Raw genomic sequence first — 60,948 nt, 5'->3', positions numbered from 1 at the left:
CTGTGAAAGGGAAGCCCAGAAAGGAAAGAGCTACCCTTATACCCTCAGTCTGGGATCTGGACCTCATTCATCCTCCAGCCCCTCCCTGCCCCGCCAGAAACAATGAGGGCGGGGCCTTCCTGGCAGCTTGGGAAATGCCAGACTACTCAGTCTTTCCATCTGATGCTGCTTCCACTGCCGCAATTCCTGCTTTTTCAAGATGCTAAGTTAGGACTTTTTTATGGAATTTCTCTCTGCATGTTTGGGCGAGGCGGGGTGGTGGTGGTAAAATTCACCATTTTAATTATTTTTTGAGACCATGTCTCACTCTGTCGCCCAGGCTGGTATGCAGTGGCACCATCTTGGCTCATTGCAACCTTCGCCTCCCAGGTTCAATGATTCTCCTGCCTCAGCCTCCCAAGTGGCTGGGATTACAGGTACCCACCACCATGCCCGGCTAATTTTTGTATTTTTAGTAGAGTTGGGGTTTTGCCATATTGACCATGCTGGTCTCAAACTCCTGGACTCAAGTGATCCACTGGCCTTGGCCCTGCAAAGTGCTGGGATTACAGGCGTGAGCCGCCACGCCCGGCCTAATGCACCATTTTAAAGTGTACAGTTCAGTATAGTCACAATGTTGTACAATCACTTCTGACTCCAGGACATTTTCATCCCCCCTGAAAAGAAAACCCATTCCCGCTCCCTCAGCCCCTGGCAATCACTCATCTGCTTTCTCCTCCCATGGATTTGCCTGTTTGGGACATTTCATGTAAGTGGGACGATTCAAAATATAGCTTTTTTTTTTTTTTTGTCTGGTTTTGTTCACTTAGTTTATTTTCAGGCTCATTCTTGTAGTTTTCTGTATCAGTGCTTCATCCCTTTTTAAGACTCGGGATCTGGCTTTGTCACTCAGGCTGGAGTAGAGTGGTGAGATCATAGCTGACTGTAGCCTTCAACTCCCAGGCTCAAGTGATCCTCCTGCCTCAGCCTCCTAAGTAGTTAGGATGACAGGTGTGAGTCACTACACTTGGCCTTCCTCCCTAAGGGCAACTCTTCTATTGAAGGATAGACCTCAGTTGATCCCTTCATCTGGAGATGGACATGTGGGCTCTGTCCACTTTTTTTTTTTTTTTTTGGAGATGGAGTCTCACTCTATCACTCAGGCTGGAGTGCAATGGCACGTTTTCCGCTCACTGCAACCTCGGCCTCCTGGGTTCAAGCGATTCTCCTGCCTCAGCCTCCTGAGTAGCTGGTATTACAGGTGTGTACCACCACGCCTGGCTAATTTTTGTATTTCTTTTTTGAGACGGAGTTTTGCTCTTGTTGCCCAGGCTGGAGTGCAATGGTGCAATCTTGGCTCACCACAACCTCCACCTCCCAGGTTCAAGCGATTCTCCTGCCTCAGCCTTCCCAAGTAGCTGGGATTACAGGCGTGCACCACCAAATCCAGCTAATTTTGTATTTTTAGTAGAGATGGGGTTTCTCTGTGTTGGTCAGGCTGGTCTTGAACTCCTGACCTCAGGTGATCCGCCCACCTAGGCCTCCCAAAGTGCTGGGATTACAGGCGTGAACCACTGTGCCCAGCCTAGTTTTTGTATTTTTAATAGAGACAGGGTTTCACCCTGTTGGTCAGGCAGGTCTTGAACTCCTGACCTCATGATCTGCCTGCCTCAGGCTCCCAAAGTGCTGGGATTACAGGCGTGAGCCACTGCACCTGGTCTGGTCTGTGTCCATCTTTTAGCTATTGTGAGTAGTGCTGCTATTTACATGGATATGCAAATCTACAAGTGAACACACCTGTCTTCCATTCTTCTGGGAATACACCTAGGAGCGGAATTGCTGGGTCATATGGTAACTCCAGAATGAATTTACTGAAGAACTACTGAACTGTTTTTCCCCTTTAAATAAAAAAATAGCCTGTAATCCCAGCACTTTGGGAGGCTGTGGTGGGTGGGTCACTTGAGGTCAGGAGTTGAGACCAGTCTGGCCAACATGGTGAAACCCCATGTCTACTAAAAATACAAAACTTAGCTGGGCGTGGTGGCGCATGCCTATAATCCCAACTACTCAGGAGGCTGAGGTGTGAGGATCGCTTGAGCCTGGGAGGTGGGGGTAGCAGTGAGCCAAGATCATGCCACTGCATTCCAGCCTGGACTACACAGAGCAAGACTGTCTTCAAACAAACAAACAAACAAAAACAAGCAAAAAAAACCATTGTCAGTCTTGACTGTCACTGTGTGGAACCCAGAAAACACACTTGGGATGGGGTTTGGGGGCAGCTGCTGGTGACCCAGCACCTCTGTCTCCTTGGTAGGTGAGGTGGCCAGGAGAGGGTAAGATAGTAGGGAACCAGTCACCCTGCCCCGTCTCAGGCTGGAAGCTGACTGTATGCACAGGTACCACTCCCCAAAGACAGCAGTTCAGTATCACCCTGACTACAGCCCATCTTTTCCCTGTGCTATGACCTTGACCTGGATCCAGCAGAGGGAGAAAAGGTCATCAGACCAGAGATCCCAGAATATTCCATAGGCACTGTGTGGCACAACAGACTCAAACAATTTGGAAGTGGAGGAACCCCAGGATGGGCAGAAGTGAATTCTGCTCTTGTGACAGTGACAGGTAGCAGAGGGCCAGCTGAGAGCATGGATCAGGACTCTGCTAACTACAGGTTTAATTCTACTCTGCAATGTTATGCAGGACCTACACAGGGTATCCTGCTAGATGACATGTATAAAGCATTAGAACTGGCGGGGCGTGGTAGATCACACCTATAATCTCAGCACTCCGGGAGGCTGAGGCAGAAGGATCGCTGGAGGCCACGAGGTTGAGACCAGCCTGGGCAACTTAACAAGACCCCACCACTATAAAAAGCAATAAATCAGCTGGGCGTGGTAGTGCATGCCTGTAGTTCCAACTACTCGGGAGGCTGAGGTGGGAGGATCACTTGAGCCTGGGAGATGGAGGCGGCAGCGAGCTATGATTGTGCCACTGCACTCCAGCCTGGGCGACAGTGTGGCCTGGCTCACAGGTAGTGCTACCGCTGGCTGTCCTGACTCCCTTACAGTTGGCACTTTTTTTTTTTTTTTTTTTGAGACGGAGTCTCATTGTCGCCCAGGCTAGAGTGCAGTGGCCGGATCTCAGCTCACTGCAAGCTCCGCCTCCTGGGTTTACGCCATTCTCCTGCCTCAGCCTCCCGAGTAGCTGGGACTACAGGTGCCCGCCACCTCGCCCGGCTAGTTTTTTGTAATTTTTTTTTAAGTAGAGATGGGGTTTCACCGTGTTAGCCAGGATGGTCTCGATCTCCTGACCTCGTGATCTGCCTGTCTCAGCCTCCCAAAGTGCTGGGATTACAAGCTTGAGCCACCGCGCCTGGCCAGTTGGCACTCTTTATCCAGGTAGCACCACGTGGTTTCCAAATGCATTCCGGTGTAATCAGCACCTTGGTCCTGTGAGGTGGCATCTGACCTACTGATGTCCAGCTTGACTCTGGTTGTGTCCCCAGGGCTGAGGACTGGCCAGGAGGAAGGAGGGAGTCACCCGGGGTTACATGGAGAAAAGACTGTTTCCTGGCTCTCAGGCTCAGGGCCGGGGGTGCAGAAGCCCAGCTGTCCCCTGGGCATGTGGCTGCTAAAGGCGGTGGGGTGGGGTGGGGCACGCCGGGCCACATCACTCATGGAGACTTGTGGGCTCACCGGAACACAGGACTGCAAGAGGGATGACCAAGCCAGGTTTATTGTTCTGGGTTAAACCTGTGGAGGCAGGACCTGGGAAGGGGCATGGGGACAGATGAAGTTGGTGACTGTATCTTCCTGGTCACTGCTGGGTTCTCAGCACCCTTGGCCCCCACTCAAGTTCTAGGTGAAGCCCAGTGCTGGGGGACGGGGTCCTCTTCCTGACAGTGCAGCCTGTGGGATCACATGTAAGATCCCACATGGAGGTAGGGGGTGGGGCCAGTGTCCTCAGGAAGGTGTCTTGGAGGAGGTGGCGGCAGCCGCCCCATTCTTCTTGGCCGGGGCCTTCAGCAGGGCCAGCTTCTTGGGCAGGCTGCTGCTGGCTTTCATCACCACGTCATGTTCGATCTTCTTCCGGATCCCGACTTCCAGGTTCTGAGGGACAAGCACAGGGCAGTCAGACTGTGACCTGGGGCTGAAAGAGGGCCTGACCAGTCACCCTCTTCCCGGCTACAGCTCGCAGGCGGTTAGATCCGCAACTGTCCCCTCGAACTGCCCCTGACTGTGGGTCTGGTGGCTGGGGTTTAAGTCTTGCATTCTCCGGGGCCTCCACACACACAAAAATCCTCACCTCTGCACCTTGACTTCTAAACCTCTGCTCATGCCCGTTTTATGGATGGGGAAACAGTCTGCTGCAGCCAGGAGGCACTGCTTGCCCAGGTCCCTAAACCGGATGGGATCCAGCGCGCCCATAGCCTCTGGTCCCAGCTTTTAGGTGGGCACCTCCTCTGCCCCAGGTCATCTCTGCTTTGCAGACAGCAAGCTGAGGATCTGAGGGGTGGGCAAGGGAGCTGGCAAGTAAGGCAAAGGGGTGGGACAAAACCAGCAGTGTGAACCCCAAACTGGTGGCTCAGTCTCCTTCCCCAGACTGCCCCTGCCCTGCCGCTATGAGTTCCAATGGGCTGGGTGTGGTGGCTCAAGCTTGTAATCCCAGCACTTTTCAAGGCCGAGGCAGGAAGATCACTTGAGCCCAGGAACTTGAGACCAGCCTGGGCAACATAGCGAGACCGCATCTGTACTAAAATAAAAAATTAGCACAGTGTGGTGGTGCGTGCCTGTTGTCTCAGCTATTTGGGTGGTCGAGTCCAGGAGGTCCAGGCTGCAGTGAGCTATGATCGTTTCACTACACTGCGGACTGGGGGACAGCGTGAGACCCCGTCCCAAAGGAAAAAAAAAAAGTTCCGGTTGGGTGCAGTGGCTGTAATCCCAGTACCTTGGGAGGCCAAGGCGGGCGGATCACCTGAGGTCACGAGCTTGAGACCAGGCTGGCCAACACGGCGAAACCCAATCTCTACTGAAAACACAAAAAGGCTGGGCAAGGTGGCTCAAGCCTGTAATCCCAGCACTTTGGGAGGCCGAGATGGGCGGATCACGAGGTCAGGAGATTGAAATCATCCTGGCTAACATGGTGAAACCCAGTCTCTACTAAAAAATACGAAAAACTAGCCGGGTGAGGTGGCGGGTACCTGTAGTCCCAGCTACTCGGGAGGCTGAGGCAGGAGAATGGCATAAACCCGGGAAGCGGAGCTTGCAGTGAGCCGAGATCGCGCCACTGCACTCCAGGCTGGGTGACAGAGCAAGACTCCGTCTCAAAAAAAAAAAAAAAAAAAAAAAGATAACACAAAAAGTATGCAGGTGTGGTGGCAGGCACCTGTAATCCCAGCTACTCGGGAGGCTGAGGCAGGAGAATTGCTTGAACCCAGGAGGCAGAGGTTGCAGTGAGCCCAGACCGCAGCATCAAACTCCAGCCTGGGCGATAAGAGCGAAACTCCATCTCAAAAAAAAAAAAAAAAAAGTTCCAATGACCACAATCACCAGCACTGGGACAGCTAACCAGGTACCTGGGCGCAAGGGTCATGGAGCCGGAAGTCAGTGCATGTACCAGGACAATATAAACGTCAGTGGCGTAATATGTTACACTGTTAAAGGATGGTAAGTGCTGCTTTGACAAAAAGGAAACAGGAGTGAGGAGGAATGGGTACAGGTCACCATCAAGGCAGACCTCTCTGAAGCGAGCTGGAAGAAGGCAGCAGTGTGGATCACTGGGAGAGGAATTCTGGCAGACGAAACAGCCAGTGCAAAAGTTCTGAGGTGGGACAAGGAGCCCAGCAAGGGCTCCGGGAGGGAGAAGCCGGGGGCCAGTAAGGCTAGAGGGAGTGAGCAGAGAGGGTGGAAGGAGACGAGGGCAGATTCTGCAGGGCTTTGGGGCTGAGTGAGGACTGGGCCTTTTTCCTGGGTGAGGTGGAAGCCATGGAGGATTCTGAGCCAAGGAGGGAAGGAGCCGACTCAGGTGCTCATGGGCACTCTCTGGCTTCTGTGAGAGGACCAAGTGGGATCCAGGAGACGAGAGAGAAGGTAGCTGCACCGGTCCAGGTGGGAAATGATGTGGGTGGGACCAGGTAGGGGCCAAGGAGGTGGGAGGCAGGTGGATTCTGGATTGATTCTAAGGGCAAAATAGGGGCAAGCCCAGTGGCTCATGCCTGTAATCCCAGAACTTTGGGAGGCTGAGGCAGGCAGATCATGAGGTCAGGAGTTCGAGACCAGCCTGGCAACATGGTGAAACCCCATCTCTACTAAAAATACAAAATAAATAAATAAATAAAATAAAAATAAATTAGCTGGGTGTGGTGGTGCACGCCTGTAATCCCAGTTACTTGGGAGGCTGAGGCAGAAGAATCGCTTGAACTCAGGAGGCGGAGGGTTGCACTAAGCCAGCATTACACCATTGCACTCCAGCCTGGGCGACAGAGCGAGACTCTATCTCAAACAAAACAAAACAAACTAAGGGCAGAATGGATGGGATGAAACCGGGATGTGAGAGAAAGGAGGGATTCAAGGATGACGACTTATGGCATTTGGAAGGAAGTGATCACAGGTGGAGGAGGGCGGAATGGGAAGGGAGGATCAGGAACTTGGTTTTGGACATGTTGACTATGAGGTTCCCCACCCCATGGAGGTAAGCGGGCCGCTGGGTACCCAGTTCTCAGAAAACTGACACTCTGGGGAGATGAAATAATTTGCTCAAGATCACCGGGCTGTTTACTGTGGAGTACAATTCAAACCCAGGTTTGACTCCCACCAAAACCAGTTTTAAATCTCTTTCCAACTTCTTTACAAGTTCAACCTCACCCATCTACACATAAATGTTACACTTAAAAACCATCACAGGGTGGCTCACGCCTGTAATCCCAACACTTTGGGAGGCAGAGGCAGGAGGATGGCTTGAGGCCAGGAGTTCAAGACCAGCCTGAGCAGCACAGTGAAACCTGTCTCTACGAAAAATACAAAACAAAATTAGCCGCGTATTGGCGCGCACCTGCAATCCTACCTACTCGGGAGGCTGAGACGGAAAGATTGCTTGAGTCCAGGAGGTTGAGGCTGCAGTGAGCTATAATGGGGCCACTGCACTCCAGCCTGTACAACAGTGAGATCCTGACTCAAAAAAAATTACGATAACCAACGCACCTCACAGTTCTTTGAGCCCTCTGCTGTTCTTGGAGGTTTACAAAGCTGGGCTTTCAATTCCCTTCCCATGTCACCTCGCTCCCTTCCTGAGTTCCATTAAAGAAAACAGTAACAGCAAAAGGCTGACGTTATTGGAATACTTTTTGCGCCGCAGGTCTTGCTTCTACGAGGCCCTGTTGAAACGGTAAGTGGTGTTCCTGCACCCCTTGCATAAGGAGGAAAAGGGAGGCTCACAGAGCTGGGAGTCCTCCAGGTTTCATCCCTTGCCCTTTGCCGATCCCTGTGCTCCTTCCCTTGCCAGGCCTCCAGGTTTCATCCCTCGTCCCTAGCACGTCCCCCAGCCCCTATCCCTCGCCAGCTTCCACCTCTTGCCCCCCTGCGCCCCGGGCTCCATCCTTCGCTCCTAACGCGGCCCCTGGCTCTATCCCTCGCTCCTAGCTCGTCCCCGGGATTCATCCTCTTTCCTCACCCACCCCCGGGCTCCACCCCTCGCCCCTCGCCGTCCTCCGGGCTCCACCCCTCGCTGCTCGCCGCCCTCCGGGATCCATCTCTCGCCCTGGCACACCTTCTTGAGCTTTTGCTGCTGCACGACGCGCGCCTTCTTGGGAGCGATAACACGACCTGGGGAAAGATGCGCTCACGTGAGGCCTGGAAGCCGCGGGTCCACCTCGCCCCCAAGTCCCCGGGCCGCTCCTTACCGCCTTTTCTCGGGCCCCGATTCTTTTCAGAGGCCGCCGCTGCTGTCTTGCTCTTTGCGGGCTTGTGCGCCTGGAACTTGCGCTGCCCCTGCGCCATGATCCGGCACGCAACGGAAGAGGCGTGGCAGTAGTAGCCGGAAGGCACAGGGAACCATGGGATACAGCGGGGCGGAAAAACGCAAGAACTCACGGGGTACAATGTGGCACAGAGTTAAAGAGACAGTATCCCGTAATAGTAGTGGATCACAGCCGGAGTTTTCAAACGTTACGAACAAAAAGGTGACAATGATAAAGCTAACGTTTATTGAGTGCTTATGTGTTTTAGAAAACTTACAACGTTTAATGATCTTTACACATAAAAACTCAGACTAGGTTTAGGGTGCGGCACTCACCTCTGGTGCGGAATTTAAAAAGGTCCAAAAACTTTGGTAATCGTAAACAATATTTTCAAGACTTAAAAAATATTTTAATATCCAAAATAATCAAATTGTCAAACTACATCCTGCAGACCGGCAGCATAATTCTGTAAATAAAATTAGAGTGGAACCAGGGTATTGAGGTCAGTAAGCTCAAGGCACAAGTGCAGGGTTCCAGCCTCTTCAAAATTTTATTTAGGCCGGGCTCGGTGGCTCATGCTTGTAATCCCAGCACTTTGGGAGGCCGCGGTGTGCGGATCACCCGGGGTCAGGAGTTCGAGACCAGCTATGACCAGTATGGTGAACCCCTGTCTCTAATAAAAATACAAAAATTAGGCCGGGCGCGGTGGCTCAAGCCTGTAATCCCAGCACTTTGGGAGGCCGAGGCGGGTGGATCACGAGGTCAGGAGATCGAGACTATCCTGGCTAACATGGTGAAACCCCGTCTCTACTAAAAATATAAAAAACTAGCCGGGCGTGGTGGCGGGCGCCTGTAGTCTCAGCTACTTGGGAGGCTGAGGCGGGAGAATGGCGTGAACCCGGGAGGCGGAGCTTGCAGTGAGCCGAGATCACGCCACTGCACTCCAGCCTGGGAGACACAGCGAGACTCCGTCTCAAAAAAAAAAAAAAAAAAAAAAAAAAAACCAAAAAAAAAAAAAAAAAAAATTAGCCGGGCATAGTGCCGGACTCTGTAATCCCAGCTACTCGGCAGGCTGAGGCAGGGGAATCGCTTGAACCCAGGAGGCGGAGGTTGCAGTCAGCCAAGATGGCGCCACTATACTCCAGCCTGGGTAACAGAGCAAGACCCTGTCTCAAAAAAATATCTTTTTTGTTTTGTTCATCATGGATTTTTCTTTTTTTTCAAAGAGATGGGGTCTCACTCTGTTGCCTAGAGTGAAGTGCAGTAGTGCAATCAAAGCACCCTGCATCCTTGAACTCCTGGGCTCAAGCCATCCTCCCACCTCAGCCTGAGTAGCTGGGGCTAGAAGTGTGAGCCACCATGCCCAGCTCATTTTTAAAAAAATTTTGTTTGTAGAGACAAGGTCTCGCTATGTTACCCAAACTTGTCTCAAACACCTGGGCTTAAGCAATCCTCCCACCTTGGCCTCCCAAAGTGCTGGAATTACAGGCATGAGCCACCAAGCCTGGCCTCATCATGAATTTTTGCATTAATTTTGATTTTTAAAAAATACTGCTATACGGTCAGGTGCAGTGGCTCATGCCTGTAGTCCCAGCACTTTGGGAGGCTGAGGTGGGGTGGGGGGGGATCATTTGAGGTCAGGAGTTCGAGACCAGCCTGGCCGACATGGTGAAATCATGTCTCTACTAAAAATAAAAAAATTAGCTAGGCATGTTGGCGCATGCCTGTAATCCCAGCTACTCAGGAGGCTGAGGCAGGAGCATCTCTTGAACCGGGGAGGCAGAGGTTGCAATGAGCTGAGATCACGCCACTACACTCCAGCCTGGGCAACACAGTGATACTCCGTCTCAAAAAAAAAAACAACCAAAAACAAAATATTGCTTTAAAATATTTTTTATCTTGGTTGCTGAGCTTTTTTGGTGTCCTCTTAAAATTCTGCCCTGGAAGTGTCACCCTAGCTCCAGCTCTGACCTTAAGAGGGAGGTACTAGTGTTATCCACATTTGTTTTTTATTTTTAATTAATTAATTAATTCTTTTTTTTTTTTTTTTTTTTTTTGAGACGGAGTCTTGCTCTGTGGCCCAGGCTGGAGTGCAGTGGCGCGATCTCGGCTCACTGCAAACCCCACCTCCCGGGTTCACACCATTCTCCTGCCTCAGCCTCCCGAGTAGCTGGGACTACAGGCGCCTGCCACCACGCCCGGCTAATTTTTTGTATTTTTAGTAGAGACGGGGTTTCACCATGTTAGCCAGGATGGTCTCGATCTCCTGACCTCATGATCCGCCTGCCTCAGCCTCCCAAAGTGCTGGGATTACAGGCATGAGTCACCACACCCAGCCTGTTATCCACATTTTATAAATGACGAAACCAAGGCACAGAGAGGCGAAGTGACTTGCCCAAGATCATATAGTGGAAAAAGTGGCAGAGTCAGGATTTGAATCTGGGCAGCCTGGCTCTAGATGCTGGGCTGTAGATGGAAGGCCCTGTCTGAGCTCCCTGCACTAGGAACAAGTGTGGTCAGGGGCAAGAAGGTCAGCTTTTGGGTAGCCGTTCAAGAAATGTATTAAAAAACCTAGAGAGGCAGGCTAGGGAGAGCTGTGTTGGTTACATCTGGGGTCCATCTAGGGTTCCATTCCTGGAAGAGATGGTGGTGGTTAGGGCTGCCCGGAGCTCCTCAGGGGCAAAGACCCCCAGTTCTGTGATGATGCCGCCAGTGATGAGGTCATGGGGGGTGACATCGAAGGCAGGATTCCAAACTCCAATCCCTGCAGGGGAGAGAGGGGAGGCAAGGAGGCAGGAATTTGCTTCTGTGAAAGTTCTCAGGTTGTGGTCACCTGTTTCTATCACAGTGGTTCTTGGTATTAGGGAGTCCTTGAGAACCTAAGGATTCTCACCTCAAAAGTACATGCAGGCACGGACATTGTATGCAATAGTAAGTTTAGATTCACCACCGCTCTTAGACTGTCACTCCCCAAGGAGAATTCACAGTCCTATACACATCTATCCCACTTATTTTTTTATTTTTTGTGAGATGTAGTTTTGCTCTTGTTGCCCAGGCTGGAGTGCACTGGCGCAATCTCGGCTCACCACAACCTCCACCTTCTGGGTGCAAGCGATTCTCCTGCCTCAGCCTCTTGAGTAGCTGGGATTACATGCATGCACCACTATGCCCGGCCACTATTTTTAGTAGTCAGTCCATGTTGGTCAGGCTGGTCTCAAACTCTCGACCTCAGGTGATCTGCCCGCCTCGGCCTCTCAAAGTGCTGGGATTATAGGTGTGAGCCACCGTGACTGGCCTATCCCACTTATTTTTTTAGTTTTATTTTTAATTATTATTATTATTTTTTGAGACAGAGTCTCGTTCTGTCACCCAGGCTGGAACAGTGGTGTGATCTCGCCTTAGTGTAGTGTAACCTCTGCCTCCTGGGTTCAAGCGATTCTCCTGCCGCAGCCTCCTGAGCAGCTGGGACCACAGACGTCACTACCATGCCTGGCTGTTTTTTTGTTGTTTTTTTTGAGATGGAGTTTTGCTGTTATCACCTAGGCTGGAGTGCAGTGACATGATCTCAACTCACTGCAACCTGTGTCTCCCAGGTTCAAGATATTCTCCTGCCTTAGACTTCCAGGTAGTTGGGATTACAGGTTCTTGCCATCTCGCCCGGCCAATGTTTTTTTGTATTTTTAGTAGAGACGGGGCTTCACCACATTGGCCAGGCTGGTCTCGAACCCCTGACCTCAGGTGATCCGCCCACCTCAGCCTCCCAAAGTGTTGGGATTACAGGCGTGAGCCACTGTGCCTGGCCTTTTTTTTTTTTTTTTTTTTTTTTTTTTTGTGAGACAGAGTCTTCCTCTGTTGCCCAGGCTGGAGTGCAGTGGCGCAATCTCGGCTCACTGCAAGCCCCACCTCCCAGGTTCACACCATTCTCCTGCCTCAGCCTCCCGAGTAGCGGGGACTACAGGTGCCTGCCACAACGCCCAGCTAGTTTTCTGTATTTTTAGTAGAGACGGGGTTTCACCGTGTTAGCCGGGATGGTCTCGATCTGCTGACCTCGTGATCTGCCCGCCTCAGCCTCCCAAAGTGCTGGGATTACAGGCGTGAGCCACCACATTCGGCAATTTTTGTATGTTTTTAGTAGAGACGTGGTGTCGCTCTGTTGGCTAGGCTGGTCTGGAACGCTGACCTCAAGTGATCCGCCAGCCTCTGCCTCCCAAAGTGTTGGGATTATAGGCGTAAGACGCTGCATCCGGGTGCATGGACTAATATTTAAAGGGCCAGTCATTGATCTAAATGTCCTGTGGGTTAATTCACTGATGGCCGTTGGGTTTATGCAGCAGGTTCTAGCCAAAGCCCATTTTACAGATAGGATCAGTGAGGATCTCAGGGAATTAGAGAATTTAGGGAACTTGCTAATGGTTGTACAGCCAGGAAGTATAGGCAGCTAAGAAAAGTCTTGCAGCAAGGCATGGTAGCTCATGCCTGTAATCTCAGTGCTTTGGGAGGCTGAGGCAGGAGGATCGCTTGAGGTCAGGAGTTCGAGACCAGCCTGGGGAACACAGCGACACCCTATCTCTATGAAAATAAACAAATAAAAATAAAAATAAGTCTAGAAATATCTTGTTTTTTCTTTTTTTTCTTGAGACAGAGTCTCACTCTGTTGCCCAGGCTGGAGTGCAGTGGCGCAATCTCAGCTCACCACAACCTCCGCCTCTCAGGTTCAAGTGAGTCTCCTGCCTCAGCCTCCCGAGTAGCTGGGATCACAGGCGGATGCCACCATGCCCAGCTAATTTTTGTATTTTTAGTAGAGACGGGGTTTCACTATGTTGACCAGACTGGTCTCGAACTCCTGACCTTGCGATCTCCCTGCCTCGGCCTCCCAAAGTGCTGGGATTACAGGTGTGAGCCACCTCGCCTGGCTGTCTTGGTTTTTCTTTACCAACACGTGGCCAGGCAGATATTCTTATTTCCTCTTAAGAAAACCTAAGTGGAGATTAGCAAGACAGTCATTCAAGACCATTCATATAACCGGTTAGTTGTAAGTTCTGATGTTGGATCTGACCTCCAGGATGTAACTGTTAGAAGAAGCGGCTTGGGCCAGGCATGGTGGCTCACACCTGTAGTCCTAGCGCTTTGGGAGGCAGAAGCAGACTGATTGCTTGAGGTCAGTAGTTTATAACTAGCCTGGTCAACATGTTGAAACCCCATCTCTACTAAAAATACGAAAATTAACCGGGTGTGGTGGCGCCCACCTGTAGTCCCAGCTACTCAAGAGGCTGAGGCAGGAGGATTGCTTGAACCCAGGAGGTGGAGGTTGCAGTGAGCTGAGATCACACCACTGCACTCTAGCCTGAGGGACAGAGCAAGACTCCATCTGAAAAAAAATAAAAAGAAGAAAAAGTGGCTTGTAGGAGCTGTGTATGTTCCAGAAGGATGACAAGGCCCTGCATATCACCTGCCTCCATGAAGTGCCCAGAAGCTGGGGTGTCGCCTTTCTGAGGGGGTGGCTTACCGGGTGCAGCAATCCGGACCCCATTAACATCAGTCAGCTCCTGGGCTGGTCGCTCTTCAATAATGATCTCCTTGCCGGTCTCCAGACGGAGGTCACATGAGGAGCTGGGGGCAGCCACGTAGAAGGGAATGCCGTGGTGCTTGGCGACAATGGCCAGCTGGTAGGTGCCCACCTTGTTGGCTGTGTCACCGTTGGCAACCACGCGGTCAGCTCCCACGACCACGGCTGGGGAGGGGGTGCATGAGAAGTTGGGGGTCATTACCTGGCCCCATGCCCCAGAGCCCCGCCCCCAGGCCTTACCCCCCAGGACTTACTGTCTGCTTACCTGACACGCCCCTATGGGCCATGGCAGCAGCCACCATGCTGTCGGCGATAAGGGTGGCAGGGATCTGCTCATAGACCAGCTCAAAGGCCGTCAGCCGGGCTCCCTGGTTGTAGGGCCGGGTCTCTGTGCAGAAGGCATGCTCCAGGCGGCCCAGGCTATGCAGTGAGCGGATCACACCTGCGGGGGCCCCACACACCAGGAGAAGGCCCCGGGGAGGGGCAAACAGACAAGGTGGTCCATTGGTTAGGGGTGCAGGCTCCTAGACTGGGCGTGGATTGCCCAAGGCTTACCGAGCACAGTCCCACCCAGGGGCCTTCGCAGTGGCAGTTCTCTCTGCCTGGTATGCTCTTCCCAGTGCTCACATACCTCTGTTTCACGTCTGTTTAAAGGACACCTTCTCGGTGAAGCATTCTCTGATCTCTCAGCAATCCCCACACTTCCAGTGTCCTGCTCTCTGTCCTTAGCATTTATCACTTTTTTTTTTTTTTGAGATGGAGTCTCACTTTGTCACCCGGGCTGGAGTGCAGTGGCACAATCTCTGCTCACTGCAAGCTCTGCCTCCCGGGTTCATACCATTCTCCTGCCTCAGCCTCCCGAGTAGCTGGGACTACAGGCGCCCGCCGCCACGCTGAGCTAATTTTTTGCATTTTTAGTAGAGACGGGGTTTCACCATGTTAGCCAGGATGGTCTCAATCTCCTGACCTCGTGATCCACCCTCCTCGGCCTCCCAAAGTGCTGGGATTACAGGCGTGAGCCACCACACCCGGCCCCAGCATTTATCACCTTCTAACACCTCATGTGTACAGGCAGTCCCCCTTTTCTGTGGGTTCTCCATCCATGGACTCAACTACGTGGACTGAAAATATTTGAAAAGAATCGCTGGAACCCAGGAAGCAGAGGTTTCAGTGAGCCGAGATCATGCCATGGCACTCTAGCCTGGGTGATAGAGCAAGACTCTGTCTCCAAAATAAATAACTAAATAAAAAGCAATCCTCCCATCTCAGCCCCCTCCCGAATAGCTGGGACCACAGGTGCATACCACTACACCAGCTAATTTTAGTATTTTTTGTAGAGATGGGATTTTGCCATGATGCCCAAGCTGGTTTTGAACCCCTGAGCTCAAGTGATCCGCCTGCCTTGGCCTCCCAAAGTGTTGGCATTACAGGCTTAAAAATAGAGACGGGGTCTTGCTATGTTGCCAAGGCTGGTTTAGAACTTCTGAGTTCAAGCAATCCTCCCACCCCAGCCTCCCCATTACAGGCCTGCACCGCCACTACACCTAGCCAATAACAACAATATACATAGTATTTACATGGTACTAGCTATGATATGCAATCTAGAGATGTTTTAAAATATAGGGGTGGGCTGGGCGTGGTGACTCATGCCTGTCATCCCAGCACTTTGGGAGGCCGAGGCTGGCGGATTACCTAAGGTCAGAAGTTCAAGACCAGCCTAGCCAACGTGGTGAAACCCCGTCCCTACTAAAAATATAAAAATTAGCTGGGTGTAGTGGCTCACGCCTGTAATCCCAGACACTCAGGAGGCTGAGGCATGAGAATCTCTTGAACCTGGGAGGCGGAGGTTGTAGTGAGCTGAGATCATGCCACTGCACCAGCCTGGGCGACAGAGCAAGACTGTCTAAAAAAAAACCAAAAACAAACAAACGAACAAAAAATGTATATATATGAATGTGCACAGGTTATGCAAATATGATGGCATTTTATATTATGGACTCGCGCGTCCATGGATTTTGGTATCTGTGGGAGGTCCTGGAACCAGTCCCCCACGGATATTGAAGGACGACTGTATTTATCTTGCCTGTTGACTGTTCCTGCTGCTTGCCTGGGACCCCTGAAAGCAGACGTTTTGTCTGTTTTGTTCACTGCTGTGTCCCCAGCAAATGGAAATGTCTGAGCACAGCAGGTGCTTACTAAATGCTGTGTGAGTGAATGAATCAAAGGCAGAGGTCTTGCCATCAAGGCCTCGGTTCCCAGGGATAAAGGTGGGACTCAGGCAGGTAGGGAAATTTCCTGGGGGATTTAGGGTCAAGTGGAATCTGCTGCCTTGGCCCCCTACAGCCCACTCCCCCTGTCTCCTGGTCACAGCTACCTGATCTTTCTCTGCTCACTCCCTTCTCCCCAGTTCCTCTTGGACTCCACGTCCTGCCCTGGCTCTAGGCATATGGCTCAGGCAGCGCCCATCGAATGACTGCTCTGGGATGGGCAGTGGGCCCTAGTGGACCCCTGAGATACTTTTCTAGTACAGGAGGCTCTTTTCCTCCTGATTTGAACCCTAACACCCCCCTGCCAGCCCATGGAACCTGAAGATGAAGGAGGGCAGAGCTGAAGAACAGAGATAGATAGGTCCTGATGCTACTGGTTGAGCCCCTTGATCTAGCCATACCTGAAGCCAACCCTATAAGCGTTTCTGTACTAGAACTAATACCTTCATATTTTTTTGTGGAGAAAATGGTTGGGGTTTGGGATTCTTCCTCTTGTATCCAAAAAAGGTCCTAGAAGGCCCTCCCCTACCCCCTTAGGAGGCCCTCTCACCTAGGGCTGTACCATAGCCAGCGGTGGCCAGAGCACCGGTGTTACAGTGGGTCAGCACAGTCACCTTGCCACGGCTGGGGGCCACCCGCTCCAGGAGGTGGCGGGCTCCCAGGTCCCCAATGCTTCGGTTGTCTCTGAGGTCTTTCTCCAGCATGTCCTCGGCGCAGCGGATCACTCTGGGGCCGACAAGGAGTTTTAAGCACCAGCCACCAGGCCCCGGGGCCCAGGCCAACCCCTCCTCTCTGTCCAGCGCTGCTGTCCTGGAGCCCTCCTGCTCAAAGCCTCTCATTGCTGTGGGGCCTGGACCCTTCCGCCACGGCCACCGAAGTGTCACTCCATTCATTCATCCAAACACATGTTTACTGAGCAGTTCCAGTGTGACTCGGCAGTAAACACGACAAAAAAAATCTCTGCCCCTATGGAGTTGACACTGGGGTGAGGGAACCAGTTGATGAATAATAAAATGAAGGAAAAGACGGTGGAATTACGCAGAGAGAGCAGTGGCTGCAGAGAGCAGTGGGTGAGCTGGATCATATAGGATGGTGGAGGAGGGCGCTATGGATACCTGGCCTGCACCAATGGCATGTGCAAAGGCTGTAAGGCAGGATTGAGCTTGGTGGGGTAAAGTGACATTGCAGGGAGGGGCTGGAGCAGAAGGGAAGTGGGGGGAAAAAGATGGCAGGAAGGGGACCAGGACAGGAAAAAAAGTTCTTCAAAAGCAGAAACCAAGAGGACAAGGTGACACCGAAAAGGGCCTCCAAGGGTGGATAAGGGGTTGGCTGTATTCAGGGGAGGCACGATTAAGGAGTTGGGTTTCCGGGTCAGGCTGACCAGGCTAGACTCCGGGCCCCATCTTTGGAACCCTGGACAAGGGACTTAAGGGCGCCGTGCCTCAGTTTCCCCATCTGTATAATGGGTCACTGTACTTAAAAAGCGTCAATATGATTCCTGCTCAGCACAGTGCCTGGTACCAGATCCCCGTACCTCTCCCGAACCGCCTCTTCCGTAGCGCCCTCCCGCTCGGCCTCCCGGGCTGCAGCGTCAGCCAGGTCGCGGGCGGCGCGGGCCATGTTGACAGCGGTGGGCCTGGAGGTGACGAGGAAGCTCAGCTTGTCGCGCACGAAGGCCACGAGTGCGGCGAGTCCTGGACCCCCGGCGCCCGCCTGCAGCTCCACGGCGAGACTGAGACAGCCCACCAGGGCTATGGCCGGGGCGCCCCGCACCTGCGGGGAGGAATTCGGGCGTCGGAGGCTGCAGGCGCGGGCGCATTCCCACCTCCAGCCCCGCCGCCCCGCCGTCCCGCCGCACCTTCATGGCGCGGATGGCTTCCCAGGCCTGGCGCACCGAGCCCACCGCCTCGTAGCGGCTCTGCTGGGGCAGCAGCAGCTGGTCTAGGATCTGCAGGGAGCCCCGCGAGTAGCGGATCGCGTCCAGGGTCATGGTGCAGTAACCAAGCCCAGCACAACTCACGAGGAGTGGGAGTTCTGCGCGCACTTGCGGGGGCGGGGCCTCCCCCGGAAAAAGGGACATGCGCATGCGCATCCAACCCGACCCCACAGGTTCCCAGAACTCGCCGTTCAGGTGGCCGAACCCACTGCACGTCTCACGCCAAACGCGGACGGAGTAAGCCGCCTCCTCGGGACCACAAAAGTGGCAGCATTTATGGGACGCCTACTGGATACCAGGCCCTGTGTTTAGCATCCTGCAGTCTAGAGTTAGGGGTGTATCCCCAGTGGCAAGGTAACATCAAGTGTTCAAACGAAAGAATTTGTTAAATGATCTTCCTTCTCCAAGGTTGAGGGGGAGGCAGTGGGGGGTCGTGTGCCCCTTGATGGATGCACGGCTGTTTCTGGGCCATTTTCTGCTCGGTTTCATTCAAAAGTAACATGCAGGATGGGCGCTGAGGCTCACGCCTGGAATCCCAGCACTTTGGGAGGCCGAGTCTGGTGGATCACTTGAGGTCAGGAGTTCGAAACCAGCCTGGCCAACATGGTGAAACGCCGTCTCTACTAAAAATACAAAAAATTAGCCAGGCGTGGTGGCAGGCACCCGTAGTCCCAGCTACTTGGGAGGCTGAGGCCGAAGAATCACTTGAACCCAGGAGGCAGAGGTTGCAGTGAGCCGAGATTGCGCCACTGCACTCCAGCCCGGGTGAGAGCGAGACTCAGTCTCAAAAACAAAACCAACAAAAATACCCCCAAAAGTAACACGCATGGGGGGCTTTTCCATGGGCCACCCCTGGGCTGGGGATAATAAAAAGCTCACACCTGTGGGCTCCAGCCCCCACTGCATGTGGCACAGATCCTGGGTACCCCGTGTGCCTTGTCCCTGGCCTTGTGTGTGTGGTTCCTGGCCCCCTTTTCACCCTTCACACTCGGCCCATGCCACCTCCTCCAGGAAGTCTGTCCTGATTCCTGGCCAACCTGAACCACCACCTTGAGACTCTTGTCACTCTGGGAGGGGACCACGTCCATGGTCACAGCTATGACCCTATACTAGAATTTGCCAATGAGAGGCCCGTCAAGTGTGGTCAACTTGGGGCTTGTGGGGGGAAGCCCCAGGGCCCAGCTAACAACCCAAGACAGGGAAGAAGAGACAGGACTTTAATGTACGGAGTCTCACAAGGCACAAACACCCTCACCAAGACCAAATAAATAACTCCACGGTTGCAGGAAGGTGAGGTCTGGGGAGGGGGTGGCATCTGAGCTCTCCCAGGGCTGGTGGGCGAGCGGGGGTCTGCAGTCTGTGAGGGGCCTCCTGGGTGTGTCCGGGCCTCTGGAGCGGGGCCAGTCCTCAGGCTGGGGACTGCTCACTCACTCTCCGAGTCAGAGTAGTCCGCCACGAGGGAGGAGCCGAGGCTGCAGGGGTGCCGCGTGTCTGCGGGGTCGGGGTCAGCTGCCTCCTGGGAGGAGCCTGCTAGTGACAGGGGCTTGTCCTGATGGCTCCCTTCCTGCCCCCTCGGCCTGCTGCACTTGGGGGTCTCAGCTGTTTCTGGAGGACAGTCTCCGGGGGACATGGGCCGGTCCTGGGCAGCCTCCTCTGGGACCCGTGGTTCCCCAGACTTGCGGGTGTCAGCCGCATACTGGGGGCTCTCCGGGACATCCCGAGACCTCCGCCGCACGATGCCCAGGTCCCCCACGGTGATGGGGGAGGTGGCAAGCGCGGTTCTGCGGCTCTGGGCCAGCTTCTTCAGGACGCCGCTGACCTTGCTGCTGGAGGCGGATCCGGGGGTGGAGGGGAACCAGGAGCGGCTGATGATCTCGGTTCGCTTCAGTTTCTGCTTGTCCTCGTAGGCTGGAGGAGAGGAGAGGACATTTCAGGGGCGGCAGAGGAGGGGGTCCAGAACTGCCCTACAGTAGACTAGAGTCCGCTCAAGGCTGAGGACCGCCCCCCATCTCCAAGCAACTCTGAGCCTCCCCGCCCGCTTTTCCCCATGGCTTGCTACGCACAGTCCAGGGTGTGGAACTTCAGCAGGGCCGCCAGCCTGCGGTCATCTTCCGTCTCGGGCACCAGCGGGATGGTCAGGCTCGCCTTGGCCTGCAAGGCCTGATCTCGCTCCTCCTCCTCCTGGATGGCTTTTTTCTTTTCCTGTGTGGAGGGCCAAGAACACCAGAGACAGGGGGTGTGTGTCAAAGCCCTGTCTCTTCTGTGTGCTAGGGGGCACTGCTGCAACTCTCGGGGTCTCAATTTACTCTTCTTTTTTGAGAAAGAGTCTCATTCTGTCACCCAGGCTGGAGCGCAGTGGCACAATCATAGCTCATTGCAGCCTCCAACTCCTGGGCTCAAGCGATTCTCTCATCTCAGCCTCCCAAGTATCCAGTACTACAGGTGTGCACCACCATGCCCAGCTACTTAAAAAATGTATTTTTGTAGAGGCTGGGCCTGGTAGCTCATGTCTGTAATCTCAGCACTTTGGGAGGCCAAGGCGGGTGGGTCCCTTGAGGCCAGTAGTTTGAGACCAGCCTGGACATCATGGCGAAACCCTGTCTCTATTAAAAATACAAAAATTAGCCAGGCGTGGTGGCATGTGCCTGTGGTCCCAGCTACTCAGGAGGCTGAGGCATGAGAATCACTTCAATCTGGGAGGTGGAGGTTGCGGTGGGCTGAGATCGTGTCACTGCATTCCAGCCTGGGCGCAAGAGGGAGACAGTCTCAAAAAAAAATAATACAAATTTTTTTTGGTAGAGATGGGGGTCTCACTATGTTGCCCAGGCTGGTCTCCAACTCATGGCCTCAAATAATCCTCCCACCTGAGCCTCCTAAAACACTGGGATAACAGGTGTGAGCCACCACGTACAGCCTCATCCCACAAATATTTCTGGGATAGCCACCTTGTGCTAGGTTTTGTTCTAGACACTGGGGATGCAGCGGCAGGCAGGGAAAAACCCTTGCCCTCGTGGAGCTGGCCTCTAGTGGTGAGACAGTGATAAGGAGAAAAAAAAAATGCAGGACAGGTGGGTAGGGGATGGGCTGGGAGGTTCCATTTAAAATGTGGTGGCCAGGTCGGGTGCAGTGGCTCACGCCTGTAACCGCAGCACTTTGGGAGGTTGAGGCGAGTGGATCACATGAGGCCAGGAGTTAGAGACCAGCCTGGCCAACATGGTGAAACTCAGTCTCTACTAAAAATACAAATATTAGCCAGGCATGGTGGTGGGCACCTGTAATCCCAGCTACTTGGGAGGCTGAGGCAGGAGAATCGCTTGAACCCAGGAGGTGGAGGTTGCAGTGAGCCGAGATCGCGTCATTGCACTCCAGCCTGGACAATAAGAGCTAAACTCGGTCTCAAAAAAAAAAAAAAAAAAAAAAAAAGTCCTGGCGCGGTGGCTCACGCCTGTAATCTCAGCACTTTGGGAGGCCGAGGCGGACGGATCAAAAGGTCAGGAGATCGAGACCACGGTGAAACCCCATCTCTACTAACAATACAAAAAATTAGCTGGGCGTGGTGGCGGGTGCCTATAGTCCCAGCTACTCGGGAGGCTGAGGCAGAAGAATGCCGTGAACCCGGGAGGAGGAGTTTGCAGTGAGCTGAGATCGCGCCACTACACTCCAGCCTGGGGGACAGAGGGAGACTCCGTCTCAAACAAACAAACAAAAAAGACAGGGCATGATCACCATGTAGCAGATGGGGAAACTGAGGCTCAGAGGGTCCAGTGGCCTGCTCACAGCTAAGATGTGGGGCAGTGAGGGCTGGACCTGGGCCTTGGCCCACCAAGCATCCTGGGCTGGAGCCCCCCTCACCCGGAACCTTCTCCGCAGCATGCTGTTGAGGGCGAAGTCGTCCTTCCAGGCGCTCTGGGCCTCCTGGATGTGGCTCAGGGTGGGCAGTGCCTTCTTGAGCGTGCTTCGGTCAGCCTCGCCATGCTCCAGCCGGAACATGGCGTCCGTCTCCAGCTTCTGCTTCTTCTCATGCTCTGCAACGACCAGAGCTTGGCTGGGCTTTGGGGAGCCCAGCGCAGACTCAGTGCCAGGGACCCCAGGCAGTTAAGTGGGTGGCGCTCACCTGTGGTCAGCACCTGCTCATTGTCCGCCATGTCCCAGCGCTCCTCCTTGCGCTGGGCGCCACTCACGATCACGTAGTCGCAGTTGGCAGGGTCCGTCTGCATCTCGATGTAGTTGACACAGAGGTGGCATTTCATCCGGAACCTGGGAGGAAGCGGTGGGCAGGAGTCAGGAGGCTATGGCTGTGCCCCAGGACAGCCCTGTCACCTCTGCCTGCTTCTTTCCACCCAATGGTGTCATTCGACAAAAATTCACTGAGCACCCACTGTGTGCTGTGTAGAACCATGGGCAAAAGGGGCACACCCCGGCACCCAGAACAGACCTTCTGTCAGTGGGGTTGCAGTTGGCTTCTTCATTTGTTCATTCAGCTGTTTGTTCATTCATTCATTGACTCATCCGTTGTTTTGGTTCATTTATTCATTAATTCATTTGTTCATTCAGCTGTTTGTTCCATTCATTCATTCACTCATCCTTTTTTTGGTTCATTTATTCATTAATTCATTTGTTCATTCAGCTGTTTGTTCATTCATTCATTCACCCATCTTTTGGTTCATTTATTCATTAATTCATTTGTTCATTCAGCTGTTTGTTCATTCATTCATTCACCCATCTTTTGGTTCATTTATTCATTAATTCATTTGTTCATTCAGCTGTTCGTTCATTCATTCATTCACTCATCCTTTTTTGGTTCATTTATTCATTAATTCATTTGTTCATGCAGCTGTTTGTTCATTCACTCATCCTTTTTTAGTTCATTTATTCATTAATTCATTTGTTCATTCAGCTGTTTGTTCATTCACTCATCCGTTTTTTGGTTCATTTATTCACAAATTCATTTGTTCATTCAGCTGTTTGTTCATTCATTCACTCATCCTTTTTTGGTTCATTTATTCATTAATTCATTTGTTCATTCAGCTGTTTGTTCATTCATTCATTCATTCATCCTTTTTTTGGTTCATTTATTCATTAATTCATTTGTTCATTCATTAGTGCATGTTTGTTGGTTCCCTGATTCATTTGTTAAATTAATTCATACGTTCATTTGCTCATCCATCCATTTGTCCATTCATTCATCATCTGTTCATTCGCTCCTTTGTTCATTCATTCATTTGTCCATTAGTTCATTTATTCCACAAATCCACCCAAGACAGGCTGCTCTGTGGCAGGCTCAGTGCCAGCTGCTGGGGACATTGCTGAGTAGTGGAAAAGCCAGCCTGCTCGTGGCAAGGCTGACGTCCCAGCAGGGGCCACCTTGATAGCAAGGGCACAAGCAACCAGTGTCGAGTGTCACTTTAGAAAAGGTGTCTCTGAGGGGTGGTGTTTGAGCAGAAACCCTGGGTGAGGGAGGAGCCTTGGAGCCACCTGGGGAAGAGCATTCCAGGTGGAAGCACAGAGGTGGGTGTGTCCCTGGAGTGTGTGAGGGACAATGAAGAGGCCAGGGAGGGGGACAGCAGGAGGCGGTTAGGGTGAAGAAAGGACAGGCAGAGTGTGCGGGGCCTTGTGAGCCAGAGGGAGGACTTGGGCTTTTCCTGAGGAAGGTGGGAGCCATGGAGGGTTGGGGGTGGGGTGGGGGCAGGGCTGATTTACCAACCAGGGCGGTTTCCAGGAGAGTCCTGCAGGGAATGGGTTCCCTCCCACTCAGGCTCTTTGTAGTCCCCTCGCCCTGTGGCCACCCCACCTGTTCCCAAGATGCCACCAAGCCGCCCTTACCTGTAGATTGGGGTTGTGTAGTAATTGCCCACCTTCTTCTTTTCTGCGTTGTAACGAACACCTGAAGGGGGTCAGACGTGGGTGGTTATTTCATTGCCATGTGAATTTTGCAGATAGGTAAACTGAGGTACAAAGAGGCTCACTGTCACTTCCTGAGGGTTCCCCAACTGGTAGGAGTTAGAGATGGGACTGGAAGCCAGAGCTTGGCTTCTGCAAGGAGCTCTCTGCAAAGGAGCTTCCATGGCCAGCCAGTCACTCGGGTGCCGGTCTCCTCCCGCGTTCCTGATCAGGACCCTCCCACCCGCCCCCGGCAGTACCCAGCAGTTAGGGGGTCTGATGTCTGCGGGATTGAATGGAGGGCGGGCAGAGGCTCACCCATGCCGATGTGGTTCTTGCAGCCGTCGCACCAGATGTTATACGGCATTTCGAATCTGCAAAGACACACAGCATCTTACTTGCTCTTGTCTACTTGGACACTCCCTGGGTGTCCACACCTGTGACTGGCTGCGGTTGTGGGGTATTAGACTGCCCCCTCTGGATGGGAGTTGCTGCAGTTAACATTACACAGGAAATGGATACATAGAAGAAAAAGAATCACAACCATTGTAACTGAGCAGGAACTTCCTGCCTGCTCGAAAGCAGACTGACCAGGTCCAGGGACAGCTGCCTTTGGGTGTTGCTGAGACTTTTTTTTTTCTTTTGAGACAGAGTCTTGCTCTGTCCCCGACGCTGGAGTGCAGTGGCGCGATCCCGGCTCACTGCAACCTCTGCCTCCTGGGTTCAAGCAATTCTTATGCCTCAGTCTCCCAAGTAGCTGGGATTATAGGTGTGCACCACCACATCCGGCTAATTTTTTTTTTTTTTTTTTGAGACAGAGTCTCGCTTTGTTGCCAGGCTGGAGTGCAGTGGCACGATCTTGGCTGACTGCAACCTCCGACTCCATGGTTCAAGCGATTCTCCTGCCTCAGCCTCCTAAGTAGCTGGGATTACAGGTGTAAGCCACCGCACCCAGCCTAATTTTCTCTATTTTTAGTAGAGACAGGGTTTCACTGTGTTGGCCAGGCTGCTCTTGAACTCCTGGCCTCAAGTGATCCACTCGCTTCACCCTCCCACAGTGCTGGGATTACAGTCGTGAGCCACTGCGCCCAGCCACAATCACTGTATTTTTTGAGAGTCCTGTGTGATCAAGTCCAGGTTGGCCTACCACTGGATGAGATACAACACAGAGCAGAGCCCAGTTGTAAAGGTCAAGGCCCCGCTAGACCCGCCAGTCCCCAGCCAGCCAACTCGGAAACACATGGGAGCCCAGCCCAGATCAGGCCAGCCCAGCCCAGCCCAGCCCAGCCCAGCAGAGGTATTTTGCTGAGCTGCAGACATGTGAGCAATAATAAATGCTTATTGTTTTGTTACATGGCAATAACTGACTGATACAGTGACTTTCTGCTTTATGGACTGAAGACCCCGCAGCACTGGGCCAATGAGGGCACTTGAACTGTCCTTGAGACTGAAGGACGGGGGCAGGACGGTGGGGTCCTCAGGTGATGCCGAGCCTTACCGGATGATGAGGATGCCCTGTGACAGCTTCCGAGCCCGCTCCCGAAGCGGGTGGCTGTTGTGGTATCGGTTGAGAGAGCCATGCTGTGTGGAGAGGATGAGGGAGCGGATTAGTGCTGTGGAGCTGGGGGAGCTCATGCTTTTCTGCCACCCGTACTGCTTTGGGACAAGTGCCTCACAGGTGGGAGGGGCCTTGATTCTTATGTCCTGCAGGACAAGGTGTTCACAGCAATATGGGAGGCATCCAGGTCTTACGGGAACACGTAGGCTTGGAACCAGGAATGTGAGTTTGAATAGTCCCTCTCCTATTTATTTACTTTTTGAGATGGAGTTTTGCTCTTGTTGCCCAGGCTGAAGTGCAATGGCACGACCTTGGCTCACTGCAACCTCTGCCTCCTGGGTTCAAGCGATTCTCCTTCCTCAGGCTCCGGAGTAGCTGGGATTCCAGGCATTTGCCACCATGCCCGGCTAATTTTTTTGTATTTGTAGTAGAGACGGGGTTTCACCATGTCACCCAGGTTGGTCTCGAACTTCTGACCTCAGGTGATCCATTCACCTTGGCCTCCCAAAGTGCTGGAATTACAGGTGTTAGCCACTGTGCCCAGCCCCATTCCCATTTATGAGCTGAAAGAGCCAGGGGACCCTGGGCAAGTGACCTCACGTTTTGCCTTCCTGAGCCTCAGTTTCCCCTGTCAACTATGTATAATGGTCATTATTACTTCCAGGTTTTATAGGGAGGATGAGGCGAGGTGACAAGACTGGCAAACATTTGCTGGGGACTGCATGTGCATTACCTCATTTTTTTTGAGACAGAGTCTCACTCTGTCACTAGGCTGGAGTGCAGTGGCGTGATCTCAGCTCACTGCAGCCTCTGCCTTCTGGGTTCAAGTGAGTCTCCTGCCTCAGCCTCCTGAGTAGCTGGGACTACAGGCGTGGGCCACTGTGCCCAGCTAATTTTTTTATTTTTAGTAGCAATCGGGTTTCATCATGTTGGCCAGGGTGGTCTTGAACTCCTGACCTTGTGACCTGCCTGCTACCACCTCCCAAAGTGCTGGGATTACAGGCGTGAGCCACCATGCCCAGCTTTTTTTTTTTTTTTTTGAGGCAGGGTCTGGCTCTGTAGCCCAGGCCGGGGTGCAGTGGCATGATTATGGCTCACTGCAGTCTCCACGTCCTGGGCTCAAGCAATCCTCCCACCTCAGCCTCCCGAGTAGCTAGGATTTATCCCTCAATGATTCTGTAAGGTCAGCTCAATTTATTTCCGCCTTCTGACATATGGAGAAACTTTGGCATAGAGAGGCTAAATCCTATACTCAGGACGAGGCAGCTGGGACACTCGGGCCCTTACTGAGCACCTACTGTGTGAGGACACAGCCATAAATAAGACAGACAAACATCTCTGCCCTTCTGGAGAGAATGTTCTAGTGGGGGAGATGGACAAGACACAAATAAATGAGTAAGTGAGGGAGTTATAAGGGTTGTGAGGTTATATAAAGTGCTCAGCAATGCAACAGAGAATGAGACAGTGGTCAGGGAGGACCTCTGAAAGAAAAGCACTTAAGGAAGTGAGAGTATGGTCAAATGGGGGAAGAGATTCCAGGCAGAGGGGACAATCAGGATGCCAGAGGTGCTGGAGCTGGGGAAGCCAGGGGATCTGACCCTTCATCCGTGCACTCTGTCTTATCCTGGGCCCCTGCTGTAAACACATTATACTCTATGCCGGACATGGAGTTACAGGTCCCTGAGGAAAGCCACAGTTACCATCCCAAAGTGAAGACAGCCTCGAGACTCAGGTGACGAGCAGAAGACAAAAAGACCTCGGCGGCCTCCCATCCTTCCATAGCAGTGACCCCAGCCCCAGGAGGGGATGACGTGGGTCTTTCTGCTACTGTGGACCCGGAGCGGGGAGCCTGCTCCTTACCTTCTCAGGGTTGAAGTCCGGAGGATAGTACTTGTTGACCCCTTTCCTTTCACCCTGCAAAGCAGAACAGAGACATGACTCAGAGAGAGGCTGATATGGTTTGGCTGTGTCCTTACCCAAATCTCATTCAAGACAATTTTTTAACATTTCTTATTTTACTATTAATTTTTAGAGACGGAGTCTTGCTCCGTCACCCAGGCTGGAGTGGAGTGGTGCGATCTCGGCTCACTGTAACCTCCGCCTCCCGGGTTCAGGCGGTTCTCCTGCCTCAGCCTCCCGGGTAGCTGGGATTACAGGCGTGCACTACCATGCCTGGCTAATTTGTGTATTTTTAGTAGAGATGGGGTTTCACCATGTTGGTCAGGCTGGTCTCAAACTCCTGACATCAAGTGATGTGCCCACCTTGGCCTCCCAAAGTGCTGGGATTATAGGCCAAATCTCATCTTGAATTGTAGTTCCCATAATCCCCACGTGTCATGGAAGGGACCCGGTGGGAGGTAACCGAATCGAATCATGGGGGCGGTTATCCCCATGCTGTTCTCGTGATAGTGAATGAGTTCTCGAGAGACCGCGTGGTTTTGCAAGGAGCTTTTCCCCTTGCTCATTCTTCTCCTTGCTGCCGCCATGTGAAGAAGGACGTGTTTGCTTCCCCTTCCACCATGATTGTAAGTTTCCTGAGGCCTCCCCAGCCATGCTGAACTGTGAGTCAATTAAACCTCTTTCCTTTATAAATTACCCAGTCTTGGGTATGTCTTTTTTTTTTTTTTTTTCCCAGACGGAGTTTCACTCTTGTTGCCCAGGCTGGAGTGCAATGGCGCGATCTCGGCTCACTGCAACCTCCACCTCCTGGATTCAAGCAATTTTCCTGCCTCAGCCTCCCGAGTAGCTAGGATTACAGGCATGTGCCACCACGCCCGGCTAATTTTTTTGTATTTTTAGTAGAGACGGGGTTTCACCATGTTAGCCAGGATGGTCTTGATCTCCTGACCTTGTGATCTGCCCGCCTCGGCCTCCCAAAGTGCTGGGATTACAAGTGTGAGCCACCGCACCCAGCCCTTTTTTTTTTTTTTTTTTTTTTTTGAGACAGAGTCTTGCTCTGTCACGCAGGCTTGGGTGCAGTGCTGCAATCTTGGCTCACTGCAACCTCTGCCTCCTGAGTTCAAGCGATGCTCGTGCCTTAGCCTCCTGAGTAGCTGGGACTATAGGAATGTGCTACCACATCCAACTAATTTTTGTTTTTTTTTTTTTTTTGAGACGGAGTTTCGCTTTTGTTGCCCAGACTGGAGTATGGTGGCATGGTCTCAGCTCACTGCAACCTCCATCTCCTGGGTTCAAGAGATTCTCCTACCTCAGCCTCCCGAGTAGCTAGGACTATGGCCTCCCGCCACCATACCTGGCTAATTTTTGTATTTTTAGTAGAGATGGGGTTTCACCATGTTGGCCAGGGTGGTTTCAAACTCCTGACCTCAGGTGATCTGCCCAGCTTGGCCTCCCAAAGTGCTGGGATAACAGGCGTGAGCCACCGCACCCAGCCTAATTTTTGTATTTTTAGTAGAGACGGGGTTTCGCCATGTTGGCCAGGCTGTTCTCAAACTCCTGATCTCAAATGATTTGCCTGCCTTGACATCCCAAACTGCTGGGATTACAGGTGTGAGTCACTGCACCCAGCCTCGCAATGGTTAATTTTATGTTATATGAATTTCACCTTCTTAAAAAAAATGAAAGAAAGAAAGAGAAAGGAAGGGAAAAGGGAGGGGGAGGGGGAAGGGGGAAGGGGAAATTTAGGTCGAGTGTAGCGGATCACTTGAGGTCAGGAGTTTGAGACCAGCCTGGGCAACATGCTGAAACCCCGTCTCTACTAAAAATACAAAAATTAGTGGGGCGTGCTCACTTGAACCCAGAAGGCGGAGGTTGCAGTGAGCTGAGAGCGTGCCCACTGCACTCCAGCCTGGGCGACAAAGTGAGACTGTCTCAAAAACAAAAGAAAACCAAACAAAAAAACATTGAAAAAGCGCCCCTGGGTGATGTTAGTGCACAGCCACATTTCAGACCCACTGCACCAAAAGATGATGATCCAGAGATTGAAATCATCATCTTAGAGCTCTGGGAGGGGAGGAGGGGCTGCTTTCGGGGTCCTACAAAGACTGGGAGAGAAACCCAGGCACACGCGGCTGTCTACTCACCATCTTGGGAACTGCCTACTGGTCCTCACCCTCAGGGCGGACAATCAGAAACTGGCCTTGTGAACACACTGTCCTGTCCTGACCTCTTGCAGTGCCTGGCAGAGGGTCCACAGGCTTCCCTGAGAAGATGTTGTGGGCCGTGTGGTGGTGCCGGCTCAGACAAGACTCTCGCCAGGCACAGGAGGCATCCAAAAAGCGGCGTGTCTGTTTAGAAAGAGAGAGTCCTGTCCACTCTACAGCCAATATACACATCACATCTGACACTTTCTTCCCTCTGTGACCCCACCGGGTCCAGCACCCATCATCACTCACGTGGGCCAGCACAGTCTTCTCCTCTCTCCTAACTCTGCCCTTGACACTTGCTCACCCCAAGCTGCCCGAGGGATCTTTTTGTTTTTTTTGAGACGGAGTCTCGCTCCGTCACCAGGCTAGAGTGCAGTGGCGCGATCTCTGCTCACTGCAACCTCTGCCTCCTGTTCAAGTGATTCTCCTGCCTCAGCCTCCCGAGTAGCTGGGATTGCAAGCATGTACCACCACAACCAGCTAATTTTGTATTTTTAGTAGAGGCGGGGCTTCACCATGTTGGCCAGGATGGTCTCGATCTCTTGACCTTGTGATCCACCCGCCTCAGCCACCCAAAGTGCTTGGATTACAGGCATAAGCCACCACGCCTGGCTGGGATCTTTTTTTTTTTTTTTGAGGAGTCTCGCTCTGTCGCCCAGGCTGGAGTCCAGTGGCGCAATCTTGGCTCACTGCAAGCTCTGCCTCCCAGGTTCACACCATTCTCCTGCCTCAATCTCCCGAGTAGCTGGGACTACAGGCGCCCACCACCAAGCCCGGCTAATTTTTTTGTATTTTTAGTAGAGACGGGGTTTCACCGTGTTAGCCAGGATGGTCTTGATCTCTTGACCTTGGTCTCGATCTCTTGACCTGGTGATCCACCCACCTCAGCCTCCCAAAGTGCTGGCATTACAGGCGTGAGCCACCGCGCCTGGCTGGGATCTTTTAAAATATGAACAAACATGTCACTCTCCTGCTTAAACCCCTCCCATGATTCATATTGTTTTTAGAATCAAGTCAAACCCCTTCCCAAGGACTGTGGGGCCCCTGCCTGCATCTCCAAACCCAACTCTTATCCCTCTATCTCTCGCTCACTCTGTTCCAGCAACACTGGCTTCCTGGCTGTCTTCAAAGGCCAAGTGCAGCTGGCCTGCACCTGCTGTTCCTCAGCTTTGCGAGCTCTTTGTTACAGGTTGTTTTTTTTTTTTTTTTTTTTTTTGTGAGACGGAGTCTCACTGTATCACTCAGGCTGGAGTGGGGTGGCATGATCTTGGCTCACTACCTCTGCCTCCCAGGTTTAAGTGATTCTCATGCCTCAGCCTCCTGAGTAGCGGGGATTACAGGTACCCGCCACCAAGCCTAGCTAATTTTTTTGTATTTTTAGTAGAGACAGAGTTTCACTGTGTTGGTCAAGCCAGTCTGGAATTCCTGGCCTGAGGTGATCCACCCACCTAGGGCCTCCCAAAGTGCTGGGATCACAGGCGCAAGCCATTGCACCCAGCCCCTTGTCACAGGTCTTGACCTACATATCATATCCATCAAAGACCTCATCCGGCCAAGTGTGGTGCCTCACACCTGTAATCCCAGCGGTTTGGGAGACTGAGGCAGGTGGATCCTCTGAGGTCAGGAGTTCAAGACCAGCCTGGCCAACATAGTGAAACCGCATCTCTACTAAAAATACAAAATTTAGCCAGGCATGGTAGCAGATGCCTGTAATCCCAGCTACTTGGGAAGCTGAGGCAGGAGAATGGCTTGAACCGGGAGGCGGAGGTTGCAGTGATCCAAGATGGCGCCGCTGCACCCAGCTACAAAGTGAGACTGTGTCTCAAAACAAAACAAAAAACAAAAAATGACCTCATCCGACCACCGAATCCATAGTCACTTGTTCCTGGAATTCTGATCACATCACCCTGTGTCTCCCCGGGCAGGTCACACTGTGCCATATCCCCAACACCTAGGACAGTGCCAGGCCGAGATAAATGTCAACTGGGTAAAAGACTGAGATAACTGAATGAGGCTCCATAAGGGTCACCATCAGTGCAGGTGACACAAGTGGAAATACAGGGGCTCTTCGAACTAGAGGTGGTGAGACCCCCTCCCATGTTTGGAAGGGAAGCTTTTAGGTCATATAGAAGGAATTTCTTCACACCTGTAATCCCAGCACTTTGGGAGGCCAAGGCAAGCGGATCATGAGGTCAGGAGATCGAGACAATCCTGGCTAACACGGTGAAACCCCATATCTACTAAAAAATACAAAAAATTAGCTGGGCGTGGTGGTGGGCACCTGTAGTCTCAGCTACTTGGGAGGCTGAGGCAGGCAGGAGAATGGCGTGAACCTGGGAGGCGGAGCTTGCAGTGAGCAGAGATTGCGCCACCGCACTCCAGCCTGGGCGACAGAGCGAGACTCGTCTCAAAAAAAAAAAAAACAGAAGGAAGTTCTAGTTTACACTAAAGAGAGACTCTGCGAGGCAGTGAAGCGTATTCTAGAACAGAGATTGGCAAAGTTTCTCTGTCGAGGGCCAGAGAGTAAATATTTCTGGCTTTTTAGGCCAGATTATCTTTGCCCCAACAACTCAGTTCTGCCTTCATAGCTAGAAATCAGCACCAAACAATATATAAATGAACGGGCGTAGCTGCATGCCAATATAAATTTTATTGATGGACACAGAAATTTGAATTTCACATAATCGTCATCTATCACAAAGCATTATTATTCTGATTTTTCCCCAACCACTAAAAACTTTAAAACCATTCTTGGGGGCCGGATGCGGTGGCTCACACCTGTAATCCCAGCACTTTGGGAGGCTGAGGCAGGTGGATCACTTGAGGTCAGGAGTTCGAGGCTAGCCTGGCCAACATGGTGAAACCCCATCTCTACCAAAAATACAAAAATTGGCCAGACCTGGTGGTGCACGCCTGTAATCTGTAATCCCAGCTACTGGAGAGGCTAAGGCAGGAGAATAGCTTGAACCCGGGAGCCAGAGGTTGCAGTGAACCAAGATGGTGCCACTGCACTCCAGCCAAGGTGACAAGAGTGAGATTCTGTCTCAAAAAAAAAAAAAAAAAAAAGAAAGAAGCTGATGGAAGAGCTTCTGATGGAGTGGGGGTGGTGTAGTGAGGTGGTGAGGCGGTGGTGCAAAGTCCCGGATATAAACTGTTCCACCTTCACCTTAGTCTTGGATGCTGCAACTATAAAGTGTGCCCCTTAGATTGGATTATTCCAAGGTCCGTTCCAACCTAAAAATACTTTTGCCAACCAAATAGCTAAGTGCCCCTTGAGGTGTTAGGGGTCACGGTTCCCTGGGCTTGAATCCCAGCTCCACTCCTCATCAGCTGGGTGACCTTGGTCAGTGTCTGCGGTTCCCTGGGCTTGTATTTCGTCACCGGTAAAGGGCAAATGATGACGAAAAGACTGACTTTCTGGGGATGCTGTGAATCAACTAACACACGGGAAGAGCCTGCAAAGAGCAAATACTCCGTTTACAGGAGCTTGAGGGTGTGTGTGTGTGTGTGTCTTACGATGGTTTTGTTGACCCGGTAAATGGCAGACGGGGCTATCGGGTGGGCGTGTAGATATCTCCGGTCCTTGCTGCAAAAGTAATTACCGACCCTGTTTGTCCTGGGCGTAAAGTTTGGGCTGGGAGCTCCACCCTGCGGCTTCCTATTTGCTTGATTTGAGGCAAATTGTTTTCTAAGCCTCATTTTCCTTACGTGTAAAATGGTTAAAGCATTTAGGGCAGCGCCTGACTCCCGAGTTAAATGCTGGCAGTTTAGTCATTTCTCCTGCTCACGGTTTTACAAGAATCATTTTTATAAAATCTGGTGAGGTAGGGACTTATTGGTCCCATTTTCCCGATGCAAAAACCCAGGGCCCTTCAGGCATAATATGGATCCGGGCTAGGAAGGGGCCGGGTCCCAGGCACTTGGGTCAGGGGTCTCAGCTGGGGCCTCAGGGACTTTGGTCCTGGGTGGGACTTGGGCCGGCTCCAGGCATCCAGATCGGGTCCTCAGCCCCGCGTCCCCCGACGCAGATGGGCGCGTCGGGCGGCTCCGAGGCCCGGGTGAGACGGCTGCCGGACCCCCGGCCCTCCCCGCTCCTCCGCCCGCGGGGACTTACCTGCCCTCCTCCCGACGTCACGCCACTACCGTGCCCGGAAGTGCGCGCTTAGAGCGCAGTGAAGCTGGGCGCCCTCTTCGCACCACCCGGACGCTGGCGTGAGGCGGGGCGAGGCAACAGCGCCGCACTGATTGGCTGAATGCCAATTCGCCGCGCGTTCTGCGACGCCGAAGTGGGCCAATCCGGGCATGCCCCGCCCAACCGCGATGCTCCATCCTCTGTCCGGAAGCCCAATCCGAGGCCCGGCTCCTGGCACCGCCCTCCGAGGAGTGCTGTCCTGCGCGCTGCAGCCAGTCTGCGAGGGTGAGCAAACTGTAGTACGCGGGTCGAAGCACACTATGCCCGTGTTTTTGAACGGCTAGTGAGCTAAGAATTACTTTTCCAGTTTATTTTTTATTTTTGAGACCGAGTCTCTCTCTGTCGCCCAGGCTGGAGTGCGGTGGCGCAATCATAGCTCACTGCAGCCTCGAACTCCTGGGTTCAAGCGATCCTCCCACCTCAGTCTCCCAAGTAGCTGGGACTACAGGCGCAAGCCACCGCGCCCCGCTGATTTTTTTTGTTTTGTTTTTTTTTTTTGTTTTTGAGACGGAGTCTCGCTCTGTCGCCCAGGCTGGAGTGCAGTGGCTGGATCTCAGCTCACTGCAAGCTCCGCCTCCCGGGTTTACACCATTTTCCTGCCTCAGCCTCCCGAGTAGCTGGGATTACAGGCGCCCGCCACCTCGCCCGGGTAGTTTTTTATATTTTTTTTAGTAGAGACGGGGTTTCACCGGGTTAGCCAGGATGGTCTCGATCTCCTGACCTCGTGATCTGCCCGTCTCGGCCTCCCAAAGTGCTGGGAATACAGGCTTAAGCCACCGCGCCCGGCCGATTTCTAAAATTATTTGCGGCCAAGCATGGTGGCTCACGCCTCTGATCCCAGCACTGAGAGGCCGAGGCAGGCAGATCACTTGAGGTCAGGAGTTCAAGACCAGCCTGGCCAAAACGGTGAAACCCTGTCTCTACTAAAAAAAAGACGAAAATTACCGGCTGTGGTGGCAGGCGCCTGTAATCCCAGCTACTCGGGAGGCTGAGGCAAGAGAATCGCTTGAACCCGGGAGGCAGAGGTTGCAAGGAGCCGAGATTGCGCCATTGCACTCCAGCCTGGGCAACAAGAGCGAGACTCCGTCTCAAAAAACAAAATTATTTGCACAGGCAAGGTCTTACTGTGTTGCCCTGGCTAGTCTTGAACTCATGGGCTCAAGCAATCCTCCTGCCTCCCAAAGTGCTGGGATTACAGGCGTGAGCCACTGGGCCCAGCCTCTCTGATCCTTTTTGGAGTCTCGTTTTTTGTGGGGCTCCCCTGCATAGGTACATAATTAAATATGGCTTTTGCCCTGTCTGTTTACATGTCAATTTAATTCGTAGCCCAGCCAAAGAACCTATAAAGGTGAAGGGAAGCCATTTTTCACCTACCTACAACAGGCAGGCCCATTCATTTATATATTGTCTATGGCTGCAACAGGGCTGAATTCAATGGTTGCCACAGTGTAAGAGCCCAAAGAGTCTAAAATATTTACCATCTGGCCTTTTACAGAAGAAGTGGGTGGACACTTCTCTTAGAGCCTTCAGATTAGCCTGGCCCTGCCTTCTGCACAGGTGAATGGCTTTTGAATTTATTTATTTTTTTGAGACGGAGTCTCACTGTCACTCAGGCTGGAGTGCAGTGGCGTGGTCTTGGCTCACTACACCCTCCGTCTCCCAGGTTCAAGTGATTCTCCTGCTTCAGCCTCCCAAGTAGCTGGGACTACAGGTGCCCACCACCACGCCTGGCTAATTTTTGTATTTTTAGTAGAGACGGAGTTTCACCATGTTGGCCAGGCTAGTCTCGAACTCCTGACCTCAACTGCCCGCCTCGGCCTCCCAAAGTGCTGGGATTACAGGTGTGAGCCACTGCGCCCAGACTGAATTTACTTGTATGCCTTGTAGGGCCTAACAGAATATATTTGTTCATTCAACAGCTAAGCTGTTCATTGGACACCTGCTATATGTCAAGTCCTGGGGATTCAGAGAGGAAAGAGCACACCCTTTTCTCAGTGATGAAGCAGACACTTCAATTGGCAATTTATCAAAGACAGGGTGAGAAGTGAAGACAATATTACTACTATTCCTCCTGATGTATATATATATATTTTGAGACGGAGTTTTGCTCTTGTTGCTCAGGCTGGAGTGCAAAGGCGCGATCTCGGCTCACTGCATCCTCCACCTTCCTTCCGGGTTCAAGCAATTCTGCCTCAGCCCTGGGATTACAGGCATGCGCCACCACACCCAGCTAGTATTTTTAGCAGAGACGGGGTTTCTCCATGTTGGCCAGGCTGGTCTTGAACTCCTGACCTCAGGTGATCTGCCCACCTCGGTCTCCCAAAGTGCTGGGATTACAGGCGTGAGCCACCGCGCCCGGCCTCCTCATGCTATATTATTCGGTGCTAGGTTCCATCTCTGTTCTAAAGCCAGGCTCTAACAAGTGAATTCTTATGTAATCATGCTGCTGCATACTGAGTGCTCACCACCCACTAGGCACCACTGAGCAATGCTCGGTACTCACTTACATGCATAATCTCATAGAATGCCCCCTAGAAGGTATACTTTTCATCATTTCTGTTTTACAGATGATGAAACAGGCCTAGAGAGGTTAAGTCGCACAGTTAGTGAAGGGTGGAGGAGCTGACCTGCAACTCCGCATGCTAAACCTTGTTTCCTTATCCTCTGAGCTATACTGTTTTGGGTTGTGTGCATTCGACTTAAAGACCATGAGACGCCAGAGAAATCTTTAACGAGGGTAGGGTGTTTGGGAGTGGGCCGGAGTGAGGGTCAGTGAGACCCTGAGACAGAGCAGGGATCCCCTTCCTTACAGGACCCTAAGCATGGAAATACAGGAAATTTCTAAGTTCCTTCAAGGGAAATTCCAGGCCCCCAGCTAGCCCTGAGAAGTACATCAGTAACTTGTTAAACAAAAAAGTCATAATGACCTAAAACAAAAGCTAAGGAAGTTAGAGTCCCAGAGATGTTTGGTTTCCCTATAGAAATTAAAGATAACATCTTAACATATGTCCCTGCATTGTCTTTCAGAGTCTTGGAAACCCCAGATAAGGGGGGAAGTGAAGACTAAACTTTAGCTATGCCCCTTTTGTTCCAAGTTTCCTCCTGAGGGGCTTAGAGAAAATTACTTCCCCTAACCAGTAGACATTTCTCTACCGACTCAAAATTTGAAATTTTTAAATAAAGCTTCTCTTCCTTAATCCATTGCAAATCAGAAGATGTTTAAATCTTTTTCTTTTCTTTTGAGATTAAGTCTCACTCTGTTGCCCAAGCTGGAGTGCTGTGGCACGATCTCAGCTCACTGCAACCTTCACCTCCTGGGTTCAAGTGATTCTCCTGCTTCAGCCTCCTGAGTAGCTGGGATTACAGGTGCCCGCCATCATGCCCAGCTAATTTTTGTGTTTTTAGTAGAGACGAGGTTTCACTATGCTGGCCGGGCTGGTCTTGAGCTTCTGACCTTGTGATCCACCCACCTTGGCCTCCCAAAGTGTTGGGATTACAGGCGTGAGCCACCGCACCCGGCCTTTCTATATATATATTTTTTTTCTTTTTTCTGAGACTGAGTCTTGCTGTCACCCAGGCTGGAATGCAGTGGCGTGATCTCGGCTCACTGCAACCTCAACCTCCCAGGTTCAAATGATTCTCCTGCCTCAGCCTCCCGAGTAGTGAGGATCACAGGCATGTGCCACCACACCTGGCTAATTTTTGTATTTTTAGTAGAGACAGGGTTTCGTCATGTTGGTCAGGCTGGTCTCGAACTCCTGACCTCAGATGATCCTCCCACCTTGGCCTCCCAAAGTGTTGAGATTACAGGCGTGAGCCACCGCGCCCTGCCTAGAAGATGTTCAAATCTATCTACAAACCTGTAAGCCCCCACTTTAAGATATTCTTCCTTTTTAAGTGGAAGCCAATGTGTAATCTCCATGCATTGATTTATGATTTTGCTTGTAGCTTCTGGTTTCCTGAAATTTATACCTGCCTTTAACAACTCCCACCTGCAAGCCATTGGTGATTTCAGGTCTTAAGCATGAGCTGCCCCGATTCTCCTTGCATGGCGCCCTGCAATAAACACCTTCCTTTCTATCACTGCAAAGACCTTAGTGTGGGTATCTGGTTTTACTGTGCTGGGTGAGCAGACCTCAGTTGGGTTCTGTAAGAACTGCTGTAAGGAGGGACCTCTGACCTGGATGAGGCGGAATGAGTCAGGTGGGGGGTGTGCAGTAGAGAGGCGTGCTCGTGGATCCCCAGGAATGGCATTTCACCCTAGTAATCTCACTCAGTCCATCTGGATTTTGATTGAGCCCTTGTCTTGTACCTGAACCAAGAGGTAGTGACTGAAAAGGCACAGAATGATGTCATCTTTGGAGCAGTACTTCGCAGGGAGAGTGAGAAGCCTTGGCGTGTAGAGTCTCACTGTTACTACTTAATGCACAGGGCGAGTGATGGAGCCTGAACATCAGCCTGGGATACAAAGAGGCTGTTCTATAAAGATGCCAAATGCAGGCCAGTTCCGGTGGGGCCAAAGGAATTGATACAGGAAGGGGAAGGCATAGGGCGGAGGGAAAACTTCCCTTTCACCTTCTGAAGTTTCACTGAAATGAACTGACAATAGAGAAATTAACAAGAGAAAGGGCATAGAAATCGATGGACGTGCATAATCGTGGGAGCCATATAAAATGTGAGGCTTGTAATTCCAGCTACTTGGGAAGCTGAGGCAGGAGAATCGCTTGAACCTGGGAGGTGGAGGTTGCAGTGAGCCGAGAGAGATTGCACCACTGCACTCCAGCCCTGGCGACAGAGTGAGTGAGACTCCATCTCAAAAAAAAAAAAAAAAAAAAAAAAAAAGAAAAAATTGAGACTCAAAGAAGGGCCAGATGGTTGTGGCTTAAATACTCTCTTCCTAGAGGAGAGAGAAATGGAGAGTGTAGGCAGCTTTGAGGGGAAATGAATGATTTTTTCAGGGGGATTGTAGGAGCCCAATGAACAGACAATGGCCCGGGACAAAGTTCCTCTGAACTCTGAGGGAGGCGACAGAAAGGTGAGGGGCAGAACTTTATATTGAATAAAGGCTGTCTTATTATACAGATAAAGTCTCCCATGTAATCTCCAAGCTGCCCACAGAAGAGCAGATGAAGTCTGTTGACAATATTTAGTCTTTTCTCTTTGCCAGTGGGTAATATTTCTTGGATATTTGATGAGATTCTTAGGGAGGGGTCATCTTAAGACAACTGCATTTCTTTTGGAAGAAGTTTTCATCAGTCACATAAGGGAACTATAAAAAGAGAGCCCCTCCCCGTGCTTGGGAGATGGGGAGAAACAAGAGAAAGTTAGGAAGTCCTTGGTTCTGAGGCAGCTTATAAGGCCTTCCAATTTCCTTTATTTTATTTTTTTATTTTTGGTTTTTGCTTTCTTTGTTTTTTTTTGAGACAGGGTCTCCACTGTCACCCAGACTGAAGTGCAGTAGTGCAATCACAACTCACTGTAACCTTGAACTCCCGGGTTCAAGGCATCCTCATACCTCAGCTTCCTGAGTAGCTGGGACCACAGGCATGTACCACCACGCCTAGCTAATTTTTTTTTTTTTTTTAATTTGTAGAAATGAGTTCTTCCTATGTTGCCCAGGCTACTCTTGAGCTCCTGTGCTCAAGTCATCCTCCCACCACTCCAGCCTGGGCACCATAGCAAGACCCCACCTCTTAAAAAGAAAAATTTCTGGCCAGGCATAGTGGCTCACATCTGTAGTCCCAGCACTTTGGGAAGCCAAGGCGGGTGGATCACGAGGTCAGAGGTTCGAGACCAGCCTGACCAACATGGTGAAACCCTGTCTCTACTAAAAATACAAAAATTAGCCAGGCATGGTGGCGTGTGCCTGAAATCCCAGCTACTCAGGAGGCTGAGGTAGAATTACTTGAACCCAGGAGGCAGATGTTGCAGTGAGCTGAGATCGCGCCATTGCACTCCAGCCTGGGTAGTAAGAGCGAAACTCTGTCTGAAAAACAACAACAACAACAACAACAACAACAACAACAACAACAAAAACTCTATAAAAGCCAAAAGCCTCTAGCCAGCACAAAGAAAGAAACAGACATCTGGAAAGACTAATTAAAGCCTACCTGGTTTTGACAATATGTTATCTCTGGTTGCATAACAAATTACCCCAAAGTATAGAGGCCTAAAACATTTATTATCTCACTGTTTCTTTGGGTCAGGAGTCTGGGTGTGGCTTACCTGAATCCTCTGCACAGGGCTGCAATTGAGGTGGTGGATGTTCTCATATAAAGAGGAGGGTAGGGCTGGGCAGATATCCCAAATGGCTTTGGTCACAGCCACAAATAAAATATAAAAATGTCTAAGGCCAGGCGCGGTGGCTCACGCCTGTAATCTCAGCATTTTGGGAGCCCGAGGCAGGCAGATCGCAAGGTCAGGAGTTGAAGACCAGCCTGACCAATATGGTGAAACCCCATATCTACTAAAAATATAAAAATTAGCCAGGCGTGGTGGCACATGTGTTGGGACTACAGTCCCAGCTACTCAGGAGGCTGAGGCAGGAGGATTGCTCGAGCCCAGGTGTTTGAGGCTGCAGTGAGCTATGATCGCAGCACAGTACTTCAGTATGGGTGACAGGGAGACCCTGTGTCTTAAAAAAGTTAAAGACAACGGAAAGCTATATGTATTTGAGTGCAACTGATTTATATAAATAACTATAAATCCATTTATATCCCGGCCCGCGGGATCGTCGAAGCAGGCCCTGGAGGAGGGAGTGGGAATTTGGGGGACAAGAGACACGAGAAATGGAGACAAGACAGTGCTCTGATCAAGTCTCGTTTAATGGCGGTAATGCAGTGCCTTATATACACTTGGAGGGGAAGGGGTTGGGCCAGAGGCGGAGATGATCTCATCGCAGAGGGCGTGACCAAGTAGGTATTGGTTTCTCTGGTCGAACGTCATGTTGCACCTGCGCTGTCAGTTGTTAATTTTCCCGGGCACGGGATGGTGCCTGTGCTACAAAGTAACAATTTTCACGGCCGCGGGGGAAAAACAAGTGAAGAAGAAGCAGGAAGAGCGCCATCTATTATGAGGTAGTGATACAAAAGAGAAACAACAAATCTAGGGAGGAGGTAGAAGGTGGAAAGGAATAGAGCTCGGGCGTTTAATCATTAGTTATTATTTGCTATGGCCGGGGCGCGCAGCTCCGGACACATTTATTTGTTTATTTATTAATTTAGAGATGGAGTCTTGCTCTGTCGCCCAGGCTGGAGTGCAGTGGTGCAATCTCGGCTCACTGCAACCTCTGCAACCTCCCCGGTTCAAACAATTATCCTGTCTCAGCCTCCCAAGTAGCTGGGATTACAGGTGCCCACCACCATGCACAGCTAATTTTTTTTTCTTTTTTTTGAGATGGAGCTCGCTCTGTTGCCCAGGCTGGAGTACAGTAGTGGCTCGATCTCAGCTCACTGCAAGCTCCGCCTCCCGGGTTCACACCATTCTCCTGCCTCAGCCTCCCGAGTAGCTGAGACTACAGGCGCCTGCCACCATGCCTGGCTAATTTTTGTATTTTTAGTAGAGACGGGGTTTCATCGTGTTAGCCAGGATGATCTCGATCTCCTGACCTCATGATCCGCTTGTCTCGGCCTCCCAAAGTGCTGGGATTACAGGTGTGAGCCACTGCACCCGGCTTTTTTTGTATTTTTAATAGAGACGGGGTTTCACCACGTTGGCCAGGCTGATTTCGAACTCCTAATCTCAAGTGATCCGCCTGCCTTGGCCTCCCAAAGTGCTAGGATTACAGGTGTGAGTCACCTCACCCAGCCTTATTTTGTTTTTATCTGGCAAAGGAACTTAACACAAGAAACTTCTGTTAGGTAAGCAGTCAGTCAAAAGAGTTTTAAACACATGTGAAGAAATGGGTACCAAGAACTCAGGAGAAAATGAATCCATAACAGTGATGATCTATGATGGCAATGATGTTATGGCTGTGATGATGTCATAATGATGGATGATGCCATTCCACGTGACTTTTCATCCCCTTTTCCACTTCTTCTGTTCATCCACTGAAATTTCCCGGGGGCCCAAGGCCACGATGAAGAGGAAACTTCCCAGAACAGACATGACATGGAAAAGTCATGCTTCACTAATTAGTGGAAAGTTAGGTGTTGAGGGACAGTCCAAAAGACACACTGAGCCTTTTCGGTTGAGGAGGAACATTTGAATCATAAGAATCAGTGTGGCCAGCTTTGTCTAGAATCCAATGGCTACTGGGATACTCAACACCAAGTGGCAGATGCCCTGTTTCAAAACAGGGAAGGCCAGAAGAGTGATCATTCTGATAGATTCGTCCATACAAAGAGCTAGCAGCACTTCGTTGGCATTCCTGAAGCTTATTTACCTTTGGAAAACTGTCTCATTTATATTATTTCCCAAGGGCATGGAATATGCTCTAGAACTGTCCAACAGGAGAATCACCAGCTACATATGGCTACTTAAATTTATTTATTTATTTTTTGAGATGGAGTCTTGCTCTGTCGCTCAGGCTGGAGTGCAGTGGCACGATCTCGACTCACTGCAACCTCCATCTCCCGGGTTCCAGCGATTCCCCTGCCTCAGTCTCCTGAGTAGCTGGGATTACAGGCACTTGCCGCCTTGCCTGGCTGATTTTTGTATTTTTAGTAGAGACGGGGTTTCCCCATGTTGCCAGGCTGGTCTTGAACTCCTGACCCCAGGTGATCTGCCTGCCTCAGCCTCTCAAAGTGCTGGGATTACAGGTGTAAGCCACCGTGTCCCGCCAGCATCCACCTGCTTTTTTTTTTTTTTTTTGAGACGGAGTCTCGCTCTGTCGCCCAGGCTGGAGTGCAGTGGTGTGATCTCGACTCACTGCAACCTCCACCTCCTGGGTTCAAGCAATTCTCCTGTCTTGGCCTCCTGAGTAGCTGGGATTACAGGTACGCGCCACCACGCCCAGCTAATTTTTGTATTTTTAAGTAGAGACAGGATTTCGCTATATTGGTCAGGCTGGTCTTGAACTCCTAACCTCGTGATATGCCTCAGCCTCCCAAAGTGCTGGGATTACAGATGTGAGCTACCGCACCCGACCCCACCTGCTTTTCTATGTACTCTGCAGTTGCTGGATTGGGACAAAGGGCCAGGAGTTTCTATGAACTACCTGGGAAGAGCAGGAACTTGAATAATTGGGATCCTGCTCCTAGAAAATGGTCTGACCAGTATCATCCACACTGAAGACACTAGAACAAAAGCTGAAGAAAGCAAAGAAGTGGCCAGGCATGGTGGATCATGCCTGTAATCCCAGCATTTTTGGGAGGCTGCAGTGGGAGGATCCCTTGAGCCCAGGGGTTCAAGACCAGCATGTGAAACCTAGCGAGATGCTCTCTCTTCAAAAAAAGTTTAAAAACTAGGCTAGGTGTTCTCATTCTCATGTGCTTGTAGTCACAGATACTGTGGAGATTGAGGCAGGAGGATCACTTGAGCCCTGGAGTTCGAGGCAGCAGTGAGCTACGACTGTGCCACTGCACTCCAGCATGGGTGACAGAGCGAGACCCTCTCTTTCTCTCTTTTTTTTTTTAGAAAGAGTCTTGCTCTGTTGTTCAGGCTGGAGCACAGTGGTGCGATCTCAGCTCACTGCAACCTCCGCCTCCTAGGTTCAAGCAATTCTCCTGCCTTAGCCTCCCGAGTAGCTAGAATTACAGGTGGCCACCACCTGGCTAATTTTTGTATTTTTAGTAGGGACGGAATTTAACCTTGTTGGCCAGGCTGGTCTCGAACTCCTGACCTCAGGTGATCCACTCGCCTCGGCCTCCCAAAGTGCTGGGACTACAGGCGTGAGCCACCGCGTCTGGCCAAGACCTGTCTCTTAAAAAAATGGAAAAAAAAGAGCAAAGACTGCCTATTTTGTTTATCACTGCATCCCCAACATTTAGAGCTATGTAGTAGCACTCAGTAAATACACTGAATGAATGAATTGATAAATGAATGAGGGAGTACTTAGAAGATTTGGGTAAGTACAAAATAAAATTAGGCTGGGTGTGGTGGCTCACGCCTGTAATCCCAGCACTTTGGGAGGCCAAGGCAGGTGGATCACTTGAGGTCCGGAGTTCAAGACCAGCCTGGCCAACATGGTGAAACCCTGTCTCTACTAAAAAATACAAAAATTAGCCGGGCTTGGTGGCAGGTGCCTGTAATCGCAGCTACTTGGGAGGTTGAGGCAGGAGAATCACTTGAACCCGGGAGACAGAGGCTGCAGTGCGCCGAGATTGCACCACTGCACACCAGCCTGAGCGACAGAGTGAAACTCCATCTCAAAAAAAAAAAAAAAAAAGCAGGTGGAGGCTCTAGAGAATTAATAAAAGGGAGTAGCCATGGCTTTTTGTACGCATATTAGCCAGGTCAGAAGAACTAATGATAATGGTATATCCTGTAATTGACTTGGATATTCCTATATTCCAGACTTGGGATATTCCTAAAATACGCACCACAACATAGAGCAACAGGCCAGTTTTAAATTTTATTTTTCCTCAGGCAAACCCCAGGGTGTCTTGTGCTTAAACACCATAATTTCCCACAAAGGAGCCCCTGCCACTGCCGTGTTAACCACCACCATAATTTACTCGTTAGCATCAGGAATAACAATGAGTTTGTCTGAGTGGTAACAACAGCTTGGAAGAGCTGACTCCAAAAGATGTGTTTACGGGACCGGGCTGGGGGCTGGAGAAAAAGAAAAAAAAGGACACTGGGGCAGCTGCGTGGCTTAAATAACTTCTGGTGGGGGACAGTGAGGGAGCATCCTGTCAGAATCTGGGTGTTTATAAGTCCTTAGAAATCACCTCCGCCGGGCGTGGTGGCTCACGCCTGTAATCCCAGCACTTTGGGAGGCCAAGGCGGGTGGATCACAGGGTCAGGAGATCAAGACCATCCTGGCTAACATGGTGAAACCCCATCTCTACTAAAAACACAAAAATTAGCTGGGTGTGGTGGTGGGCGCCTGTAGTACCAGCTGCTGGGGAGGCTGAGGCAGGAGAATGGTGTGAACCTGGGAGGCGGAGCTTGCAGTGAACCGAGATTGCATCACTGCACTCTAGCCCGGGCGACAGAGCGAGACTACATCTCAAAAAAAAAAAAAAAAGAAATCACTTCAACATCCTCATTCGACACAAGGGAAAACAAGTCCAGGGAAAAGTTAAGTGATAATGTCACAGAGCTTATAATGGCAGAACTGGGAACAGACTCAAGTCTCCTGATTTTTTGAGACAGAGTCTCGCTCTCTCTTCTAGGCTGGAGTGTAGTGGCATGATCTCGGCTCACTGCAACCTCTGCCTCCGAGGTTCAGGCGATTCTCCTGCCTCAGCTGGGAGTAGTTGGGACTACAGGTGCCCACCACCATGCCCGGCTAATGTTTTGTATTTTTAGTAGAGATGGGGTTTCACCATGTTGGCCAGGCTGGTCTTGAACTCCTGACCTCAGGTGATCTGCCCGTCTAGGCCTCCCAAAATGCTGGGATTACAGGCATGAGCCACTGTGCCCTGCTGAGGTCTCCTGAATCTTGGCCAGGGCTAGTTCCACTCAGTTGAACTGTTGATTACAGTCATCCATTGTGTTTCATATAATCCAACTGGGTCAACCAGTTTCCAGAAAATCTGGCTGTTTTAAGAATCTTGGCCGGGTGCAGAGGCTTATGCCTGTCATCCCAGCACTTTGGGAGGCTGAGGTGGGAGAATCACTTGAGCCCCAGGGAGTTTGAGACCAGCCTGGGCAACAAGGCAAGGCCTCACTTCTACAAAACAGAACCAAAACTAAAACCAAAAACCAATTAGCTGTGCATGGTGGAGCACACCTGTAATCCCAGCTACTTGGGAGGCTGAGGTGAGAGGACCCTTTGAGCCCAGGAGGTTGAGGCTGCAGTGAGCTATGACTGCAGCACTGCACTCCAGGCTGGGTGATAGAGTAAGAATCTGTCTTAAAGCAAACAAACAAAAGGGCTGGGCATGGTGGCTCACACCTGTAATCCCAGCACTTTGGGAGGCCAAAGCAGGCGGATCACTTGAGGCCAGGAGTTCAAGACCAGCCTGGGCAAACATGGTGAAACTCTGTCTCTACTAAAAATACAAAACGTGGACGTGGTGGTGCATCCCTGTAATCCCAGCTACTTAGGAGGGTGAGGCAGGAAAATCACTTGAACCTAGTGGCAGAGGTTGCAGTGAGTGAAGATCGTGCCATTGCACTCCAGCCTGGGCGACAGAACGAGACTCCATCTCAAAAAAAAAAAAAAAAAAAGAATCTCTACAGTGAGAGAATTAATATAGTATACACTTTCTGGTAGAGGACAATGGTTAAAGAATTCAAGACCAGGAGTGCTGGCTCACGCCTGTAGTCTCGACAATTTGGGAGACAGAGGTGAGAGGGTCTCTTGAGGCCAAGAGTTTGAGACTAGCCTGGGCAACATAGTGAGACCCTGTCTCTACAAAGGATACAAAAATTAGCCAAGCAGGGTGGTGCATGCCTATAGTCCCAGCTACTAGGGAGGCTGAAGTGGGAGGATCCCCTGAGCTCAGGACTTGGAGGCTACAGTGAGTCATGATTGCACCACTGTACTCCAGCCTGGGGGACAGAGTGAGATCCTGCCTCTCAAAATAAAATAAAACAAAAACAATAAAATAAAGAATTCAAATCTATTTAGTGAAAACTAACAGATTTCCCGTCTAAAAAAAAAAAAAAAAAAAAAAAAAAAAGAAAAAGGCCGGGCGCGGTGGCTCAAGCCTGTAATCACAGCACTTTGGGAGGCCGAGACGGGCGGATCACGAGGTCAGGAGATCGAGACCATCCTGGCTAACCCGGTGAAACCCCGTCTCTAGTAAAAAATACAAAAAAATAGCCGGGTGAGGTGGCGGGTGCCTGTAGTCCCAGCTACTCGGGAGGCTGAGGCAGGAGAATGGCGTAAACCCGGGAGGCGGAGCTTGCAGTGAGCCGAGATCCGGCCACTGCACTCCAGTCTCGGCGACAGAGCAAGACTCCGTCTCAAAAAAAAAAAAAAAAAAAAAAAAAAAAAAAGAAAACTAACAGATTTCTCCCTTTTAATTCTTGGCTCGTGGCCAGTGTTTCTCAACAGGCGCCCTCTTCACCCCTCCAGGGGCAATGTCTGGAGACATTTTTGGTTGTGACAAATTGGGTTGGGAGGGAGTGTTCATGGCATCTAATATTTGTTTTTGTTTTTTGAGAAGGAGTTTCGCTCTTGTTGCCCAGGTTGGAGTGCAGTGGCACAATCTCGGCTCACTAGGACCTCTGCCTCCTGGGTTCAAGCGATTCTCCTGCCTCAGCCTCCTGAGTAGCCCGGATTAGAGGTACGCGCCACCACGCCTGGCTACTTTTGTATTTTTAGATGGGGTTTCTCCATGTTGGTCAGGCTGGTCTTGAACTCCTGACCTCAGGTGTTCTGCCCACCTTGGCCTCCCAAAGTGCTGGGATTGCAGACATCAGCCACCGTGCCTGGCCATGGCGTCTAATGAGTAGAGGTTGGATATGCTGCTCAACTTCTCACAGTGCACAGGGCAGCCTTTACACTACAAAGAATGATCTAGCCCCAAATGCCAGTAGTACCAAGGTTAACAAACTCAGAAATCAAAATAGGAGCTCAGTTTGAACAGGAAGTTGGTGGGCCGTTTGACTAAGATGGAGATGCCAGGTGGGTTTAAGAATTTTCCAGCAAAGGTACTGTTTCAAAAAGTATGCATTTTTTAGGCCGGGTGCAGTTGCTCATGCCTGTAACCCCAGCACTTTGGGAGGAAGAGGCAGGTGGATCACTTGAGGTTAGGAGTTTGAGACCAGCCTGGCCAACACGGTGAAACCGGTCTCTACTGAAAACACAAAAATTAGCTGAGTGTGGTGGCGCGTGCCTGTAGTCCCACCTACTGGGAGGCTAAGGCAGGAGAGCTGCTTGAACCCGGAAGGTGAAGTTTGCAGTGAGCCGAGATTGTGCCACTGTACTCCAGCCTGGGCAACAGAGTGAGACTCTATCTCAAAAAAAAAAAAAAAGTATGCACTTTTTTTTTGTTTTTTTTTAAGGAGACAAGGATCTCACTCTGTTGCTCAGGATGGATTGGCACTCCTGGGCTACGGCGATCCTCCTGCCTCAGCCTTCCAAGTAGCTGGGACTACAGACTTGGGCCACCAGGCCTGTGAAGGTTAGCATCTTTGAGCTCCTAAGTCCAACACTATCGCCATCACTTTTATGGTCCGGATGGCGTTTGGGGCATTTTGGGCATTCTATTTCTTGCCTTCATTCCTTCTCCTCACTCATAATATTTAAATATTATCCGCCTCCCTCTGCTGAGATAGGTACAAAGCTCATCCCACCTCTGGATTCTCCAGTGAGGGTTACTCCAGGGCGGGCCCCTTCCCCTTCACGTCCTGCCAGGCGATCCCCTTGGGGCGAATCATAACTTTTCTGGACCTCAGTTTCCTTCCCTGTAAAATAAGAACAATAATAATACGTCCTCGGGCTGTTGTCGGGACTCTTCAGCCCAGCACTCCCAGCCCGAAGTCCTACCCAGCGCTCACCACAAAGCCTACCCTCTTCTGAGTTTTCTGAATCCTCAAAGCCTCCTCTGAGGTAGAGGCTGGGAACCCTTTTCCTACTAATGGGGAAACTGAGGCTGGGAGACGCGAGAACTGGACCATGATCTCAAACTTTTGAGGGAAGGAGCTACCCCGGAAGGCGATGGTCTTCTCCAGAGCCCTCCCAAGGGCGCTCAGTACCAAGTGGGCACCCAGACAAGTTTTCTTATCCCTCCTGGGCCCTTCGGATCTTAATTCTCCGCTCGGCGAGGCTCCCGGAGGCGGATTCAGCCTTCGCTGGTTGACGCCAGTTCCGAGGCGCAAGCGCAAGTGAGCGCGCGCGGTGGCCTGTGGGAGGCTGACTGTGAGCCTGAAGCTCAGCCCAGACGCCGGCGCTGTTGTCAGGGAGACCGGGGTGGGGCGGGGCCAGAACGTGGCCACGCCTTTATTTGCTCTTCAATGGCCCCTTGCTTTCACTGGGCCAACCTTCTCTTAATTGTTCTTTGTTGTCAGTTCGTTCCCTCCCCAGTTGGACAGAAGCTGACTTGTAGCGTGTGTCGACCGAAGGACAAGCGCAAGCAGGAGGATCTCGGCCATGATTAAGCGCCGGTGGAGACCTCTGTGTCAATTCTGTTCATATACACGTGTCATTTTTTTTTTCTTTCCTCTTTTGCCTTTTAATTTATTAGCGACATCTGTAATTTATCTACTTCTCCGGCCAGATCGTGCTTAGGCAAAACCGCAAACCTGAAGTTTGCAGAAATGACTCAGTGGTGACTAATTCCATTAGGAAAGCATTCTTCACAAAAGAGTTCACAGCAGGATTTCTTTAAATAGAAAACTTCCTCAGTGCACTGAAAACGATTCATTTTATATAAAACACATTTGGATACCGGATCCTCTTTCACTTTTTTTTGAGACTGAATCTTGCTCTGTCGCCTAGGCTGGAGTGTAGTGGTGCGGTCTCGGCTCACTGCAACCTCTGCCTCCCAGGTTCAAGCGATTCTCCTGCCTCAGCCTCCTGAATAGCTGGGACTACAGGTGCCCGCCACCGTGCCCAGCTAATTTTTGTACTTTTAGTAGAGACGGGGTTTCACCATATTGGCCAGGCTGTTTTCGAACTCCTGATACTCTGATCCGCCTGCATTGGCCCCCCAAAGTACTGGGATTACAGGCATGAGCCACTGCGCCCGGCCTATTGTTGTTTTTGTAGTTGTGTACAGACCTAGTCAGGGCCACTGGGTACGGTTGTGCACGTTGTGCCCTGAACAAGTGTGCCTGGCTAAGAGCATGAGAATGGGGCTGAAGCCCAGCCTAGGCTGTGTTCTCCAAGTTGGAGGATAGGACACCTACTTCTAATTTGTCTTTTAGACAGGGTACTTTATTCTGTTTGCATGAAGTTTCCGTGTGTGCCAGCTGTCTTTCTGCACACGATACTTTTAGTGTCAAAAATGTAATCAGGCCGGCCGGGCGCAGTGGCTCAAGCCTGTAATCCCAGCACTTTGGGAGGCCGAGACGGGTGGATCACGAGGTCAGGAGATCGAGACCATCCTGGCTAACCCGGTGAAACCCCGTCTCTACTAAAAAAATACAAAAAAACTAGCCGGGCGAGGTGGCGGGCGCCTGTAGTCCCAGTTACTTAGGAGGCTGAGGCAGGAGAATGGCGTGAACCCGGGAGGCGGAGCTTGCAGTGAGCTGAGATCCGACCACTGCGCTCCAACCTGGGTGATAGAGGGAGACTCCATCTCAAAAAAAAAAAAAAAAAAAAAAAAAAGTAATCAGGCCTGGCGCGGTGATTTTATATATATATATATATATATATATATATAAAATCAGATACAGGTAGAAAAAATTTAAAAGTTCTTTGTCTTACAGCAAGTACATGTCTTGATCCAGGAGATGTCAAATGAAGTGGTAAGTTCTCTTACAAAAGTTAGGGCAAGTTTATAAGGCAAAAAGGAAGAAGTATTTTGAGCTTTTTTTTGGTGATTGGCTGTTTTACATTAACTTCTTTTTAAGGCAAATAGAGACGTTTAAGCTCATTTGTCTACAGCGGATTGGTTTAATTTCACTGAATCATGCTGACAAGGATGTAAAACTTACATTTTTGTGTTTCATTTATGATTAGAGCTAGCGTTTCAGGGGAATCAGGATGACAAACTTTGATTGTGTGGTTATGGGTGGTTGGCCTTGGGTAGGGGGGATGAATCTAAACTACAGCCTTCATTTTAATGTTTGTTTTTTTTGTTTTTTTTTTTTGAGACTGAGTCTCACTCTGTCTCCCAGGCTGGAGTGCAGTGGTGTGATCTCAGCTCACTATAATAACCTCCTCTTCCCAGGTTCAAGTGATTCTTGTACCTCAGCCTCCCCAGTAGCTGGGATTACAGGCGTGCGCCACCAAGCCTGGCCCACAATATGCTCTTAATTCCAGGAAGTGGCACAAAAATATATAGCCGAGGAGAAAAGAGGCTAAAGTGTTGAAATGTCCCCATCTCATTGCTATTAGAAAAGTATGTTGAAACCATGCCTAGCATTTATCCTCTTGTGAGCAAGAGACTTAATTTAATTTATTTTATTTGACTATTGTTATTATTTTTTATTTTATTTGACTATTGTTGTTGTTATTTTTTATTTATTTATTTTTCTTTTTGAGATGGAGTCTCGCTCTGTCGCCCACACTGGAGTGCAGTGGCACGATCTCAGCTCCCTGCAACCTCTGCCTCCCGGGTTCAAGTTATTCTTCTGCCTCAGCCTCCCGAGTACCTGGGAGTACAGGTGCACGCCACCATGCCCGGTTAATTTTTGTATTTTTAGCAGAGACGGGGGTTTCGCCATATTGGCCAGGCTGGTCTCAAACTCCTGACCTCATGATCCACCCGCCTTGGCCTCCCAAAGTGTTCGGATTATAGGCGGGAGCCACCATTCCCTGCCCTTAATTTTATTTTTAAAAAATTTACTATTATTTTTTTTCCCTAAGATGGAGTCTTGCTCTGTCACCCAGACTGGAGTGCAATGGCATGATCTTGGCTCACTGTGACCTCTGCCTCCTGGGTTCAAGGGATTCTCCTGTCTTAGCCTCCAGAGTAGCTGGGCTTAAAGGCTTGAGCCACCATGCCCAGCTAATTGTTGTATTTTTAGTAGAGATGGCGTTTCACCGTGTTGGCTAGGCTGGTCTCGAACTGACCTCAAGTGATCTGCCCGCCTTGGCTTCCCAAAGTGTTGGGATTACAGACGTGAGCCACTGGGCCTGGGCAAAAAAGACAGTGATATTGAATGAAGTCTACTTAATAGTATTGTACCAATGTTAATTTCATAGTTTTGACAAATGTGGTGTGGTTATGTAAGACACTCAGATTAGGGGAAGCCGGCATTGTCCAATATTTGCTTGCTTGCTTTCCTTCCTTTCCTTCCTTCCTTCCTTCCTTCCTTCCTTCCTTCCTTCCTTCCTTCCTTCCTTCCTCTCTCTCTCTTCCTCTCTCCTCTTTCTTTCTTTCTTTCCCTTCCTTCCTTCCTTCCTTCCTTCCTTCCTTCCTTCCTTCCTTCCTTCCTTCCTTCCTTCCTTTCTTTCTTTCTTTCCTTTCTTTCTTTCCTTCCCTTCCTCCCTCCCTCCCTCTCTCTCTCTCTCTCTCTTTCTCCTTCCTTCCTTCCTTCCTTCCTTCCTTCCTTCCTTCCTTCCTTCCTTCCTTCCTTCCTTCCTTCCTTCCTTCCTTCCTTCCTTCTTTATTTTCTTTCTTTCAGAGTTTCACTCTTGTTGCCCAGGCTGGAGTGCAATGGAATGGCACGATCTCGGCTCACTGTAATCTGTGCCTCCTGGGTTCAAGTGATTCTCCTGCCTTAGCCTCCTGAGTAGCTGGGATTACAGGTGCACGCCACCACGCCCTTTGTATTTTTAGTAGAGATGGGGTTTCTCCATGTTGGTCAGGCTGGTTTCAAGCTACTGACCTCGTGATCTGCCCGCCTCGGCCTCCCAAAGTGCTGGGATTACAGGTGTGAGCCACAGTGCCTGGCCCAAAATTTGCTTTCTTTTGCTTCCATAGCAGTGGTGGTGTTTCTGCTTGGTGGCCCAGTTAAGGGGTCACTTGTCCCAGCCTTCATTGCAGCCATGTGTAGCCATGGAGGGCACCGTCTGTCCAGTGAAAAATGAATAGTGATGAGGCATGGCATTTCTGGATATGGGCCTTCAAACACCTAATGTGGGCTATTCTCTGCTCTTTCTCCTCCATGGAGTGGAAACAGGGACATTCCTCCAACCCAGCACCAACCCTGCAGTGGGGACAGTGCTCGAGGTGATGGCTGTTAGGAGTTACCTTGTGTCCCCTCAAAGATACATCAATGTCTTAACCCTCAGTGTCTGTGAATGAGACCTGATTTGGAAATCTATTTGCAGATATTACCAAGTTAAATGATGTCAGTAAGGTGGGCCCCAGTCCAAAATGACTTCATGCTTGGATATTCTTGAAATTGCTACATTCTTGGGTCTCTATTATATAACAGCTTATTTTTTATTTGTTTTTTATTTTCATCTTTTGAGATGGAGTCTCACTCTGTTGCCCAGGCTGGAGTGCAATGGTGTAATCTCGGCTCACTGCAACCTCCGCCTCCTGGGTTCAAGCGAATCTCCTGCCTTAGCCTTCCGAGTAGCTGGGACTACAGGCACCTGCCACCATGTCTGGCTAATGTTTGTATTTTTAGTAGAGACAGGGTTTCACCATGTTGGCCAGGCTGGTCTTGAACTCCTCAAGTGTTCCTCTCGCCTTGGCCTCCCAAAGTGCTGAGATTACAGGCGTGAGCCACCTCGTCCAGCCATAGCTTAGTGTTTCTGTTTATTTGTTTTTGGAAATATTGGACTAGTGTCTTTTTATTATTATTATTATTTGTTTGTTTGGAGACAGAGTCTCGCACTGTCGCCCAGGCCGGAGTGCAATGGCGCGATCTCGGCTCACTGCAACCTCCGCCTCCCGGGTTCACACAATTCTGCCTCAGCCTCCTGAGTAACTAGGATTACAGGTGCCTGCCACCATGCCCAGCTAATTTTTTGTAATTTTTAGTAGAGACGGGGTTTCACTGTGTTGGCCAGACTGGTCTCGAACCCCTGACCTTGTGATCCACCCGCCTCATCCTCCCAAAGTGCTGGGATTACAGGCGTGAGCCACTGCACCTGGCCTTATTATTATTATTCTTTTTAAAGAGACAGGGTTTCCCTCCTGTTGCCCAGGTTGGAGTGCAGTGGCATGATCATGGCTTACTGAAGTCTAACTCCTGGGCTCCAGTGATCCTCCTGCTTCAGCCTCCCAAATAGCTGGGGCTACAGATGCATACTACTATGCCTGGCTAATTTTTTATTTTTGGTAGAGACAGGGTATCACTATGTTGCTCAGGTTGGTCTTGAACTCCTGGCCTCAAGCCAGGATCCTCCTACCTTGGCCTCCCAAAGTGCCGGGGTTACAAGTGCCATCCACCATGCCTGACCTGACTAGTGGCCACTTTACAAGAAGAAGAGATGACAGAGAGAGATAAAGGGAAGATGGCCATGTGAAGATGGAGGCAGAGATTAGAGTGATGCGACCGCAAGCCAAGGAACACCAGGGGCTACCAGATGCTGGAAGAGGTAAGAAAGAGCCTTCAGAGGGAGTGTGGCCCTGCCGACACCTTAATTTCTGACTTCTGGCTACTTCATAGTTTTGACAAATGTGGCACGGTTATGTAAGACACTCAGATTAGGGGAAGCCGGCATTGTCCAAAGAACTGTAAGCGAATACATTTCTGTTGTGTTAAACCATCCAGTTTGTGACACTGTTATGGCAGCCCTTGGCAATGAAAACCTTGGTAGAACAAGAAATATCAAGAAGCTACGTCCCAAGTGATCCAACAGAAAGATGCTCTTGGCCGGGCGAGGTGGTTCATGCCTGTATTCCCAGCACTTTGGGAGGCCGAGGAGGGTGAATTGCTTCGGCTCAGGAGTTTGAGACCAACCTGGGCAACATGGTGAAATTCTGTCTCTACTAAAAATACAAAAATTACCTGGGGCCGGGCGCGGTGGCTCACGCCTGTAATCCCAGCAGTGTGGGAGGCTAAGGCGGGTGCATCACCTGAGGTCAGGAGTTTGAGACCAGCCTGGCCAACATGTTGAAACCCCGTCTTGACTAAAAATGAAAAAGTTAGCTGGGCATGGTGGCGGGCGCCTGTAATCCCAGCTACTCGGGAGGCTGAGGCAGGAGAATCACTTGAACCCAGGAGGCAGAGGTTGCAATGAGCCGAGATTGTGCCACTGCACTCCAGCACGGGCAACAGAGTGCGACTTTGTCTCAAAGAAAAAGAAATAAAAGAGAAGCTTTCATGCCCTTTGGTACCACTTACCTCAAGGTAGTTACCCGAGAAAGAGTCAAGCTTGGATGTTCTCTAAAATGCTCCCTTTTAGAGTCTCTGTTACAGCAGCTTAGTTTAGGTTAGTTTTTTTTTTTTTAAGACAGGGTCTTCTTCCTCAGTTACCCATACCGGAGTGCAGTGGCATGATCATGGATCACTGCAGCCTCAACATCCAGGGCTCAAGCGATCCTCCTGCCCCAGCTTCCCAAATAGCTGGGACCACAGGCATGCACCACCATGCCTGGGTAGTTTAAAGAAAATTTTTTTTCGTAGAGATAGGCGTCTTGTCATATTTCCCAGGTTTGTCTTGAACTGGTTTCACACAATCCTCCTGCCTAGCTCTCGCAAAGTGCTGAGATTACAGATGTGAGCCACCGTGCCTAGTCAGCTTTATTATTATTATTATCATTGTTTTCTTTTGAGATGGAGTTTTGCTCTTGTTGCCCAGGCTGGAGTGCAATGGTGCGATCTTGGCTCACTGCAACCTCCGCCTCCGAGGTTCAAGAGATTCTCTTGCCTCAGCCTCCCGAGTAGCTGGGATTACAGGAACCCACCACCACACCCAGTTAATTTTTGTATTTTTAGTAGAGACAGCGTTTCGCCATGTTGGTCAGGTTGGTCTCGAACTCCTGACCTCAGGTGATCCTCCTGCCTCGGCCTCCCAAAGTGCTGGGATTACAGTCGTGAGCCACTGCACCTGGCCTATTTTTTTTTTTTTTAATACTCTACTAATAGACTTTGTGATACTGAACACTAATGTGTCTTTCTCCCGGAAGCTCCTCCTTCATTTTCCTTCTTCTTCCTTTTTGGCTCTTTCCATCTGTTTTGGGAAAGTTAACTTTCTCCTGTCTTGGAACATCCCTTGTTGAGCACCCTATCTTTGTGACTGTCTGCTTTTGAGTACTGCTTTCGAGAGAGAATAGTAGAAGTTGTAAGAGACGTATGTGACAAATTTGGCATCCTGGAACACCAAGAGGATTACCAGTTTTTTAGAAAGCAGCATGAATCAACCTCAATTATTCGTAAGTAAAATTAGAGTAGTTTCAAGCTGTCACTTCTTTCTGTCCTACACACGTTATTCAAATAAGTTGGTGGAAGAATGTTGTTTGGGTTTACAATAGGGAATTATGGGGACATAAATCTGGGTCTAAATTAGTGAAATTTAAAATGGGAAGTTGCTTAACTGTTAGAGGCAGCAGACTGGAATGATCGAGAGGGTAGACTGTGACACTGGGTTGTCTGGTTGGAGCCTTACCTCTGCCATTTCTTGGCTGTGTGACCTTGGGAGAGCTCCTTAACTTCTCTGGTCCTGATATGGTTTGGATCTGTGTCCTCTCCAAATCTCATGTCAGAGTGTAGTTCCCAGTGTTGGAGGTGGGTCCTGGTGGGAGGTGATCGGCTCATGGGGGTGACGTCCTCATGGTTTAGTACCATCCCCCCGGTGCTATATAGTGTGTAGGTTATCATGAGATCTGGTTGTTTGGAAGCATGTAGCACCTCCTACCTCATTCTCTCTTCTCCTTCTTTGGCCATGTAAGATGTACCCGCTTCCCCTTCCCCTTCTGCCATGATTGTAAGTTTCCTGAGGTCTTCCCAGAAGCCGAGTAGATGCCAGTATCATGCTCCCTGTACAGCCTGTGGAACCATGGCTGTACTGCGGGTAAAAAAGCCAATGAAACCTCTTCTCTTTATAAATTACCTAGTCTCAGGTATTCTTTATAGCAATGCGAGAATGGACTAATACAGGGCCTCATCTCCTCATCTGTTACATGGGCTTGTCTTAGGTCTTGGCTCACTGCATCCTCCACCTCCTGGGTTCAAGGAATTCTCATGCCTCAGCCTCCGAAATAGCGGGGATTACAGGCATGTGCCACCATGCCTGGCTAATTTTTTTTTTTTTTTTCTTGAGGCAGAGTCTTGCTCTGTTGCCTGAGCTGGAGTGCAGTGGCACGATCTCGGCTCACTGCCACCTCCGCCTTCTGGGTTCAAGCGATTCTCCTGCCTCAGTCTCCTGAGTAGCTGGGACAACAGGTGCATGGCACCACACCCGACTAATTTTTTGTATTTTTAGTAGGGATGGGGTTTCACCGTGTTAGCCAGGATGGTCTCAATCTCCTGACCTCAGGTGATCTGCCTGCCTTGGCTTCCCAAAGTGCTAGGATTACAGGGGTGAGCCACCACGCCCGGCCGAACAATTCTTTCTCTTTCTAACTGTGGCAAAATACACACAATATAAAATGTACCATCTTAACTTTTTTTTTTTTTTTTTGGAGATGGGATCTCACTATTGGGAGATGGGGTTGCCCACGGCGGTCTCAAACTCCTGGCCTCAAAAAGCCTTGACCTTCTAGAGCACTGGGATTACAGGCATGAACCATCGCCTCCAGCCCGTCTTAACAATATTTAAGTGCACAGTTCAGTGACATTAACTACATCACATTGTTGTGCAACCATCACCACTATTCTGCTCCAGGATCTTTTCATCTTTCCAAACTGAAGCTCTGTAGCCACTGAGCAATAATTTCCTACTCCCTGCTTCCTCGCAGTCCCTGGAAAGCACTATTCTACCTTTTGGTCACTGTGGATTTGACTACTCTGCATATGAGGTTATGCATTTCTGGCAGGAATTCCACAGAAATGATGCGTCCTTTTGAGTATAGCCTATCAGGGCACATGTGATACGATGTGCTGATATTAAATGTGATCAATTACACCCTGGGTTTTTTTTTCTTTTTTTTTTTTTTTTTTGAGACAGGGTCTCTGTTGCCTAGGGTGAAATGCAGTGGTGTGATCATAGCTCATTGCAGCCTTGATCTTCCACCTCAGCCCCTGAGTAGCTGGGACTACAGGTGCATGCTACCACGCCTGACTTTCTACAATTTGTATTTTTAGTAAAGACAAAGGCCGGGCGCAGTGGCTCAAGCCTGTAATCCCAGCACTTTGGGAGGCCGAGATGGGCGGATCACGAGGTCAGGAGATCGAGACCATCCTGGCTAACACGGAGAAACCCCGTCTCTACTAAAAATACAAAAAACTAGCCGGGTGAGGTGGCGGGCGCCTGTAGTCCCAGCTACTTGGGAGGCTGAGGCAGAAGAATGGTGTGAAGCCGTGAGGCGGAGCTTACAGAGTGAGCTGAGATCCGGCCACTGCACTCCAGCCTGGGCGACAGAGCAAGACTCTGTCTCAAGAAAAAAAAACAAAAAAAGACAAGGTCTGCCTATGTTACCCAGGCTGATCTTGAACCCCTAGGCTCAAGTGATCCTCCCGCCTCAGCCTCCCAAAATGCTGGGATTACAGTCATGAGCTACCATGTCCAGCTCACCCTGGGGTCTTCAGCCCCAAACTTTTGGGCTTCCTTGAGGGGTTGGAGAAGGCTGAAGGAAGCCAAAAGATGTGTGGTCCAGGCTTGAGTTGGGACAGGTAAGTCAGGTCTCTCAGGGAACTGTCTCCTGCAGATGCAGAGAGGGGACTTGAGGCATCAGAGGGACCGCTGCATAGGTGGTGATAAAACAGCCCATCAGGCCAGGCACGGTGGCTCACGCCTGTCATCCCAGCACTTTGGGAGGCCGAGGCGGACGGATCACCTGAGGTCAGGAGTTCGAGACCAGCCTGGTCAACATGGTGAAATCCCATCTCTACTAAAAATACAAAAATTAGCTGGGCGTGGTAGTGCATGCCTGTAATCCCAGCTACTCCAGAGGCTGAAGAAGGAGAATTGCTTGAACCTGAGAGATGGAGGCTGCAGTGAGCCAATATTGTGCCACTGCACTCCAGCCTGGGTGAGAGAGCGAGACTCTGTATCAAAACAACAACAAGAACAACAATAAAACCCCAGCCCATCAGCCCACAGGGCGATTGTCAGGATTAAATACATTAATGCAGTGCTTGGGATGTAGCAAGTGTGCAGTGGCTGTTAGCCAGTTCTACGAGATTTCCAACAGCTGGCAATATCATGCTGAGACTATCAAGTTGCTCACCACTCCAGCTTGCCTGGTAATAGTACCTTTATTTCTTGGCATTTCCCAAGACTCGAGAAATTCAGCAGCCCTGCTGGCACTGAGACCAAACATTCTGTGTCCCTCAAGAAATATTTCATAAATAGGACAGGGTAGGGTGGCTCATGCCTGTAATCTCAACACTTTGGGAGGCCAAGGTGGGAGGATCGCTTGAGCCCAGGAGTGTGAGACCAGCCTGAGCAACATAGCGAAACCCTACCTCTGAAAAAAAAAAAAAAAAAAAAATTAGCCAGGCATGACGGCACACATCTGTGGTCCCAGCAACTTGGGAGGCTGACGTGGGAGGATCATTTGAGCCTGGGAAGTAGAGGCTGCAGTGAACTATAATTGCACCACTGCACTCCAGCCTGGGTGGCAGAGGGAGACCTTTTCTCAAAAAAAAGAGAGAGAAATATTTCTTTTATTTATTTATTTTTTTTGAGACAGAGTCTGGCTCTGTTGCCAGGCTGGAGTGCAGTGGTGTGATCTCGGCTCACTGAAACCTCTGTCTCCCGGGTTCAAGCGATTCTTCCGCCTCAGCCTCCTGAGTAGCTGGGACTATAGGCGTGTGCCACCACGCCCAGCTAATTTGTATTTTTAGTATAGACGGGGTTTCACCATGTTGACCAGGATGGTCTGGAACTCCTGACCTCGTGATCCACCTGCCTCGGCCTCCCAAAGTGCTGAGATTACAGGCGTGAGCCACCACGCCCAGGTGAGAAATATTTCATAAATCATAGAACTAAGGAAAGTATAATAACTGAAGTTCAAGAACTGAGGAACACCCTACAGCTTTCTCACGACCGTCACAATCCACTTCCGCCTCATGGTGTGGTCTATTCTCCACACTGCAGCCAGAGGGAGCCTTTGTTTTTCCTTTTTAGCAAAAGTTTTCACATTTATATATCAGTTTTTTTCTTTTAGAAATTGAACTAGGCAGGGTGGCTCTTTCCTATAATTTCAGCACTTTGGGAGGCCAAGGCAGTAGGATCACTTGAGACTGGGAGTTCGATACTAGCCTGGAAAACACAGTGAGACCTCATCTCTACAAAAAATACAAAATGTTAGCTGGGAGTGGAGGTGCGTGCCTGTAATCCTGGCTGCTCAGGAGGCCGAGGTGGGAGGATGACTTGTGCCCAGGAGTTCGAGGCTGTAGTGAGCCAAGATCACGCCACTGCACTCCAGTCCACTGCACTCCAGCCTGGGTGACAGAGAGAGACCCTGTCTCAATGAACAAACAAAGTTGAACTGAAATTCACAAAACATAAAATTAAGTTTTAGGCTGGGTGCGGTGGCTCACGCCTGTAATCCCAGCACTTTAGGAGGCTGAGGCGGGTGGATCACCTGAGGTCAGGAGTTTGAGACCAGCCCAGCCAACATGGTGAAACCCTGTCTCTACTAAAAATACAAAAAATTAGCCGGGCGTAGTGGCGGGTGCCTGTAATCCCAGCTACTCGGGAGGCTGAGGCAGGAGAATTGCTTGAACCTGGGAGACAGAGGTTGCAGTGAGCCAAGATCGTGCTACTATACTCCAGCCTGGGCGACAAGAGCGAAACTCTGTGTCAAAAAAAAGAAAATAAATTAAGTTTAAAAGGAACAGTTCAGTGGCAGTACGTTTGCAATGTTATGCAACTGCTACAACATGAAAACAAACAAAAAAAGCCACACACACACACACACACACACACACACACACACACACACACACATACAAAATGAGACATGTTCTCACTATGGTTCCAAGGCTGATCTCAAATTCCTGGGCTCCAGTGATCCTCCCGCCTTGGCCTCCCAAGTAGCTGAGATCACAGGCAGCTGACCACCTCTAGTTTCAGAATATTTTCATATCACCAAAGCAAACCTGATGTCACTAAACTTGTGTTGAAGGCCATGGCCAGAATTCCTATAGTATGGGGGTTTTTGGGGAGGTGTTCTATGCATGATGTTGTGGGGGCATCCTTTACTGTGCCCTCATATTATCCTACTTTGCTTTCCCCCTCTTCCCATTTAGGTCTGAGCTGGGTAAACAATTAATTGAATCACTCATTGATTTGTTCATGGATGGTCATTTATTTTGTGTCAGGCATTAGACCAGATGGTAAGGCTACCAGGATGGAATCACTTGCCCTTGCACTCAAGGTAGTTTCATTTGATAGAAGAGATGAAACAACACGCTATTATATGTGGTATAGGCCAAGCATGGTGGCCCATGCCTGTAATCCCAGTGCTTTGGGAGCCTGAGGTTGGAAGATTGCTGAAAGCCAGGAATTTGAGACCAGCCTGGGCAATATAGTGAGACCCCTGTCTCTACAAAAAAAAAAAAAAAAATTAATTGGGTATGGTGGTACGTGCTTATAGTCCCAGCTACTGGTGAGGCTGAGGTAGGAGGATCCCTTGAGCCCAGGAAGTTGGGGTTGCAGTGAGCTATGATCATGCCACCCCAGCCTGGGCGACAGAGCAAGATCCTGTCTCAAAAAAAAAAAAAAAAAGTGGTATATATTAGAGGTCAGCAAAGTATTGCCTGAGGGCCAAATCTGGCCCCCTGTGTTTCCTTGTAAATAAAGTTTTATTGGCACAGAGCTGTCAGAGGTGTTTG

The 60,948-nt window shown here is 50.5% G+C and overlaps 3 protein-coding genes across 10 annotated transcripts; all 3 read right to left on the bottom strand.

Moving 5' to 3' along the window:
* Positions 1 to 3,693: 3,693 nt before the first annotated feature.
* C20H19orf53 (chromosome 20 C19orf53 homolog) lies at positions 3,694 to 8,625 on the bottom strand. Its single transcript, XM_011772048.2, has 3 exons — positions 7,874 to 8,625; positions 7,741 to 7,796; positions 3,694 to 4,085 (listed from the first exon to the last, which is right to left on the bottom strand). The coding sequence occupies exons 1-3, from the start codon at positions 7,968 to 7,970 to the stop codon at positions 3,939 to 3,941; spliced, it is 300 nt and encodes a 99-aa protein (XP_011770350.1). The 5' UTR covers positions 7,971 to 8,625; the 3' UTR covers positions 3,694 to 3,938.
* Positions 8,626 to 8,960: 335 nt separating this feature from the next.
* Positions 8,961 to 17,847, bottom strand: LOC105499560 (methylthioribose-1-phosphate isomerase 1). Of its 2 annotated transcripts, none has more exons than XM_024787705.2 (6): positions 17,622 to 17,847; positions 17,298 to 17,536; positions 14,052 to 14,140; positions 13,762 to 13,938; positions 13,437 to 13,661; positions 8,961 to 10,694 (listed from the first exon to the last, which is right to left on the bottom strand). In XM_024787705.2, exons 1-6 carry the CDS (start codon positions 17,841 to 17,843, stop codon positions 10,534 to 10,536), a joined length of 1,113 nt encoding a protein of 370 aa, XP_024643473.2. In that variant the 5' UTR covers positions 17,844 to 17,847; the 3' UTR covers positions 8,961 to 10,533. The 2 variants fall into 2 exon arrangements, with proteins under 2 accessions (XP_024643473.2, XP_011770520.3); XM_011772218.3 differs by lacking the exon at positions 14,052 to 14,140 and adding an exon at positions 16,314 to 16,489 and having other exon boundaries at positions 10,087 to 10,694; positions 17,622 to 17,845.
* A 1,055-nt stretch (positions 17,848 to 18,902) lies between these two features.
* Positions 18,903 to 48,323, bottom strand: YJU2B (YJU2 splicing factor homolog B). Of its 7 annotated transcripts, none has more exons than XM_071086999.1 (12): positions 48,193 to 48,319; positions 47,791 to 47,901; positions 33,358 to 33,652; positions 29,181 to 29,384; positions 26,998 to 27,051; positions 25,078 to 25,160; positions 23,898 to 23,953; positions 23,523 to 23,583; positions 21,814 to 21,956; positions 21,552 to 21,724; positions 19,763 to 19,901; positions 18,903 to 19,607 (listed from the first exon to the last, which is right to left on the bottom strand). In XM_071086999.1, the coding sequence occupies exons 4-12, from the start codon at positions 29,181 to 29,183 to the stop codon at positions 19,123 to 19,125; spliced, it is 1,197 nt and encodes a 398-aa protein (XP_070943100.1). In that variant the 5' UTR covers positions 29,184 to 29,384; positions 33,358 to 33,652; positions 47,791 to 47,901; positions 48,193 to 48,319; the 3' UTR covers positions 18,903 to 19,122. The 7 variants fall into 7 exon arrangements, with proteins under 7 accessions (XP_070943100.1, XP_070943098.1, XP_070943099.1 ...); XM_071086997.1 differs by having other exon boundaries at positions 47,995 to 48,293; XM_071086998.1 differs by having other exon boundaries at positions 48,007 to 48,293.
* Positions 48,324 to 60,948: the final 12,625 nt, after the last annotated feature.

Source organism: Macaca nemestrina, chromosome 20 (genome assembly GCF_043159975.1).
Source record: "Macaca nemestrina isolate mMacNem1 chromosome 20, mMacNem.hap1, whole genome shotgun sequence".
Classification (NCBI taxonomy): Eukaryota; Metazoa; Chordata; class Mammalia; order Primates; family Cercopithecidae; genus Macaca; species Macaca nemestrina.
The sequence above is the reverse complement of the archived record's forward strand: the minus strand, read 5'-3'. Positions and strand labels throughout refer to the sequence as shown.

Coding starts and splice junctions, on each gene's coding strand:
- C20H19orf53 (XM_011772048.2), bottom strand. CDS start 7,970: ATGGCGCAGGGGCAGCGCAAGTTCCAGGCGCACAAGCCCGCAAAGAGC. Junction 7,797..7,873: donor TCGGGGCCCGAGAAAAGGCG/GTAAGGAGCGGC, acceptor ATCTTTCCCCAG/GTCGTGTTATCGCTCCCAAG. Junction 4,086..7,740: donor AGCAGCAAAAGCTCAAGAAG/GTGTGCCAGGGC, acceptor CTTGTCCCTCAG/AACCTGGAAGTCGGGATCCG.
- LOC105499560 (XM_011772218.3), bottom strand. CDS start 17,843: ATGTCCCTTTTTCCGGGGGAGGCCCCGCCCCCGCAAGTGCGCGCAGAA. Junction 17,537..17,621: donor AAGCCATCCGCGCCATGAAG/GTGCGGCGGGAC, acceptor TCCTCCCCGCAG/GTGCGGGGCGCCCCGGCCAT. Junction 10,695..13,436: donor GGTCCGGATTGCTGCACCCG/GTAAGCCACCCC, acceptor TCTCCCCTGCAG/GGATTGGAGTTTGGAATCCT.
- YJU2B (XM_011772579.3), bottom strand. Junction 21,957..23,522: donor TACACAACCCCAATCTACAG/GTAAGGGCGGCT, acceptor GCTTCCTCCCAG/GTTCCGGATGAAATGCCACC. Junction 19,608..19,762: donor GAAGTTCCACACCCTGGACT/GTGCGTAGCAAG, acceptor CCTCTCCTCCAG/CCTACGAGGACAAGCAGAAA.